The following is a 72,089-nucleotide window of genomic DNA, read 5'->3' on the forward strand; positions in this document are numbered from 1 at the left end:
TCTATGATTTTATCTTTGAATTGATAAGTTTAATCCTATCTATTCAAAAATTGGACGGAAGACCCACTCGTTCCTCGCAACGAGATCGAATCTAGTTATTATTAGGGTCTTCCGTCTTCAGCGGAAGACCCTTCTATTATTCTATTGTTTCTTTTTCAATTTTATTATTATTATTCTTTTTTTCCTTACACATTTTGTGCAGGCGATTTCTCGGAAGTGGCTAATTCGATTTGCTTCAAATTTTCACTGATGATGCCTCGTTATATGAAGTTTGTACCCTAGTGAGATTTTTTCAAAATTCACTTCCGGTCGGAAGTTATCGTCAATAAACGATTTTTTAAAGTCAATTTTGTCTGTCAAGTTTCTCAAAAACGAGTAAGGATATAAGGCTGAAATTTTCAGAGATGATAGATCTAGCGTTTCTCTAATGTACCTCGGTCAAGAGAAGGTCCGCCGTCACTTCCGGTCGTCACCGGAAGGAAATTTGAAAAATTTAATTTTTGACTTTTTTATTTTTTAATATTTTTCTTTCAAATTTTTTCACCTTATAGTGACCCTTTTACTGATTAAGAATATGTAATTAGTTTTAAAATCGATCAAGGCATTCTCGAGAAATTAAGCGTCAAAGTTCTGAAGCGGAGTCCGAGTAGCTCAGTCGTTATAGTCGTGGACATGGCCCAGGCGACCCGGGTTCAAGCCTCGAGTGCCGCAAATTTTTTTTTCTCTTTTTTTCTCTTAGATCTACGATTTTATCTTTGAATTGATAAGTTTAATCTTATCTATTCAAAAATTGGATGGAAGACCCACTCGTTGCTCGCAACGAGATCGAATCTAGTTCTTATTATTAAGGTCTTCCGTTTTCCAACGGAAGACCTTATTGTTTTCGTTCGGTTTCTTTTTCCCTATTATTATTATTTTTTTTCTTACAAAATTTGTGCAGGCGATTTCTAGAAAATGGCTGAACCGATTTTCGTGAAACTTTTAGATCTAAAAGATATTAATCCGAACTTAATATACATTTTTTTATTTTGATGACGTCATTTCCGTTCTTGAGAAAATGACGTTTTAACGATTTTCAGAGGGTCGGCTTGTCCAGGGATCTCCTCCTAAACGGTAAAAGATATTGAGTTCAAACTTTCAGGGATTGTAGACAAGAGATTGTAGATGTGCTATTTGGCGTTCATATTTTTCATGCTCAAAAGGCGTTTAAGCTCGCCTGGTCCCGAAAATTGAGACTAAAAAAACGTCGTAATTTTTAATGGTTTTCTTAGTTTGTCTCTTTTCTGAAAAATATTTTGTTAACACTTGTAATGCAAAAAAGATTTATATTTACAAGACCTTTCATTTGATATCAAGAAAAAGGGGCTGGCCCCTCAAATTAAGGGACCAAAGGGCTCTAAAGTCTTTCATCTGTAGCCCTTTACTGAGTGATATTTTGTGAACAGTTATAGAAGCAAATATGTTTATCTTACAGTTATGTATCCAATCAATGCATGTGTTACGTAATTAGGTGTTTTTAAGGGCCAAAAATTCAGAATTTTGATCACATATATCTCAGGAAGGAAAAATATTTTGAAATAAAGTATAGAAGTAAAGATAGTCAAAACGATGTACTAATTAATATGCAATTTTCAAAATTTCGTTAAATGGCCCCTATAAGGAGTTATTGGATCGGCCCCTAAAACGTTCTTTCCTATATATCTCAAGAACGGTAACAAATTTCTAAACACTTGTTGAACAAAATGTGTTGAGATTTAAATGAACTTTTATCTGATATCAAGAAAAAGGGGCTGGCCCCTCAAATTAGGGGACCAAAGGGCTCTAAAGTCTTTTATCTGTAGCCCTTTACTGAGGGATATTTTGTGAACGGTTATAGAAGCAAATATGTTTATCTTACAGTTATTTATCCAAGCAATGTAATGATTTTATCGTGTGTTATGTAATTAGGGGTTTTTAGGGGCCAAAAGTCCAGAATTTTGATCACCCATATCTCAAAAAGGAAATATATTTTGAAATGCAGTATAGAAGTAAAGATAGTCAAAATGATGTACTAATTAATATGCAATTTTCAAAATTTCGTTAAATGGCCCTATAAGGAGTTATTGGATCGGCCCCTAAAACGTTCTTTCCTATATATCTCAAGAACGGTAACAAATCTCTTAACACTTGTTAAACAAAATGTGTTGAGATTTAAATGACCTTTTATTTGATATCAAGAAAAAGGGGCTGGCCCCTCAAATTAGGGGACCAAAGGGCTCCAAAGTCTTTCATCTGTAGCTCTTTACTGAGTTATATTTTGTGAAAGGCTATAGAAGCAAATATGTTTATCTCACAATTATGTATCCAAGCAATGTAATGTCATGTGTTATGTAATGAGGGTTTTTTAGGGGTCAAGAGTCCAAAACTATGACCACCTATATCTCAAAAAGAAAAAATATTTTGAAATGCAGTATAGAAGAAAAGATGCTAAAAATGATGTACTTAACAACATGCAATCTGCAAAATTTGGTTCAATGGCTCCAATAAGGAGATAAGGGACCGGCCCCTAAAACTTTTTCTTCTAAGATATCTCAAGAACAGTAACGAATTCTAAACACTTGTTGAACAAAGCTCTTACACCTGTAACAAAATACCGGTAGTATCTGGCCCCCTAGAATGTAGACCCTGTTTTTTTTTATTCTAAATCATGTTTAACTGTTAAATAGCAAAATCAAGATAGAACAAATTCTAAAATCAGACGGAAGACCTCCTCGTTGCTCGCAACGAGATCGTGTCTAGTTATTAAGGTCTTCCGTTTCCAACGGAAGACCTTATAGTTTTCGTACTGTTTCTTATTATTATTAAGGTCTTCCGTTGGAAACGGAAGACCTTATTGTTTTTGCTTTGTTTCTTTTCCTCTATTATTATTATTCTTTTTTTTTTTCTCCCACGTTTTCTCAAAAATGCTTCAGTCGATTTTGATAAAACTTTTAGATCTTGTTTATGACAACATTTGTAAGAAAAGTACGTGAGATTTTTTTGGTCGTCACTTCCGGTCCCGAGATATTAAAGATTTTATGTTTTTGCTTGTTCACGAGTTTTCTCCAAAAGTATTTAAGATAGAGCTTTCAAATTTTCAGAGATCGTAGAGAGTGAACGGCCGCAGTGTACTACGCATATCCGAACGTCTGTCGTCACTTCCGGTCGTCAGCGGAAGGAAATGAAAAACCTTAATTTTTCAATTTTTTGAACTTGAATTATTTTTATGTTACTATTCGATAGAGACACTCTAAAAACCTCTGAATATGAAATCTGTTTTAAAATCAATCCATGCATTCTCGAGATTTTGGGCTCCAAAGTTCTGAAGCGAGAGTCCGCGTAGCTCAGTCGTTAGAGTGGTGGACTTGTGTCCAGGCGACCCGGGTTCAGTCCCCGAGTGCCGATTATTTGTTCTTGCTTAACTGTGTTTTGTTTAACGATTTTATCTTTATAATGATGGATTTGAATGTTTTCCGTTTTCTTTTTGTCATAAATAAAAATAATAGCGGCTTTTTTTCAGTACAAATATAGAGCTCTTTTCTGTCAACTGCTCGCTAAATTCGGACGATTGTCGCATTGCCGGCATCAAAGACATGCCGCCGAAGCACCCCTGCAGTTCGACCGCATTAGAGTTCACTGGATCGCTTTGCCGGCATCAAAGAAATGCCGCCATTTCAATGATTGTATACACACAACATTTAGCAATGCACCAACGTTTTTAGTATTTCACATGGCTTAAAAAGAAAGGTTGTTTTGTATTTATTCAAACATTTAGATATGTACATGTATGCATGTATACATGCGTTTATTGACAAATGTTGCGTTTATATTGAATTCCAGAACACTAAAATCTCTCTCTCTCTCTCTCTCTCTCTCTCTCTCTCTCTCTCTCTCTCTCTCTCTCTCTCAAAGATCTACTACGGGTAACATGGAGTAATGAGGCTAGAGGCTAATGTACATTTGACGTCAAAAAAAGTAAATACGTATTTTTTTCTAGTTACGGGATATTGTCTGCGGATGTTATTTTTTGAAATTCACTGTTCAATGATTTAATAACAAATCTATTGACTGTCTGGGATTAAAAAAAACCCGATTTTTATTATCAACTGAATGCTTAACATTGGTCATTTAGACATAACACTTGGGTATCGTTTGGATTCGGGAAAATGGGGAATAAATAATCATACTATATTTCTAATGATGTAGGTTATTTTATTTGCTGACTTACCAGAATTTTTTATTATGCAGTTATTGTCGGCAAAGAAAAACTTGAGACAAAAAGAAATTTAATACATATGAAAAAGCAGATAAAACAATTATAAATTTCTTTATCAAATCAGAGACGTAAATGTTATTTATGTCTCTGATCAAATCGATTTCTGATTAATCTCTCTCTCTCTCTCTCTCTCTCTCTCTCTCTCTCTCTCTCTCTCTCTCTCATCATACATATGTAGTGTTTAGCATGTAAATGTTATGGCATTTTATATATTTTATTTCTGAAAACTTTAAAAGTAAAAAGTAAATCCATAAATTGCGTTTGATGTAAGATTTTAAAAGATTATTGCAAATGTTTCTCGACTTGTTGCAATACTGCTAATCCCATCGTGAGCTCTGGACCGGTAAACGTCCGAGTAAAAATAAACTGGCGACTTCGAGAGAATAATGCGTATATCTCCCCTATTGTAAGACCCATCAACTTAAAATTCGGCAGGAGTGTATCTCAGACATTACTTTTATGAAAAATACATGCACGTTGCGAGTGTTTTAAAGATTAATTGATTTTTTTAGGATTTTGAAGCGAGCTGGTAGTTTTCTATCTGAGTCAGAGTTCGACCTCTTTCTTTATGTATGGTTTCATTGAAATTAATGTTGAAATGGGCTTGGCCCCTGTGCAGCCACGTAATATTTCTGTTGCATGTATATTTCTTTTTTTCCGTTTAGTCTGAATCTACGATAGCGTGTGAACTACTTATGAATGTTAGAACTGTGGAAATTACTGCATCAAATTTTTACCGAATAAATTTACGTGTTACTGATTTCGTTATTTCTACATTTATAAAGATTCTATCAATCCTGCTGAAATAAAACAGTCAAACATAATAGTAAACGACACGAACAAAAATTCTAAACACTGAAATACATGGGTAAACTCCATCAGTCATTGTTTTAGGACTTCCCCTAATAGTTGTTACACGAATCCGAGATCCACACCTCAAAATTCTATTTTCGATTTATTTACGACGAAAATCAAGCTCGGGTCTTTTCACCCCCCTCCAGACAAAAAGACGCGTCAATATTTCAAATGACCTCGCACTGTTACCAAACCTAAATAGTCAGACATCTTACACTTTGTTTTTCATCTCATACAAAAACTCAGCTCTTCTCCCGGGCGAAAACGCCCCAAATTCAAACACAAATTCGGGAATTATTTCGCGTCAGCCATGTTTTGAGACACCTGCAAAGGCTGTGTGTTCTAATCTCGCCGGAGCCAAGATTTGTTCTTTCTCTCTATTTCTTTCTCTGCTTTTTATTTAATTTTCTAACTAAAATAATCAACATAAAAGGGTTGTTGGACTGTAGTACAAGTTGAAAAACACTCTTCACTTAAGATTTAGACAAAAACAGTCTTTTATTATTAGGGTCTTCCGTCTTCAGCGGAAGACCCTTCTATTCTTATTGTTATTAGGGTCTTCTGTTTACAAAGGAAGGCCCTCTTTTTTTCTTCGGTTTCTTTTTATTACAGGTTATTAGACCTGTTATTAAGTCAATAGACCTCTTATTTAATATGAAATAAAATGGGACTGGTCCTTAAAATTAAGGATCCTACAGGTGTATAATCCTTCATCCATCGCTCTTTTAGATCACATCTGAATTTCCTGATATGTTTCGTTGATGAAGATAAAAGGCAAGGTTATTTCCTGTTCTAAAAATCGGACGGAAGACCTCCTCGTTGCTCGCAACGAGATCGTGTCTAGTTATTATTATTTTTTTTTCCAAATTTTGTGCACGCGATTTCTCGAAAACTATTCAGCCGATTTCAGTCATTTTTACAGAGATGATTAGTCATGATCTGAATTTTATATGTTTTTGAAATTTTTGTTGTCGTCACTTCCGGTACCGATTTATCGGCCATTTTGTAGTTTTTTACGACCTATTTTGTGCAGAGCTGATCTCAGAAACTATTAGAGATATGACTATGAAATTTTCAGGATAGGTAGTCTATAGTCTGAAGTTGTGCACTATTATTTTGTTTTACGCCAGTGGCGCCATTTCTTGGAGCTCGCCTGGGCACGAAAATTGGGTACGAATTTTTATCCAAAATGTTTATACGTTTTGATCTGTATCTTTTTATCAGTTGGTATTTTGTTAAGACATATATAACAAAAGTGGTAGAAAATCAAAAGTTCTTTTCAACGAAATCAAGAAAAAGGGGCTGGCCCCTTAAATTAGGGGCCAAGACACTCGTATACTCTATTAGAAATAACTTAAAAATGATAAAGATTTTGTAATGCATTATAGAAGCAAAGTTGTTGATCGTACCAATATCTATCAGAAAAAATCATTGCCACGCCAATTTATGACGTAATTAGGGTTTTTTAGGGGCCAGAGTACTTAAACTTTGTCACGATATATCTGGAGAAGGAGACATATTTTTTTAAGTATTGTAGAAGAGAAAATGTCTGTCTCAATAATAATAATCAATTCCACTAATCAAAACACCAATCTCTGTCCCCATTAAGGATCTATAGGGCTGGCCCCTAAAATATTCAGTCATTTGTATCTCAAAAATGAAAAACAATTTTAGATAGGTGTAAGAACAAAAAATGTTATTATTCGTGAGACCTTGCGAATGAACAGAAGAAAAAGGGGCTGGCCCCTTAAATTAGGGGCCAAGAAACTCGTAAACTCTATCACAGATAACGAAAAAACGATAAAGATTTTGTAATGCATTATAGAAGCAAAGTTGTTGATCGTTACAATATCTATCAGAAAAAATCATTGCCACGTCTATTTATGACGTAATTCGGGATTTTTAGGGGCCAAAGTGCTAAAGCTTTGACGCAATATATCTAGAGAAGAAGACATATTTTGTTAAGCATTGTAGAAGAGAAAATATCTGTATTGATGATTCTAATCGATTCCATTAATCAAAACACCAATGTCTGTCCCCATTAAGGATCTAGAGGGCTGGCCCCTAAAATATTCTATCATTTGTAATTATAAAATGAACAACAATTCTAGATAAGTGTAAGAACAAAAAATGTTATAATTCGTGAGACCTTTCGAATGAACTCAAGAAAAAGGGGCTGGCCCCTTTATTTAGGGGCCAAGATTGTCGTAAACTCTATTACAGATAACTTAAAAACGATACAGATTTTGTAATGCATTGTAGGAACAAAGTTATTGATCGTAACAATATCAGTTTGTAGAACTCATTTCCAAACCCATTGATGACGTAATTAGGGATTTTAGGGGACAAAAATCTTACATCTTTAATGTTCTGTATGAGAAAAAGCAAAACTTTTTGTTAAGCATTTTAAAGGATAATGACAATCGTTTACATTTTCTGAAAGGGAGTGGTTGAGGGGAATTCTGAAATTTCATTGATATTTTAATGCTATCGTTTAAAAATTGAACGGAAGACCTACTCGTTACTCGTAACGAGATCGTATCTAGTTATTATTATTATTATTCTTTTTTTTTCTTACCGATTTTGTGCAGACGATTTCTCGGAGATTAGTGACTCGATTACGCCCAAATTTTCAATATAAACGTGTTTTTATCTAAAGCTGATATATAATTTTTTTTTTTTGGAAAAACACTTCCGGTCAGAAGTTATCGTCCGTTTACGATTTTAAAAAGTCAATTTTGTCTGTCGGGTTTCTCAAAAACGAGTAAAGATAAAAGGCTGAAATTTTCAGAGATGATAGATCTACGGTTTTTCTGGTGCACCTCGGTATAGAGAATGTCCGCCGTCACTTCCGGTCGTCACCGGAAGGAAATTTCAAAAATTGAATTTTTTGACTTTTTTATTTTTTAATATATTTGTTCGAAATTTTTACACCTTATAGTGACCCTTTTACTGATTACGAATATGTAATTAGTTTTAAAATCGATCAAAGCATTCTCGAGAAATTAAGCGTCAAAGTTCTGAAGCGGAGTCCGAGTAGCTCAGTCGTTATAGTCGTGGACATGGCCCAGGCGACCCGGGTTCAAGCCTCGAGTGCCGCAAATTTTTTTTCTCTTTTTTTCGCTTAGATCTACGATTTTATCTTTGAATTGATAAGTTTAATCTTATCTTTTCAAAAATTGGACGGAAGACCCACTCGTTGCTCGCAACGAGATCGAATCTAGTTATTATTCTTTTTTTGTCTTACAAATTTTGTGCAGGCGATTTCTCGGAGATGACTGGTTCGATTTCTTTCAAATTTTCAGGGCTGGTGCCTAGTCATATGAATTTTATACCGCCGGAATAATTTTTAAAATATCACTTCCGGTCTAAAGTTATCGTCGTTTTACGATTTTTAAAAGTCAATTTTGTCGGCGATGTTTCTCAAAAACGAGTAAAGATAGAGAACTGAAATTTTCAGAGATGATAGATCTAGCAATATCCTCGTGAACCTCGGTCAAGAGAATGTTGGCCGTCACTTCCGCTCGTCACCGGAAGCAAATTTAAAAAATGAAAATTTTCAACATTTTCTTTTTAAATATTTTATCCAATTAGATGATATTGACCCTTTTCCTGATTCAGAATATGTAATTTGTTTTAAAATCGATCAAGGCGTTCTCGAGAAATTAAGCGTCAAAGTCCTGAAGCGAGAGTCCGAGTAGCTCAGTCGATATAGTCGTGGACATGGCCCAGGCGACCCGGGTTCAAGCCCCGAGTGCCGCAAATTTTTTTTTTACTATTTTTCGCTTAGATCTACGGTTTTATCTTTGAATTGATAAGTTTGGTCTAATCTATTCAAAAATCGGACGGAAGACCCACTCGTTGCTCGCAACGAGATCGAATCTAGTTAAGGTCTTCCGTTTCCAACGGAAGACCTTCTTGTTATTGCTTTGTTTCTGTTTCCCTTATTATTATTCTTTTTTTTTCTTACGCATTTTTGTGCACGCAAGTTCTCGGGAACGGCTTGGCTGATTTTAATGAAACTTTCAGAACTAACACATATTGATCTGAACCTTATTGGAAATTTTTTACATTGATGACGTCATTTCCGTTTTAGAGATATTGACGTTTTTACGATTTTTAGAGGGTCGGCTTGTCCGGTGTTTTTCTCCTAAACGAAAACAGATATTTGATTCAAATTTTCAGGGTTTGTAGACCTATGTTTGTGGATATGACAGAAGCATTTTCATTGTTCTGTGACAAAAAACACCGAAGCTCGCCTGCGCTTAAAAATTGAGATAAAAAGCGTCATGATTTTTTTGTGGTTTTCTTTGAATATCTTTTTTCTCAAAAGTATTTTGTTAAGACTTATAGAACAAAAAAACTTTAAAAAGTCAAGAACTTTCATTTGACATTAGGGAAAAGGGGCTGACCCTTTAAATTAAGGGCCGAAAGGGCTCTAAAGTATTCTAATAATATCTTTTAATGTGAAATATTTTGTTATACTTTATAGAAGCAATTATGTTCATCGTAACGTTATGTACCTACACATGACAGTTGTTTACTCCTTTGTTACGTATTTAGGGATTTTAAGGGGCCAGCAGTCCGAAATTTTGATCTTATATATCTGAAAATGGAGAGAAATTTTGAAAAGCAACGTTGAACAAAAGATGCTCCAAATAATGTCGTTAACAATTTGCAACCATAATTTTTTTGTTATCCGGTCCCTAAAAGGAGTTATAGGGTCGGCCCTTAAAACGATCTCTTCCAGACATCTCGAGAACGGTACATAATTTCTACATACTTGTTGAACAAAATGTGTTTAAAATGACAAGAGCTTTATTTTTATATCACGAAAAAGGGGCTGGCTATTCAAATTAGGATCCGATAGAGTTCTAAAGTCTTTTAATCATAACCTTTAATTGTGAAATATTTTGTAATACATTACGGAAGCAATTATGTTAATCGAAATGTTATGTACCTATACATGAAAATTGTTCACTCCTATGTTATGTAATAAGGGATTTTAAGGGGTCAAAAGTCCGAACTTATCATCAACGTCCCAAAATTAAAAAAAAGCAATTTTAAGGAGCATTATTGAACAAAATACGCTAAAAAATGTGATTAACAATCTGCAACCAAAACTTGTTTGTTATTAGTTCCCACGATCTCTTCCAGATAAATCAAGAACGGTAACAAATTTCTAAACTTTTTACACAAAATGTAATGAAATCAAAAGACGTCTTATTTGATATGATATAAAATGTGGCTGGTCCCTAAATTAGGGATCCAACGGGGTGTATAATCCTTCATCCATCGCTCTTTTAGATCACATCTGCATTTCCTGATATGTTTCGTTGATGAAGATAAAAGGCAAAGTCATTACCTCTTCTAAAAATCGGACGGAAGACCTCCTCGTTGCTCGCAACGAGATCGTGTCTAGTTAAGGTCTTCCGTTTCCAACGGAAGACCTTCTTGTTATTGCTTTGTTTCTGTTTCCCTTATTATTATTCTTTTTTTTTCTTACGCATTTTTGTGCACGCGAGTTCTCGGGAACGGCTTGGCTGATTTTATTGAAACTTTCAGAACTAACAGATATTGATCTGAACCTTATTGGAAATTTTTTACATTGATGACGTCATTTCCGTTTTAGAGATATTGACGTTTTTACGATTTTTAGAGGGTCGGCTTGTCCGGTGTTTTTCTCCTAAACGAAAACAGATATTTGATTCAAATTTTCAGGGTTTGTAGACCTATGTTTGTAGATATGACAGAAGCATTTTCATTGTTCTGTGACAAAAAACACCGAAGCTCGCCTGCGCTTAAAAATTGAGATAAAAAGCGTCATGATTTTTTTGTGGATTTCTTTGAATATCTTTTTTCTCAAAAGTATTTTGTTAAGACTTATAGAACAAAAAAACTTTAAAAAGTCAAGAACTTTCATTTGACATTAGGAAAAAGAGGCTGACCCTTTAAATTAAGGGCCGAAAGGGCTCTAAAGTATTCTAATAATATCTTTTTAATGTGAAATATTTTGTTATACTTTATAGAAGCAATTATGTTCATCGTAACTTTATGTACCTACACATGACAGTTGTTTACTCCTTTGTTACGTATTTAGGAATTTTAAGGGGCCAGCAGTCCGAAATGTTGATCTTATATATCTGAAAATGGAGAGAAATTTTGAAAAGCAACGTTGAACAAAAGATGCTCCAAATGATGTCGTTAACAATTTGCAACCATAATTTTTTTGTTATCCGGTCCCTAAAAGGAGTTATAGGGTCGGCCCTTAAAACGATCTCTTCCAGACATCTCGAGAACGGTACATAATTTCTACATACTTGTTGAACAAAATGTGTTTAAAATGACAAGAGCTTTATTTTTATATCACGAAAAAGGGGCTGGCTATTCAAATTAGGAGCCGATAGAGTTCTAAAGTCTTTTAATCATAACCTTTAATTGTGAAATATTTTGTAATACATTACGGAAGCAATTATGTTAATCGAAATGTTATGTACCTATACATGAAAATTGTTTACTCCTATGTTATGTAATAAGGGGTTTTAAGGGGTCAAAAGTCCGAACTTATCATCAACGTCCCAAATTAAAAAAAAAAGCAATTTTAAGGAGCATTATTGAACAAAATACGCTAAAAAATGTGATTAACAATCTGCAACCAAAACTTGTTTGTTATCCGTTCCCACGATCTCTTCCAGATAAATCAAGAACGGTTACAAATAACTTTTTACACAAAATGTATCGAAATCAAAAGACCTCTTATTTGATATGATATAAAATGTGGCTGGTCCCTAGGGATCAAACGGGGTGTATAATCCTTCATCCATCGCTCGTTTAGATCACATCTGCATTTCCTGATATGTTTCGTTGATGAAGATAAAAGGCAGAGTCATTTCCTCTTCTCAAAATCGGACGGAAGACCTCCTCGTTGCTCGCAACGAGATCGTGTCTAGTTAGGGTCTTCCGTTTTTGAACGGTCCAAACCGGAAGCGTTTTAAAATTTTTGAATTTTCGAATTTTTCGTTTTAATTTCAAATGTTTACGAGGTTTGTAGAGCTGGTCATGCTGAATACGAAACTGAAATCCGTTTGAAAATCGGACGATGCATTACAGAGATATCGGGGTTTAAAAATTGAATTTTCCGGAAATTTTGATTCCGCGTCCTTGGTTTAAAAAATAGCATAATGTTCAAAGTAAAATTAACTCGTACCAAAAATAATTGCTAAGTCGTACTTGAATACATTCGGATTTTTTTTTGTTAAGTCGTTCTTGAAATCGGAAAGGTTTTTGTTAAGTCGTACTTAAAATCATTCGGATTTTGGTAATTCGTACCAGGAATGATTCGATATTTTTCATCTTTTTATTTTAGTTTCTCTTGTTATTGGTTTTAGAGGTCTGCTTCCAACAGGAACTTCCAGCTTTACTTCCGACATTAACGGAAGACCCACTCGTTGCTTTGCAACGAGCTTTGCTCTAGTTATTATTATTATTCTTTTTCTTTATTTTTCTGACTTTTTTAAAGCTTAATATCTCAAAAAGTTTTCAACGGATTTACATGAAACTTTCAGGGATTATGAAACATCATCGTCCCTTAAAGATGTTAAATTTTTAACTACAACGTCACTTCCGTTTTTACGTTACGTCAATTTTTAAATTTAAAAAAAGTGATTTTGTCCAGGGCGTTTTTCAAAAACGCTTTAAGATAGAGACTTGGAATTTTCTGTGTTGAAGCATTGATCGTTTTTATTTGGACATAAGGCTGGAATTTAGTTTCCGTCACTTCCGGTCCAAACCGGAAGTATTTTAAAATTTTCGAATTTTCGAATTTTTCGTTTCAATTTTAAATGTTTATGAGGTTTGTAGAGTTGGTCATGCTGAATACAAAACTGAAATCCGTTTGAAAATCGGACGATGCATTACAGAGATATCGGGGTTTAAAAATTGATTTTTCCGGAAATTTTGATTCCGCGTCCTTGGTTTGAAAAATAGCGTAATGTTCAAAGTAAAATTAACTCGTACCAAAAATAATTGTTAAGTCGTACCTGAACACATTCAGATTTTTTTTTGTTCAGTCGTTCTTAAAATCGGAAAGGTTTTTGTTAAGTCGTACTTAAAATCATTCGTATTTTGTCAAGTCGTACCAGGAATATTCGATTTTTTTCATCTTTTTATTCTAGTTACTCTTGTTATTGTTTTAAGAGCTCTGCTTCTTACAGGAACTTTAAGCTTTACTTTCGACATTTACGGAAGACCCACTCGTTGCTTTGCAACGAGCTTTGCTCTAGTTATTATTCTTTTTCTTTATTTTTCTTACTTTTTTAAAGCTTAATATCTCAAAAAGTTTTCAACGGATTTTAATGAAACTTTCAGGGATTATGAAGCATTATTGTTAAATTTTGAACTACAACGTCACTTTTGTTTTTACGTTACGTCAATTTTTAAATTTTAAAAAAGTGATTTTGTCCAGGGCGTTTTTCAAAAACGCTTCAAGATAGAGACTTGAAATTTTCTGTGTTGAAGCAATAATCGTTTTTATTTGGACATAAGGCTGGAATTTAGTTTCCGTCACTTCCGGTCCAAACCGGAAGTGTTTGAAAATTTTCGAATTTTCGAATTTTTCGTTTCAATTTCAAAAATTTACGAGGTTTGTAGAGTTGGTTAGGCTGAATACGAAACTGAAATCCGTTTGAAAATCGGACGATGCATGTCAGTGATATCGGGGTTTAAAAATTGATTTTTCCGGAAATTTTGATTCCGCGTCCTTGGTTTAAAAAATAGCGTAATGTTCAAAGTAAAATTAACTCGTACCAAAAATAATTGCTAAGTCGTACCTGAACACATTCGGATTTTTTTTGTTCAGTCGTTCTTAAAATCGGAAAGGTTTTTGTTAAGTCGTACTTAAAATCATTCGTATTTTGTTAAGTCGTACCAGGAATATTCGATTTTTTCATCTTTTTATTTTAGTTACTCTTGTTATTGGTTTAAGAGCTCTGCTTCTTACAGGAACTTCCAGCTTTACTTCCAACATTAACGGAAGACCCACTCGTTGCTTTGCAACGAGCTTTGCTCTAGTTATTATTATTATTCTTTTTCTTTATTTTTCTGACTTTTTTAAAGCTTAATATCTCAAAAAGTTTTCAACGGATTTACATGAAACTTTCAGGGATTATGTAGCATTATCGTCCCTAAAAGATGTTAAATGTTCAACTACAACGTCACTTCCGTTTCAACGTTACGTCAATTTTTAAATTTTAAAAAAGTGATTTTGTCCAGGGCGTTTTTGAAAAACGCTTCAAGATAGAGACTTGGAATTTTCTGTGTTGAAGCATTGATCGTTTTTTTTGGACATAAGGCTGGAATTTAGTTTCCGTCACTTCCGGTCCAAACCGGAAGTGTTTTAAAATTTTCGAATTTTCGAATTTTCCGTTTTAATTTCAAATGTTAACGAGGTTTGTAGAGTTGGTCATGTTGAATACAAAACTGAAATCCGTTTGAAAATCGGACGATGCATTACAGAGATATCGGGGTTTAAAAATTGATTTTTCCGGAAATTTTGTTTCCGCGTCTTTGGTTTAAAAAATAGCGTAATGTTAATAGTAAAATTAACTCGTACCAAAAATAATTGTTAAGTCGTACTTAAACACATTCGGATTTTTTTTGTTAAGTCGTACTTAAAATCATTCGGTTTTTGTTAAGTCGTACTTAAAATCATTCGGATTTTGTTAAGTCGTACCAGGAATAATTCGATTTTTTCATCTTTTTATTGCATTTTCTCTTGTTATTGGTTTAAGAGCTCTGCTTCTTACAGGAACTTCCAGCTTTACTTCCGACATTAACGGGAGACCCACTCGTTGCTTTGCAACGAGCTTTGCTCTAGTTATTATTATTATTCTTTTTCTTTATTTTTCTGACTTTTTTAAAGCTTAATATCTCAAAAAGTTTTCAACAGATTTACATGAAACTTTCAGGGATTATGTACCATTATCGTCCCTAAAAGATGTTAAATGTTCAACTACAACGTCGCTTCCGTTTCAACGTTACGTCAATTTTTATATTTTAAAAACGTGATTTTGTCCACGGCGTTTTTCAAAAACGCTTCAAGATAGAGACTTGGAATTTTTTGTGTTGAAGCATTGATCGTTTTTATTTGGACGTAAGGCTGGAATTTAGTTTCCGTCACTTCCGGTCTAAACCGGAAGTGTTTTAAAATTTTCGAATTTTCGAATTTTTCGTTTTAATTTTAAATGTTTACGAGGTTTGTAGAGTTGTTCATGCTGAATACGAAACTGAAATCCGTTTGAAAATCGGACGATGCATTACAGAGATATCGGGGTTTAAAAATTGATTTTTCCGGAAATTTTGTTTCCGCGTCCTTGGTTTAAAAAATAGCGTAATGTTAATATTAAAATTAACTCGTACTAAAAATAATTGTTAAGTCTTACTTAGACATTCGGATTTTTTTTTTGTTAAGTTGTTCTTCAAATCAAGAAGGTTTTTGTTAAGTCGTACTTAAAATCATTCGGATTTTTTAAGTCGTACCAGGAATAATTCGATTTTTTCATCTTTTTATTTTACTTTCTCTTGTTACTGGTTTAAGAGCTCTGCTTCTTACAGGAACTTCCAGCTTTACTTCCGACATTAACGGGAGACCCACTCGTTGCTTTGCAACGAGCTTTGCTCTAGTTTTTTTTCTTTTTCTTTTTTTTCTGACTCCTTTTCGACTTCATAACTCAAAAAGTATTCAACCTATTTAAAGGAAACTTTCAGGGATTATGTGCAGTTATAATGCCTCAAAGATGTTAAAGTTTCCATAACAACGTCATTTCCGTTTTGACGTTACGTCATTTTTAAACTTTAAAAAAAGTCATTTTGTCCGCGACATTTCTCAAAAACGCTTTAAGATAGAGTCTTGAAATTTTCTGTGGTTATGACATTGGCAATTTACATGTGCAATAAGGCTGGAAATAAAAATCCGTCACTTCCGGTCAAAACCGGAAGTGAAAGAAATTTTTCGAAAAAATGAATTTTCTGATCAAATCAAAAATGAATATGTGTTTTATAGAGCTTATTAAGCTGAATCTAACACTGAAATCCGTTTTAAAATCGGACAATGCATTAAAGAGATATCGGGGTTTAAAAATTGATTTTTCCGGAAATTTTGTTTCTGCGTCCTTGGTTTAAAAAAAAGTGTAATGTTCAAAGTAAAGTTAACTCTTACCAAAAATAATTGTTAAGTCGTACTTGAACACATTCGGATTTTTTTTTGTTAAGTCGTTCTTGAAATCAGGAAGGGTTTTGTTAAGTCGTACTTAAAAACATTCGGATTTTGTTAAGTCGTACCAGGAATATTTCGATTTTTTCATCTTTTTATTTTAGTTACTCTTGTTATTGGTTCAAGAGCTCTGCTTCTTACAGGAACTTCCAGCTTTACTTTCGACATTAACGGAAGACCCACTCGTTGCTTTGCAACGAGCTTTGCTCTAGTTATTTTTCTTCTTCTAGACGTTTTTAAATCCTCAATAACTTATTTGTTTGTCATCCGATTTCGTTCAAATTTTCACGGTATATTGTAAATTAAATAAGGTTGCTAGAGTACAAAAAGAATTGAAATCGCAACTTCCGGTTTTGAGTTATTCCCCTTTTTCTAAAATTTTAGGGGCATTAGTTTCCAGACAAAGGCTCCGAAATGGTCCGTAGCAAATAATTAATAGTTAAAAATCTTCATTATTGACACTTTGAATATTGTCCTCTGATTTTTGTATCTTAGTTTTTTCCAATTATTCCACTCGAATTAATAAATCGAAATCTATGTTCTAAAAATAGCAAAAATGTTCTAATGTTTTAGCTTCGTAACTTTTTAGTTTGAAATATTTCCTAAATACATATAGAACAAAAGTTGTGCATAATGTTAAGGGCTTTCATTTGACAACAATAAAAAAGGGCTGGCCCCTTAAATTAAGGGCCAGTAGCCCCTAAAAGATTTTGCTGAATAACTCAAAAACGGTTAGGATTTCGATATGGCTGTCGCTGGAAAAGTTGTTTGTTGGGATCTTATAAAGGTCGTTACAATGTTATTTTGTAAGTGATTTGTGTAGTATGAGTGTAAAAAGCTTTACATGTTATTATGTACCTGTTTTCATTTGGCAACTTAACGAAAGTCTTTGTGCCTAAAACTTGCATAAAGTGAACATAGAAAGTATGCTGGTTTATACAGGAGGCTTTAATTCATGAGAAAAAAAATTAAAACACATGCTGTTTTTTTTATTCAAAGAATTCCGAAGTTTAAGTCATTGTTGCTTAGTTCTTATAGTGCACAGTCCTCAAAGACGAGAATCGGAAAACAAAACATTCTTTTTCTTCTCTAGTAAAATACAAACTACGTATTGAAAAAATTCTAGGCATTACATTTTAGTTATCATACTGAATGCATTTAAAATCCACCTTGGATCAGAGCTGTGTGCGTATCATTACATAAGCTATCCCTCGCCCGCGGCCGAGAAAATCGGTCACCATGGTCGCAGCTGGAATACCTAGCGGTCAGCGGTTATCCAATACACGAGCGTTGCGTCTCTCATATATGAGTTAATTTAGCTTCGAACTGAAGAATTGTTTCAGTTTTGATTACGTACACATAAAGGTTTATTCTTCAATTGGATTAAACGATAGGGTGTCAATTAAAAAATCGTTCAGTTAGTTAATAAAAGAAATGCCATTCTCAATCTAATGCAATATCAGACATATAGATCAATTGTGGGTTTTAAGTAAAAAAAAAGTTTCTATTTGATAGATTTTAGTCATTAAATTGCAAACTTTTCAAATCTTCCTAGGTTCTGAGCTGTGCGTGTGTATGCGTTCAATCGATCTTTACGTAATCTATCGTTCGCCTGCGGCCGAGGAAATCATCCGCGGCTGCACTACCTAGCGGTGAACGGTTATCTAATTAAATACACAAGATTCGCACCCGCACACTTGCATGAATATGGACTTGTTTGAGTTTATATAGCCGTAAATACACTGTACAATGTTTTAACTATATGTTATACAATTTTGTTCATTTTGTATCTGTTTAAATCAAACATTGGAGAGTAAATTAAAAAGTCGTTCTGAAAATTAATAAAAGCGATATTACTCGTCAGACATATTTGAATGGTTGGTTTGTAAGTCTTAAATGTTTTAAAAACTGTACAAATAATGTTTTCAATCAACCAAAAAAAAAACCAACACAAATATTAAAACCTTTAAATAATGATCATCCCTCGCACATCCGCGCAAGTGACATCTTCTACATTTACCTTATCACGCGTGCATGTTTGGTATTTTGTATGAACGCAACTATTTTTATTATGGTTTCAATTATTATATTGATTTAAGGTGAACAGATGAATTTATGTTACTCGTACAGTTGATTTAGCATTGATTTCTACGACAGCGTACAAGGTAATTTAAAAATCAAATCAATTTATGATCAAAGTTCCATGTTACATGTTTGCAGTAGGTGCTGGCACGATAAAGGAATGCCCTAAATTGAGGCATTCGGTGATTATTTTAAAGAATATTCACTTGAGTTTTGAAACAAGTTTTGTTTAGATGATTCTATCGGTCACATATAAATAACTTCTGTAATGTTTGTACATGGTCGTTCGATCATTTCATTGTGAAAACGAACTTATATCTGTGTTGCCCTCCCACCGCCCCGCTGCCAAGTGCTTTTTTTTTTAATTCCAGATCTGTCGAAAATCATTTGATAGTGACTTCTTCTTATGTTTAACATTTTCACCTGAACGTGTTTCTCTTTCCCACCCGTTTTTTTATTCGGTCAGTCTTTGTAAATTTCAACTTTCTTTATTGCGTTAATTCAATCGCCACGTGCTACCGAAAATCTTGTGTCGCTTCAGCGCACACAGCTCAGAACATATATAGCCCCAGGTTATTTATGGCTGCAAATCATCAATTGTTTTGTAATTAATCAACAGTTCGAAGGGTGCTTTCTTCAACGTGGTCAATTATCAAACAATAAGACTTTCATTTTCACATTAAAGGTGCGGGTACATAATCTGATTGACCTGTTGAACACGCTAAACTTCTATTATATATAGTTATGAACAGAATTATATATATTATAATAAAAAGTTTTAAGTCAAAGGTAATTTGTTCTTGGGATTAGATGTTATGAAATACGACTACATTATGCTATGCAGGCGGTCGCCATAGAAATCATCAAAGTATTGCAAGTGTGGACAGATTAGTTCACTTGACTTACAGACTATAATATAGTGACATATCTGCCTCCAAAAAATATATGCGCTTCTCAAAGTTACACTTCAGTGAGATGGGACATGTGTTCTTTGGGATTTTCTTTATTGCTAATTATATGAAAATTGATTTAAAAAAAAGTTTTATTGAAGTTGTGTGGTGTGAGGTTGTCATGCAACTTAATTTACTTACAAGGTTAGCTAAGCCAGTGGAATACTAATTTTAAGTCAACTCTATTAAAATACCAGAGAAATAGAGAAGGCAAATATTGCATGTGACGTACGTAATTTTTTATATATATCTTTATGATAAAACAGAGAAAAGCAAAAAACAAACAAAAAACCCACAAAATACAAACATGGAACTTGCATCAAAGAACAAGGTACGCTTAAGGTCATATTTGGCCTATTTTCAGAGGTTAACAAATTTTGGTCCAAATACTCTCTAGGACATGGGCTTTCTATATATAGTAATATTATCTTTGTATCACTAATAGTTTTTGAGATACCCGGAAAGAAAGATGACATGCAAAATTATGACGTTATTTAACGTTAATGCCCTTAGTGGCAATAAAATTCGCTTTCTTCTCAAATATTCAACGAAATAAATTAAATTAAAAACTTTTTAATAAATTGATACCTGGGTGCACATTACACAATTGTGGAGTTTTTACTACAATATAAAACTGTACATGTTTTCATTTGGCTACCTAAGGAGTTAACTATTCACAGTCCAAAGTATGGGGGGGGGGGGGTAAAAAAAGGACCATAATCAAGGGTTGTCAAATGATTCCTTTGACTTTTAAAAACTTGAAATAAATGTTGTTTTTTAATATTAATATGATTCAATGATTACATAACATTTGCTTGCAAATAATGCAATTTCCTTAGTTGTTAATGTCTGCTGAAGTCCTCATCAAATCCATGGCGCATTTTACAAGATAGTACATGTAACCTAGGACACATCAATGCACTTTCTATGATGAGTTGGCTTATATTTGCATTGATAATAGTATCCCATGAACAGTTCTGTATTTGTATCAAAGACCTTATATATATATTTATTGTTAAATTAAAAAGAGAAACACTTATATGTATAACACATCATATTTGACCTTTATGCACTTAAATACAAAGTTTCCTATTACTTAACATTTGTCAATAATAATATTCAATGAAAGCTGGTGTGAAGTATTGGTTAAAATTATTACATGCAATGATTTTAACCACAATAAAACAAAACTAAAATAAAATGATAGTGGTCTGGACTCAATGGAGGTTTAATTAAAATATTTTTTTCAAAGTATAACACATTGTTCATTTTTACAGTTTGATCTCAAATACAGTGGTACAATGCCCAAAATAGGCAATATTGATATGAATTGCTTTGAAAATGTTTAACTTTAAAATATTTTTAATTTTATAGTAAAGATATGCTGCACGTATTTATGAGAGTAGTATACTTTACAAGTTAAAAGATAAACAAGAATAGAATTCCAGGGTCCCCCGCCGGTCAAGCAGTATACTAGTATCGAGTCTATCGACCAAGGCTGATTTAGGAACTTGACCAAGGTATTAGTGGTATAAACATTTGGTATAAATTTAATGAAAATCCGTCAAAATTTGTAGGCATGAGCGCGCTTACAAGGTCAATTTTTGGAAAAAAAACCGGAGTCATTATTGTGGTCAAAGTCCCATAACTCCAAACAAAAAGTATCGACCAATGCTGATTTTCGAACTTGACCAAAGTATTAGTGGTATAAACATTTGGTATAAATTTAATAAAAATCTGTCAAAATTTGTAAGCATGAGAGCGCTTACAAGGTCAATTTTTGGATAAAACGTAGTCATTATTGTGGTCAAAGTCCCATAACGCCAACAAAAAGTATCGACTAACCCTGATTTTCGAACTTGACCAAGGTAATAGTAGTATAAACATTTGGTATAAATTTAATGAAAATCCGTCAAAATTTGTAGGCATGAGAGCACTTACAAGGTCAATTTTTGGATAAAACCGAGTCATGATTGTAGTCAAAGTCCCATAACGCCAACAAAAAGTATCGACTAATGCTGATTTTCGAACTTGACCAAGGTAATAGTAGTATAAACATTTGGTATAAATTTAATGAAAATCCGTCAAAATTTGTAGGCATGAGAGCGCTTACAAGGTCAATTTTTGGATAAAACATAGTCATTATTGCGGTCAAAGTCCCATAACTCCAACAAAAAGTACCCACCAATGCTGATTTTCGAACTTGACCAAGGTAATAGTGGTATAAACATTTGGTATAAATTTAATGAAAATCCGTCAAAATTTGTAGGCATGAGAGCGCTTACAAAAAAGTGTGACGGACGGACACACGGACGCACGGACACACGGACCCACAGACACACGGACCCACGGACGGACGCCCGGCATTTCTATGTCCCCGCTCCGCGTTGCGGCGGGGGACAACAAGCATATAAATAGAGGGGTAAAAGAAAATGAGGTTATCCCTATACATGTATTTCATTTCAATGAGACACAATTATGAACAAAATGTATACAGCGTTTGAACAATATTTGTTGTATACATACAATATCAATTATTGAAAAGCACATCCATTATACTTTATACAGCTAGAAATCAAAGAGCATGTCATTACTAGATAAGCCTCTAGACAATGTGATTCTGACATTCTTATTTTACACATATATGGTTTTATATAATGGTTGTCAATATTCATACAATAAATCATTTGATATTGCAACTTTGTCATAAATTGATTTGCTTATAATCTTAAATTGCAATCAAAATAATTGTACAAATAAATCAATCAACAATATACTTGCATTTAGGTATGAACTCAAAACAGCAATATACACATTCAGGTACTTTGTAATCATCACTAATTTTTACAGATATCATACACTAAATTTCAGAAAAATTCTCCTACCATACATGTTTTGTTGACTGATTTATTGACTGATGAGTCACTTTGAAATTCACTCCTCTTCTGTTATGGAACATCTTTCTTCCTCACTTTCTGATTCATCAATTGGGAGTGCAGCAGCATCCTCAACAGAACTACACCAATCGCGCACACCACAGACACCACTTTCCTCATGACGAGCAAGACCCAAGAACCAAATCACACTGGTAATATGAGCACACATGCCCACAACTCTTGTACCAACTTTACATTTGCAAAACCAAGATTTGATACTGATATCATCATGTCTTATCCAGAGTAAGTATTTCTTTGCGGAAATGTGTCTACTTTGAATCTTGGCACACAGGATTCCATCAAAGTCATCACTGATGAAAATTTCATACCTTCCTTCCATAAAATGTTCATATGCATATGACTTTGCCAATCTTATTTGGTACACACCTAAGGTTAACTGGCGTATTTCCTCCTCTGTCAAATGAGGGAAGACTACATCATGGGAGTCTATCTTCTTCCATCTTATGCTCCGCTTCTCTAAACCTTAAAAATATTATTTTCAAAAAGAAGTTCAATTTATTCTCAACCAATTTTTATATTTGAAAATCCTGCCAAAACCTTGTGAGAAAACATAATCAAGATGCAAGATGATGCTCACCACTTGTCTCAACATAATCCTTTAACTCATTCACTCCGTTTGCAAGAAATCGCATTTTTGCAGCCATGGCAACATCTTCCTCCTCAATTCCAGTGCTCAAGTCTGGTCTAAACTTGTTGCAGATTGCACTTACTATGCGGACATAATCGCCAATATGTGGTATCTGTGTATTGGGGATGGTCCTGCTCAAATAATTCCATGTCTTGAGCCTGCCATTCACTGACTCGACAACCGATCTAAGCTGTAACACACAACACATACTATGAATATGCATATATAATACACATGCATGCAAATTAAATATACAGTAACACTCGGTTATAACGAAGTCGTAGGGGCAACAACTTCACACTGTTATATCCATTAATCGTAATATACGTATAACAATTTTTTTTAAAAATAAGTGCTGGGGACTCAAATAAAAACCTCGTTATATCCAAGAAATCCCTATATGTGTGTTTGAAATAAATATGAGTTTTACTGTAGTGCAATGTAACTAAAAGGAAAAGTTTGTTATATCTTAAGCTTTGGATTCACAACACATCTGTACTATATGATACAGTACTAAAACACATCAATAACATTTTAAGCTTAAAATTTTAAAAAGGTGACCCGCAACAACATAAACAAATTGAATCAGTATTATATTGTGGCATGTTATATTGTACAAGTACCTTGGTCGCAAATCTGGTTGAATTGGCTTCTTCTGTTGAGTGTTGCTTTGAATGACGAGTCAGAAAGGATGGCATTTCAACATGTATCCCCAAGTCATCAAGCAAAGCTTCTGCGTCTCTGAAACCTCTGTCGACAATAAAAATATCGTCTTCTTCTACCCATTTCCTAATGTCCTCTACATTTGTCTGGATCATGTGACTTAAGATCTTTGCATCAGAATTTTTGGAATCTGCCAGATAGGGACCTAATACAGAAATTATATATCCAGAAGTTGATACAATCATCATCGGTTTAACTAATGGCCGGTGTTTGTGGGTGCTGTAGGAACGACGTGAGAAAGAAAAGTTTCCGCTTTTTTGGAGGTATACATAAGTCCCATCGAGTACAAGAATGACTGGATTATCTGACATGCTGCATAGAAGTTCCTTGGCAAGGGGACGAGTATGGTGATTAATGACATCCTCCCTTGATATGTGAGAGAACCCCAAATGCTTTGGCACAAAATCTTCCATCAAAGCATTTTTCGCAGATATAACAGCACGTCGAACCTGGAAATAGAAAACCCAGTTTCAATTAATGTACATTCAATCACGTACGAGTTTTTATTTTTTATGTATAATAAAATAAGAAATCTTAAATGTATTGTCTCACTTAACATGTCCATACCTGCCATTTTTTCATGCCAAATAAGGTTCCAAGTAGTTGATTACTTAAACCACATCTAAGTTTCGTCAACAATAATGCTACACATGTTCTAGTACTTCTGTTCTTGGATGATCTTAAGTTGGTCTCCACCAAATACGTCATCAATTCATCAAACTGATCCTTTGTAACACCTGTTAGATTGTAGTAATCTTCATTTTGCATTCCATGTGGATCATCAAAATTCAGTCTCTTGTTCTGATTTTGGATTGCTACATCCCTGGTTTGTTTTAAAACTCCAACAATGGTGGTCCTGTTGACATTGGAGACTGAACTTGTTTGTTTCAACAGATGCAATGCCTCAGTGTTGAGATCTCCATCAGATATATGTTTAGGACAGCATCTAGAACCAGGTGGAACAAATGTTTCTTTTTGGATGAATACATTTACACGAGTGTTTTCAGGAACAACAACAAGCTTTAGCCCTGGCTTTTTACATATTACACAGTTGGCATGACTTGTAGAAGTACTTGGGATGGACAGTGTTACTGAAGGAGGGCTCTTCATACTCTGCTTTGATAATGTTTTCTGTATTTTGTTTGGCTCAGGGCTGTTGCAAATAGAATCTCTTGTCGATTTTGTTTCACACATGTGACGACATTTCCTACACAGCATGCTGTCATCAGAAACATCCATACGGAGTCTTCTCTTGATGAAGTCTGCATGCTCCTTCTTTATCCTGTATCTGTCCTGTTGTGATGTTCTTTTGGAGCACAGCAAGCAGGGGTAGAACTTAGGCATTCTAAAAATATATTAAAAAGTCATTAATCACACACAATCACATTACTGTACAAGTATAATAATGCTACATGTATATGACAGATGTACATTTAATATCTGCAATGATGAAAGAACTTTCTGTAGAATTTTTTTTAAAGAAATTCAATTTAATATCTTTAAGGTTCCTCCACACCCAGTGACCTGTACTTTTTAGAAGTGCATTACAACATGCAAATTCAACATATTGTTCTAGCTACCGGTACATGTAAAATATTGACCACTTCAAGTGTATTACTTGACAGTTCCAAAGGTTAGTCATCTGACTGCCAATCCTTTGGACCCCAAGATATTGGGTTCTAGTCCAACAGGAACTAATATTTTCATTGACTTGCGCAAAGTTTTTAAATTTCATATTTTCCCCCAAAAAATGATTTTTTTCTTCCATTATATTAGAATAGACTTTATCTTTGCATTATGATTATATATTATGTTGCTTTAATAACATTTATCAAGCTGCATGGAGAAACCTTAATACCGGTTTTTAAATAATATAAAATAAATGGTAAAATTATAAAGGATTGCAGGTATTAAATTATAACTGCTATTAAGATATTTTATCGTACCTCTGTTTATTGCTATTTCTTCATCATCACTATGAAAATAAACTTAATTTGACCTCTGAACACTGGTAAAGTCACACAAACATGAACATCCGATTTCTGTAGAATGTAGAAAAATGTACAATTACTTACATGGCTTCAAACATCTGTTCATATTTATTAGCATTTACAGTTTCAGTTGAAATGTGATAATACTGTAATTATAGATTATGTGTGGCAAAAGTGAAGATAACTATTTTTTTGATTTTGTTTTTTTTATTCCATTCATATGAAAAATCCTGAGGATGAGCATGCATACGATGGATTCAAATATTTAAAATTCTTCTTAAATAATTGTACAAATACCTTTTATATCAGAAAACTAACAGAAAGAAATCAGTTACATGTAACATTTACTACGTTATTGCTTTGCAATAGCATAAAACCCTTTAGAACCCAGTGTATAAATAATCACCTGTTTTTTCGGTATAATAAACAATTTATTGCATAAACATTCAGGAGATACAAAGATTCATTCATCCAGGGAAAACCATATTTCCTTTGGGCATTGCCCTCAAGAAATATGATTTTCCCTGGATGAATAAATCTCTGTATCTTCCTCACAATCATGCGATAAATGTAGCATTAATATCGATAGTACGGATCTGTAGATTGTCATATTGCAAATTCTGGTCAAAGTTACATGTAATAGTCTTGATTTGGCTACTGCATATGTGGTTGGGCAGTTTCCCTTATGCCTAGCAGAAACATGCCACATATGCCTTAATACGTGCTTTCACACCTGATAGTTTTGCATGAATATATTCATAAATACACATCAAAAATAGCATCACTGGGCCTACAGAAAAAAAATATTTTTATCTTATTTCCAAAAGCAGATAGGCCTGTTACGTGAAAGCAGAGACGTTATTTATGTCTCTGGTGAAAGGGACATGCAAAATGACATATCTTTATACAGTGACATATAGTTTGTTTGATTTTTATCCCCATCTCTACAACACACGCCAAAAAAATTAGCGGTGTCGGGTCAGGGTTGCAAGTCAGAGGAATCTTGGATTAACATGCATTTTGTTGCTTTCCTTGTTTTCATAAGATCGCCAATCAATCCTTACCTAATACAATCCCATAGTGGTACATCAGTTGTGTTGAATATGTCTACGTATCGATAATGAACATAGTTCCGTCAATCACTGCACCGTCGTTCATTCAATCTATTCATTGCGATTGTCGAACTTGTCGTCTGGTACGCTACGACAGAAACCGCCGAACGAAATTAAAAATTCCGAATTACAATGATTACGATTTTGCATTTATTTAATCAAATATATTTTTAAAATTTGGATTATTGCTACATTTGTACTTGAAATGCAGCAATTGTAGATCCCATGGTACATAATTTGGCGATTTTTCATTAAAAATATAAGCCACGGGACTTGTTCCGGAAATGACAAATGTTTAAATTTCACTATGAGCACAGCAAACGCGATTTACGAAATATGTTTTTTTCGACTAGTAATTGCAATAGCTTTGACATATACAAGTATTATCTATCGCGTTGCCTGTGCACATATCAAAATATTTATATACGTGTGTACAAATTCGTAGTTTTTTGCCAAAAAGTGAAATCCAGGTTAAGTTTGGAATTTATAATTCTGATATGTGACGTTTTGGCGCCATTTCCCATGCATGTTTCAAGCACGGGGGTTGTCCAGATTTAACTTCGAGGGGTGATGGCAGTTTAGCTGCTGCTTCATTTTTTATGATTTTCATAGGCCAAAATAATATACTAAGTGTACCTTGTTCTTTACTTCATGTACATGTTACCCCAAAATTCCGACCGAATATGCCCCTTTGTCACATTTAATTAAAGTAACTGAAAAAAAAAACCGTAACACCTAAATTTTTCCCTTATTTTTTATTGAAGTTTCTACCGTTTTTTTTCAAAATACATACGTAAACTTTCTCCGAGAGAATTACTTATGATTCGATAAAGGAGAACAAACTGACTTAAAAATAGGTATTTTGCATATTATTGCATTGTCGAGAAAAGTAATATTCATTTCTGTAAATAATGTCATTTAATTTTACGTTACATAACGGTGTCTGTATATCAGATGTAAAATTTAGACGCTCACTCATGCATACATTCTCCCGATGATCTGTCATAGCTGATTATTATTTTAAATGTTCAAGTCTACTCGTATTATCAAATGATATCAGCCCTGAACAAATTTTCAGAGATGCCATCAATTTTGGCTATTTAACAAATTTTGACAGCACGCAACAATTTCAAACTTGCACATAGTCTTCAAAAAATTAGAAAGATTTAATTACAGAAGTTACGTGTTTTTATGCACGTTTTTGCGTGCATTTCCTTACATGAATCATGAATACATGTATATAACAATCCTTGCTACCCTTAAAAATTTAACTCGCCATTAAACTTCTCATTGTTTAAACCCCTGTCACACTGGAGCTGCGTCTTCACGGCGATCCCGCTGCGTCATTGAATAATGTAAAACGCCATGGTAAACAAACTAGAGTCTACTACAAGCCCGTAACAATGCAACGGCATCTTCGTTCGCCGCGGTGGGATATCCTAGAACATTTCGAACGCCGTGACAGCGCATGTGCATGCAGTCAGCGCGCAGGGCACGCTGTGGACGTGTGGTAAAAACTCCTAGCACGTCATGAGCACTCGGCGGATACCCAGCGAGATCAGCGCAGTCAATCGCCAAGAAGAACTCTGTGGAAACGTAGTTGGGAGCTCTGTAGGGACGCCTCAGTCGCCATCAGGATGCCTTGACATTTTCACTTGTAAATTTTTGTTGCGATCCTACGAATTCCATGAATTTTACAACGCCGTGAAAACGCCCTGGGAAAGCAACTTGGTGTGACAGGGCTTTAAAGAGTTTTGAAAACAATTACACAAACTGTGTTCGACAAATAGTTTTCCTAAAACATTTTTTTCCTGTCTTTATACAGGCTTTCAATCACAACACGTTTTTATAACAAAAGCAGAAGTGAAATTTTAGTCATTAGTCATTATAATCGTTTGACACCAAATCATTTAAATTTTCAACGCGCAGCAACAACGGAAGACCTACTCGTGGCTTTGCCACGAGCTCTGCTCTAGTTTCAAATATGTTCACAGAACATTATAGAAACGTCTGAATTCTTAGCAAAAATTAGATATATGATAGAATTGACATTTGATACTAGAGAATTTGGAATTTTTAATAGAAAGAAATATTGTTGTATGCATAAATTTTCACGAGAGTATTATTTTTATGTTGAGCAACGATGCTCTTTTTTGTTGCAATTTAATATAAGCAATTTGTATCGTATGAATTGTAAATAGTTAAAAATTTAAAATGTGTGTAAAAGGTTTATGCCTTGGCTAACTTTTTATTTGGCATTGAAAACCTGAATTAATTTTACCAATTGGTAAAGATAAATGTATGTTGTATTCGTGGAAATTAAACATTTTCTCTTGTGAACCATTTAGTGGGGAAAATTACGTCAACATGAAATTAGAAAAAAATTCCCAAATAACATACTACATGTAACAATTTGCAAGTTTGCAAGCCCACTCATGGGAGTAAAAACCGTTTAGAATTACATTAACTATGAATAATGATATCGTTCATCATAAATTCTAGAACTACATCAGAATGAGTTTCAATATCATTTAATGTATAATTGTTTTTGAAATGGAGATATAGATATTTAGATGTAATGAAATTTTTCCTTACTGTGTTAATGCATGACTTAGGGCAAGATGTGACTTTCATTTTCAAATTATCTTTATAAATAAAGTTTTGCTGATTTTAGATGTTTTATATGTATTTCTGGTTTTTTTTTAAAGTTGAGATTTATTTTTAGAATTAATACTTATTTTACGTTTCAAAAAAAATCCGTCATGTTGACAGACACTCAAATTTTCAGTTAAATGAACATCTTTTAACGACAATTTATTCCTTTAAGAGATACCAAGGATGTTGAAAAGTTCAACTTGGGTTATAGGATATAAACTTGGTTGTCACGTGATCGAATCCTGTGAAGGCCAAAAGGCTTCTCAGAAGATTTAATCACGTACCAACCAATGACATATCCCGGTGAACTTTAAAAACTTTGCTGCGAATTATCTTTATTTACGTTTTTAACAAAAAGGCAAATAGTTCATGAAAAAACATTGTTTACATGACAAAGGGTTGTGAGCCCTGTATCTTGCTTATAACTCTACGACTGACTCTCAAATTTCATTTTGTCTTAAAAATGCATTTCTTAAGCATTGAAGATACTAAAAAAACAGAGAAATAGAATTTGACCAAAACTTTGACTATGCCTCCGATTATATATCTCTAAAAATTAATTTGTAGTCAAAAGTTTTCATGATACTGAGCACCGATGTTTCAAAACAAATAATCTCATGCTTTGTATGCAAAACACTGTTTGTTTCGTACATGTACCCATTTCTAGCTGGCCCCCTTAGCAAGGCTCTTGTAACAAAAGTAATACAAGGACAAATATAAAAAAAGGATAAATCAGATTAGTACTTTTAGTCAGCAATGTAAAGCTTGGTTAAGGTTACCGTTTTTTTTAATCAAAATTCAGGAAAAATTTAAAACAAGTGAATGATTTAATTTTCAATTGATTGATTTTTTGTGGTTAATCATGATGGTGATGCACAAAAAAATAACTTCAGTTTTAAAAATGAACATCGTTGCTTAAAAAAGCCCCTATCACACAAATCATAAAATTTATGTATTGGGAGGCACTAGATTCTGCTTGATACTTGTAGCTAAATACTGTATAATATACAAAAAATTCAGTTAGATTGAACTCCTAAGGTAATATAGTAAGAATCAATGCGACTATTGACAAAAAAGAAGCCTTCAGAATATTGGAATTTCCATGTGGGCTTTTTCTGGTAAATTAATTTTCAAAGCTCATCCTGTTATGTAGCGCAGCAATGTTTAATTTTTTGGCACGTTTACATGTTTCAAAATTTTCACTAATGGTAATGATGGCAATTGTTTATTAAAACATATCTGTCATCCTTTCCTTGTGATTTTAATAAACAAAACATGCCTCTTTTTCAACATGAATAATTTATTAAAATCATTTTTATATTTCACTTATTGTTTACCATAACAGGGGTTTCCATTCGCATGATAGGCGTATGTTTCGCAGAAATGTATTTGGGTAGAACATTTTTGTTGTAAACCATCTTGGGGAAAATCCCAAAAACCTATTAAATATATTTTGAAATATTCTTCAGATGCCAAACATATATTTTACGATCATGGGAGTAAAAAGCTATAAATTTATCAAATATTAATAATTATATCGGTTATAAAAAAAAATGGACCTACTCTGGGATGAAATCTATTTTCATTTAATTTATAGTGCTTGAAATTGATGTATCCATTTTCATTACATATCCAAAAGGTCCAAAAAAAAATTAATATATAACATAAATTTTAAATATTTTAAATTGTATTTTCTCTTTATTTTATGAAATAATGCAATTAGAATTAAAATCCAGAAACCAAAACGCCAAATCGCTAATATATCTTTGCCAACACACATTTGTGTCGACAGAACTTCGCATAGCAAGCGCTCGCGCTTTTAAACTTCTTGTAACTCGCTGTGCGCTGTCAAACAAACGCGACGGTGTTCCGTGCGAAATTGTTTTATCGCAGTTGCGGTTATGTGACGGTGGTGGGTTGTGCGACAGCGAGCTTTTTGAAAGAACTTACGCGGGTAGGTTAAGGCAACTCCGAGTTTAATGACCGTCAAAATTATGATCACTTTAAAAACTGTTTATTTTTATGAAAACAGTGCGGAACATTAATACTCTGTCCCGAGTGTTTGCTTCCACCACGTTTGCTTGATATTTCAATAATAGTAAGTACCTTTGTGCTCAAACTACGTTCATCCACTAATATGAAAAATGTCCAGATTATCTGTTTTGAAACGCCCTTCTACCGCTTTAGGTTTCAATACACATCCAAAAATTGAAAGTCTTCGGAGATTTTGCATTGCATCAGCCATTAATAAGCCCAGATGATAATGTTAAAAAATTGCGCGATGTATTCCGAGTGTATTCCGAATGGAGAAAAGATGTAAACATTTCCCATTACAAATCTCCGGAAGAAAATTGTTTTCGTTATTGTGAAATTTTATGAGTGAAAAGGGATAATTGTTCAATGAAGATATCTTGGAAATATTCCCTTTCATCGATTTCAATTGCATTTCTTTCACAGGTATGTATATTTTTTTTATTAAAAATCATCAAATATTGATTGAAGCAATAACTAGGGACAGACTATAATTGAATGTGTTCACCAATATATTATTCATCTACTTCGGAATCGACCCGATCTTTGAGGCTGCCATGCCATGGTATCACGTGACAGTTAAAAATAGATCACTTTTTTACCTTGACAAAAAATCAAAAAGTGTAAATCAATAATTCGATCGGCAATTTGTTAATGTTCATTGGTATTACTGCTAGAATCCTTTTGTTAGTCGGATAAAATAAATATTGTAAATATTTATCGGAAACCCTCTCAACTTCTATAATTTCATTGTAAATACTACGTATTTTTCAACCAAAACAACGAAGCACAGGATTCTACCAGCACTTTTCAAGTAGTTTAGGTCACATACCGTTGATATTTACCAAAGTCATCTATCATATTATCCGGGTTAGTGTTACACTTTTGCCTATTTTTTTGTACACACTAACAGAGGAAAGGCTGGTCAAGCTATATAAATATCGATCTGCTTACCTTATAACACTCGCTGATTGAACAAAATATCCATGCCTGTATTCTCCTGAGGATATCCTATCTGACACTCATCTAAATCTTACGTATCTGTAGCCCTTTTCACAAAAATTCTTACGATTTATTTCTATCGTAAGAGAAAACGTACGATTTTGTCGGGTTTCACAAAGATTCTTACGATATTCTTAAGTGTGAAATCCATTGTAACCTTACGACAGCCTCTACCCTCTCTTAAGTCTAAAATATTTTTCGTAAGTGTAAAACATTTGTCGTAAGATAGAAATAAATAAACAAACATGGCTGCGTTTTTGTTGTTGTTTGAGAACGAGAGAGCTTTGCGAAGAGAGAGAGTTTTCCGGGACAGAGGAAACCCTATTGACAATTTTACGGACATCGAGTTGATAGCGAGTACCGTTTTCCAAGTCGAACAATAACTGGATTAACTGACTTAATCAAAGATAGAGTACAACATCCCGCCTCTAGATCCCATTCCATCCCTGCATTGGTACAAGTAAGTTCTTGAATTATTTATAAATTTCTTAACTTTTGAAAGAGGAGAGCTAACGGTAGTCAATCATTTCGTACTGCTACAATGTATTTTTGTAATGGTGCGTTTCGCCGCGATTGGCGATTCGCACCGAGACGATTCGCCCTATCAGCAGACCCTTCGCTTTTATAGACACTTCGAACCTTATAATATAATCTTATCAATATATTAAGAATATTTCACAAGTGTATGTCTGTTTACATAGTTTGTAATTGTTAATTAGGGTCATTAATTAATTAAAAATAATATAGATGTCACAGAAGAGGTAAAAATTACTATCAACAAAGGATAGGTACCATTTTATAAATTAATTCAACATGAATGGTCTTTACGATTGGATCGTCAAATTTCATCTCTGTGACATTGAAAAGAGGAGGCCTAGGGGCCACATCACTCACCTGTGCATTACGGCTGTGAAAAAGCAAAAATCAATTTAGTACATGCATTGAAAAGCTTAAATGGTTACCCTAGGGGGTCACAATTTCTACAAACTTGAATCTATATTATCTGAGAATGCTTTCATATGCATCTCAGATCATACATTGCATTGTTGTGAGAAGATTTTTGAAGATTTGCATGAGTTTTATCTTTCTCAGCCCATTTAGGTTCTTCTTCAGAGGAATTTTAAATGATGCCATTAATTTGTCACTATTGCATAATTATCTCCCCCTGGAGGAGGCATGGTCCTTCATTAAAACAAACTTGAATCCCCTTTACCCAAGGATCAATTTTGTGCCAATTTTTTTAAAGTGGCCTGGAAGCTCTGCATAAGCAGATGAAATTGTGAAAATTTTATAACAACAATGACAATGACAACAGACAAATTTCAATCATAAAAGCTAAAAAGTTAATAATTCATTCAAGTTGATCATGGTTAAATAACAACCATTAATACCTGATTATAAAATAAAGTGATGTAGTAATTTTGTAAATCAAGTGTTCAATAAGTTCCAACACAGTTAAGATTGAGAATAATCGATATAATTAAAGTCAAGTAAAAACAAGTTGTACTGAAAGAAATAATTTCTTGCAGGCCTTGGTTACTTTGCGATTTCTAGCAAAGGGAGATTATGTTTCTGAGGTCGCAGACATGCATGGTATTTCCTTATCCTCTGCCTCAAGGATCATTCATATTGTGTGCTCTGCACTTTGTCTCTGTCTCGACAATATCAGATTCCCAACATCCCAGCAAGAGCTAAAGAAAGTGAAGGACGAGTTCTTCAACATACAGGGATTTCCAAATGTCGTTGGAGCCATAGATGGCACACTTGTCCCCATCCAAGGCATGGCAGGTGATGAGGAACCTACTTTCATTTGCCGGAAAGGATTCCATGCCATTAACATACAGGCTGTTGCAGTAGCTAATCTCAGGTACATGTTTACAACTTTTCACAAGCTTACTGATTTATTGTTCCCAATGAAGAAAGAAGTTCATATATATGGTATACTGTTTTATCTTATTTAATTTTACCAACATTGTGGTAAGATGACCAGGATCCGCCCATGATTCTTTCATTCTGGCTTATTCCTTCTTGCCACAAATCATGAGAGGAGTGAATGGATGGTTCCTGGGTGATTCTGGCTATCCACTGAAGAAATGGTTGCTGACACCATTTGCCCAGCCATCCAACCAGCAGGAGCAGCGGTACAACTCCTCCCATTGCTCGACGAGGAATACTGTTGAGAGAGCTTTTGGCGTTCTCAAGAGCAGATTTAGGTATCTTCCATAACTATTATACAAATCTTGTGCACAGAGCTCCAAATATAAAATCTAACCTGTAACGGATAATATCTGTAACACCACATTTGTCAGATAATTTGTTTAAAAAAATGGATTAGTGCAGCATCATGAGAGAAACTGAAGAACCATACACTTTACTACATCTCCAGTTTCATATTTACAAAAGCATTATTTTTTCATACAGATGCCTTCACAAAACAGGTGGTAGCCTGCAATTCAAGACAGAGAAGTGCATCAAATTCATTGAATGCTGCTTTAGTCTTCACAACAAGGCCATTAGTGAGAGGGTGCCCCTGCAAGCAGGGAACAATGCTGTGCCAGTGTACCACAACCACGATCTATAAAATGGAAATGACAATGATGGATTTGCCTTGAGACAAAGAATTGTGCAACGCTTTTAAATATCATTTGTCAAAATGAGACTATCAGATGGCAAGATAAATAATGTACATCCCTGCATATACATTGTGATTTTAAAGTACATGTATTTGAAAAGAACTTAGAACTCTTTTATCAATTTCTATTTGTTATCTGAATAGAAAAAAATGACAAATGTAAAGAACAGTGAAAACTTATACTATTGTTCAGTTTGTCAACAATAACATTTTTAAAAACAATTTTGGTTTGTCAACAATAACATTTTTAGAAACAATTTTGGTTTTTCAACAATGTCATTTTTTGAAACAATATTTCAACAATAACATTTTTAAAACAGTAAGTATATAAGTGCTCTTGCTGCCAGATATTAACAATATCTCAAAAATGTCTGTAATTAGAATATCTATGAACAAGTGAGCTAATAAGAATACCTTAGACTGCATACACTGAACATGTAGTAACATTAATGGTATTAAATGAATAATGAGTCTTAAAGCCTGTATACAGGTGCTTGAAAATTAAGTCATAAGACCTAATCAAGTAGAAGTGTTAAATATTTTATTAAGAAAATGTAAGCTAAAACTAAATAGATTTTTCCCCTTGGAATAGCCAGTATTAAAAAATAACATACATGTATGTAAATGATGAACATAAGAATTTTCCATGAGTTTATATAAGGAGAAAATATGAGAGAAGTATTGCAGCAAAATGATAACATCAATATGAATCTGACAAAATGCTCTTATCCACATTAAAACTTAATACTGATAAATAAATGATCGTACGTGATGCATTAAACAAATTTTAGAGATTTCAAGGGGAATAACTCATGATGATTTACAATAAATATTAATTTTACAATTTTGTCTATACATTTAAATATTCCACTCAAATGTAAATATAAGTATCAATAATAAAAACAATGTTACAAAGTTCACTTAGAAATGAACTTTATGAATGGGAACGTGATCAAATCTACTGAGAAACCCTTCGGGTTTTTCAGGATTTGATCACGTGACCAACAAAGTTCATTTCCCAGTGAATTTTGTAACATTGTTGTTTATTTCTTCAATATACAAAAATAGGAGATACAGTGGTCCCTGTTTAATATAATACCCGTTTGATATTATAGTTTAGTTAATATGATAGTTTTTCAAAACACAACACCATTTCTTAATAATTCTATATAAATAACATAAAAGTGCACCCGCTTAATATAATAGAAAGGGCACCCTTGTCAATTGAGTTGCACACCTTTTTTATGTGCTATTCCCCCATGAGTAGCTTGTATAAACACTCTAACTTCGCAAATTACTTTGAAATTTACTGACAGTGCTGACCAGACAGGATTACTGCACGTGGCTTAAGTACGTTACCTATGCACCTGTAAAGTGACATTGCTGTGTATTAAAGTTCTTATAAGTTTTAATATATAAATCCTCTATTTTCTTTAGTAAAAATATTCTCTTAACTAATGGAATACATTTCACATGGCTTATCATTTGATGCCATGCATTGGACAATTTGTACCTCAGTAAAGTAAAGACTTTGTCTTTTTTAAACATGCCTTTATTTCATAGGGAAAATGTGCCAAATAAACTTAAGAAAATTAAAATGTTAATCATAGATTTGTGCTTTATTTTGTTGTTTCATGGAAGAAGTCTTTATAAAATAAATTGTCTGATGAATGCCTAACTAGATTTGGTCAAAACAAGAAGTACATTATAGAGGAATAAAAAAACATGAAAGCATGTCAACCCACCGGAAGCATTTTGGTGGATCTGAGCAATTTTCTCAGCTTGTTATAGTTAATTTTATAAATAATATTAACTTTTTTGATGCAATAAAGATAAATTTATAGAACAAATCATCAATTGCATTGGAAATTACCCTTTCTAGATTAAGATAGTAATACAGAACGTAAATAGTCACATGTCATACTTACTCACATTGAATTTAGCTAGGTTCGATTATTATTTTAGTCCAGTTAATATAATAATTTTGCCTGACAAAATAAATATTATATTAAGCGGGGTCCACTGTATACCTATGTTATTGCATCAAATACTTTAAACTCACTTAAAATTTGTAAGGATTAAACTACATGTATTAACTAAATTTTATAACAGGTGAAAGTGAATATGGCGAGAGAGACTGAGTTGACTCATGAAATTTCGTAGCTATGACTTCCAGAGCGGTTGTTGTTCTCCTCTGTATCTCTATAAGCTCGCTCTGCTGTTGAACAATTTTCTCCAGCAATGAAATCTTCTTCTTTCTGTAGTCCTCCGCAGTCTTGTTTTTTTCTCTTTCTCCATCAAGAAATTCTCTTCTAAGGTTGTGTGATTCATCACCTGAAATATGTAAATAGCATTCCTTTAATGGGTTTCTTCTTTAAAAGAATCCCTCATAAACAAAGTATTTTGGGTATAAAGGAATAACCTTGACTGCCAGTCTGTATGCCTGTCTTTCTGGCCATGCAAATAGAGCCAAGCTTTGATATTATACACCAAATTCAAAAGATCATTAGACACTCATACTTGACACAAACATTGCTTATGATCTCAGGGTTTGTCAATACATTATACATGTATATTTATTAGAGAATAATCCTATATAGAGAAACACTCAACATCATTTTTATCAAGCTCCTCAGAAAATTATTGACAGTCATTAAATTTTCACAAATGTCCGTCAAAGAGCGTTTTCCCCATATCTTTATTGATTTGGATTTTGGTTAGAAAATTGAATTATTATGGTCTCTTCCGTTTATTCTGCTTTCTTGAAGATGGGCATATTTGTCCAGGGTTAACATCCGGCATTGAATTGGCAAAGACCACTGTAAAAAAGAAAAAAAATAAGCAATTCCTTACAGTAAGATCCTCACTAAGAATAAGAATCAATAGAATTTACTAAATTAACATTAACGATTGAGTAATTATTTAAGAAGTTCACTTTAACATGAGTGTTTCATCAGTAAAAGTTAACATAACATTCCTGTTGTCTGCTGAGAGAAAGAGAATACCTGTCTCAAACTGTTCTTCCTGCTGGACATCCTCACTACAAGCACTTTCTGAAATAGGAATAATATATATGAGATCTGCATGTTTAATATCAACTATCAAATATGTTTTCATTATCAATATTTTTTAAAGCCATTCATCCAAAAGATGAATTGTGGCTTGTTTTGTTGAAATTAGCCAAGTTGTTAAAAATGTGCATAAGTTTACCTGGAATAGAGGGTTTCATTTGCGTGGTGGAGGCAGGGGATGCTTCAAACACATATGATAGTTCTACAAAAAGTTTGTTAAAATATTATGTAAAGAAAATAACTATTACTATGAAACCTGGTTCACAGGTGCATGAAGTCAGGTCAATGTATCGGGTCTCATTGGTTAGCACACTGGCATTCCAGGTAGGTCAGAGACCCTGAGGCCCTTTTAACAAAAAAAAAAACAAAAAAACAAAACAAAAAAACAAAAGAAACAAAAAACGACAAAGACCAAAAATTTTATTCTGCTTAGAACTTTCTTATTAACTACATGTATATTAACTAGAAAATGATTTTAATCTTTTTAAAAGGTAATATGTAGAGTCATATTTATTTACACTAGCAATTTTAAACAAAACCAGTAATTTTGCATGGTTTTACAATCAAATTAAGTTTTTGGTCTTACTCATAAGCTTTTAATTTAAAGGCTTTTATGAAACATGCGCTTGAGTCTTGGTTAAAATGTGAAATTTTCACCACCTGTGACACTACATAAGCAACTAAGAAATTTTTTTCTACATTTCCTCCATCAAACAAAAAATTGTGGATATGGCAAAACTTTGTAATTAATTCATGCATTACCCTTCTCCATAATCAGACTTTGTGATGGAGCTGAGGTGTCCACCCCTCCTGACACCCCTTCCAGCGAGGACTTTGATATTGTTCCAACAATCTAGATTTAAGTAAAATTGTAAACATGTCCATTAAATTCAATATACCATGAAAAAAAAATCTTGGTTTCTTAGTTACATTTTGTACATAATAGACAAAAAAAAGATTACAAATAAAACAATTATTATGGGAAATTACTTCATCATAATGTAAAATAACGTTTTATAAATTTACTTCAAAATGGCAAGTTGTTTGTATATATATTTTAATGAAGTCAAAGGAAAGAAAAATGTTAACTCACAGCTGAACTGATATATTCACTGCAAATAGTTTTCTAATTTATAACATGCCTTCTGTTCCCATGATTTTAACTCCTCAACAAGAACACCAGGGCCTCCTCCAGTGGCATGGAGCCCTCTTCTCTTCTCAGCTTCACGTTTTTTGATTTGGGAGCTCAAATCCTGCCATTTCTTCTTTACGTCGCACACCTCCCTCTCAAAATTGGAACAGTTTACTGCATTTACCCTGAAAGCATTCAAATAATTCAATTTCTTTTATAAAGTTTTGATTCACTATAATACAAGGGGGCTATTTATCTCCCTCTCTCTCTCATCTTATCTATCTACTATGATATATTTGAAGATGGAGTTCATTTTATATAAATTAAAAAAAATTTAATCATCTTATTATAGAGAGGCAGGTGTTGCTTATTAACTTGAATATGTACATATATTGCACAACTAATGTGGAGTTAAAATTATGATAAATTTTCTTTTTGGCTTTTAAAGCATGGATGAAAAAAAATCACTAATCAAAAATAATTATCATTATTGTTCAATCACAATGTCTTAAAGTTGTATTAAAATCTTACTTATGTTACATAGTGATCAATTTTACAGTTGTAGACATGTACGTAAGCTGCAAATTTTACAGTTGTAGACATGTACGTAAGCTGCACATTAGCCTACCAAATTTTGCTCTCCAAATGATACGAAAGCATCATGCATTGGAGGAAATTTTTTAATTCGCTTCGGTAATAGCGCTGGATACATAAAGTTGAAATCTTTTTTTTTGTACATTTTTGTTCTTCACAAAACAACTTAATTCAACCCAGTTTTATTAAGTCTATATAATCTATCGTGTACTCACTGTGACGTTATCTCGACCCAGCAACGATTTTTTGCTTCATTGGTGATCGATGGTGTAAATTTTCCTTTTATCAGTCTGATGTTATCGGTGACACCTTGTACCAACACCTCTATCTCTTCGTTTGACCAGTTAGGTTTTCTCTTTGCGATTTTATCCATTTATAGGTGGTCAGACGACAAAACGATATTAACACGGAAATACGTACCGCGCATGTGCAGATGAAACGAAAGTAAGTTGTCAAGAAAGCTTTTTGTCGTAAGTGAAATCGTAAGTGTGCACGTAGACTAAAATTGCAAGAATTGTCGTACGAATATTTTTTTTTACTTACGAGTGCGTTTGTAAAAAGCACTTAAGAATTGACTTACGAATTTCTTAAGTCTAAAACTTACGCAAAATCTTAAGAATTTTTGTGAAAAGGGCTTCTGTATTAAATAAGTCTTATTTCGGCATTGTTTACACTGCATTCCGATGGTTTGTCTCCCGACATGATCTTCTCTATTAAACATGCTTGTGACGTCATCAATGATAATTATACGTAATAGAGTGAAAACTAAGATATATCCAGTTAGAGGAGTTTCTAGTGATATTGTATGCCTGTAGTTTTTAAAATTTAAAACAGAGATTAAGTTAAAATCGAGAAGTTTCTGAGTAAAATATGACATCATGCTGCTTATTGTGACGTCATATCGTTCAGAGCATTTTGATCGCTGAGAGTTGCATACCCGCGTATTTTAAACGCTCAAGTGGATTTTTTTAATGACCTTATTCAGAGACCATATATTTGAGGCATTTTTTGGTTGCTTCATTAGTATTCGGAGAAATTCATTTTCATGGATTCACAGTGATTAATATATTAAACCTATAAAACTTCGTAACTAATAATCATATCAATACAATATTCTATTTGATATAATTATATTTCAATGTTCAATGAGTTTTTCTTGAAATATCGTGGATCAATCAATGAATGAATGACACAAAAATCAGTATTGAACGAATGACGTGTATTAATGAAACTACAGTACATGTTCAAATAAGAATTGATAAAATGAAAATGACAGCTATTTTTTTTCAAACATTAATGCGAATAAATACTTGACTTGGTTCAAAATGTATTATACGACATTGCAATATATTAATAATTATTGCAATAAATACTATCCTCTATTAATATGTTTATAACATTTTTGTTTGAAAAGTATTCTATGAAAAGTATTTATTTCTCTAGATGCAACTTGCCCATAAATTATTGATTACAAAACTAAACTTCTTTGTTAGACCATTTCGACAACAGAATTAATTAATTGCCGATAGTATTTAACCGCAGTGCAGTCAGCATTCTCTCCTACTGTACACAAACTGTGGAGCAGCATGCATTTCATAAGAAGTTTACCGCTGATGGTCAGTTTCATTGAATTAATCAATGGCTGCATTCAGTTTAAATTTTCAGGTGAGGTGTCTTTCTTAGACAATTCTCAAATGATAGACACATATCCAGGATCTTCCGAACAAAGGCTTTTCGGCGTGTGTGCTCCAAGATGTAACAATGACATTCGATGTAACGCTATTGACATCTGCTTTGAAAATTTGAAGTGCAAATTAATCAGTGGTAGGACACCACTGACGCCAGGAAACGTCTCTGAAGGAGTGTGTAAACGATTCCAAATGGTAGGGATGTAACCTTTTTTTGCTTTTTCTTTATCTCTCTCTTTCTGTATCTGAATATCACCCGTCTCATTTTAAAAGGAACATATGGTTTATTTGTGCGTTCTCTCTCTTTTTTTAAGCAAGGTTGTCCAGATGGATATTTTTTTGACAGAAAAGAAAATATTTGCATCGCTCACAGTAAGTCTTATATCAGTGACAACTGCAATTTTTTTTACAATCGAATCTATATTTAATACGACCACAAGCTAAAAACTGTCATTTATTCAACCGAATGTTGACTGAAAGGAAGGTGACTGAATGACAATTTCCCTTCCTTCCTATCACTTTTCAGTTGTCATGATGACACCATGTCAGTTTCATCCTGTGCCATGTTTCGCTCAATATGTTTCGTTGATTTTAATGTTATTCGTTTTCCTAACTTAATTAATTTTCTTTTTTCAGACTATTGCAACTTTGAGAGTGACCCAGAGTTTACATGTTTTCTTTCCGAAAGTCTTTCTGACGAATTTAACTGGACCATCCATGCGGTTGGTAGTTAACTATATAAAATATCTTTTTCAAGAGGTGATATGTCAGGAGAGGACATTATCTTTAAAACTTTACATAAATAGTTTCATAACCATTAAATCAACATCTTAAAATGCTCAAATCCCACAACCCCGAAAATTTGATTTGTTAAGTATGGTCTTATTTTTATAACACACTGGTCTGTAATTGCTGATTATGATCATTTTTTGGGGTGGAATTTATTCCCTATATTTTAAAAATAATGTATACTGCAAGTTACTATTAAAGATTACTTGTCTTTTAAATTAATTGCACATATCAGTTTCATTTTTTCTCAAAAAAGGGTTTTTTTTTTATTACATAGCCATCTTCTGTTCGACCTTTGAGTATATTTTGTGACTAAATAGAAAATGGTGCATACGCAGATGAATAAATGTGCGGTCACTGTGACGATGCGAATTTGCATCCGGTTTTCCATCCAATTTTCATTTTCTCGTGCACCCGATTCGCTGTCGACATATCCCACCGTGTGATCACCAAAGTAGAAAGTCCAAAGCAAAGTCTCAAAGTCGATTTAAAATCTGATGTCACAGTGACTTTCTCCCGTAAAATATTAATAATGAATAGGTGTAATTAATTAAAAATCGATTGTATTTCGTATCGTGTGACCACCTCAACAATCGACTCCAATTATTTTACCTAAGCAAGTCAATTGAAAATCAATTCGGATGAAAATCGCATTGTGAGCCTGCACTACAAGTCTATGTAATGAAAGCAAGGCTCGTGTCCTGTTTTTGTTTACATAGGTTCAATAAACAAGTAATAAAATATTTATTAACTGATTTGTCTATTTTCTTATTAATTTTAAGCATAAATAAACAGTTCTGTACGTTTAACACATTCATTTAAAGTCTCTAACTGGAATGTTTACTTCAACATTCAAAATGTAAACAAAGTTTTGTTTATATAGTAAAGAATTGTGAGTTCTGTAACTCGCTTCTAACTCAAGAAATGGCACTCTAATTTTGGTTGCTTATTAAAAATGCCTTTCTAAAGCATTGTAAACATTTGAATCTGAAAAACAATTTTTGACAAGAATCGTGATCATGCCTCTTTAATTGCATTGCAAAGTTTTCCATATGCCATCGTATGAAAAACGAACAGTCAATATGACGTCATGATATGAAGTCATCGTCATTTTAAAACAGCTCTGGCTCAAGAGTTAAATCAAGTTAAAAGAAATATGTAAAATGATTCGTGCTAGTTATGAAGGTAGCGATCATTGCAGAACTACAATGCTAGAATTTGTGACATTATTCTGCAAATATACTACAATCCTATAAATTCCTTCTTAAAACTGTTTCCCTTGGGCTCCACTATGAGTTAAATACAGACGTTTGTAGGAAATGTTTTAAAACTCTTCTTAAAACATCATTATATCAAGGTCACAGTGATCTTCTGTCTCTTTAAAAAATTATTTATATTCCTTTTAACAATTTTTTAAGATCTAGTATAATATTGGTGCATTCAAAGAAACCTTTTTTAGACATCATATCCTAGGATATAGGATGCATCATTTCTTATGCATTATTTGATGCATCTTAGATACTAGGATATGATGTCCATAAAAGAAGGCTTCTTTTAATGCATTTAAATGTATTGTCAAATCTCAGAATATCTGAGAATTTTTGTGAGTTTCGAAACCTTTGAGAAGAATTTCATATTCAAAATTTTTATTTTAGAATTCTACACCATCCTTCAACACAGGTCCTTCCTCTGCTGTTAATGGATCATACTACAAATACATTGAAACATCAAGAGGAGAAGGTTATCGTACTTACATATCTGGTCAAAGGGCGATTCTCGAAAGTTTCATGACATTTTCAGGTGTATCGTCATTATTTTACGTTTTTGCATTTAATAAAACAATTTTTATCAAATATGACTTTTTTAAATAATGAGTGAAGAAGGGAGATTAGTGTTATCACTCATTAAACTGCAATTTCGCCCATTTGACATTTGACATAGTTTGCCTGTATATTCCACCAAATTTCAAAGTGATAATTTCAAATATCAATTATATTACTAAATATGGAAACAAATATATATTAATTTCTAAAACATATTCAACTGGTGACTTACAAAACAGTCTGCTGAAACATTATGAAAGAAAAGTGTCTGTGAATCATGTTAAAGAAAAAACTTTGCAACATGTAACATTTTTAATTGTTTAATCAAGATACAATAGATAAAATTTAACAGCATGATATTGTATAACCCCGTTGTGGCGTTATTAAACCTGAGTTTTAAATTTTTTAAAGTGAGATTTCAAGATATTTGACAGAAAATAAATTGATAAAAACGTCTTCATATTTGACCTTTGACGTATTGATATGCTCAAATTCATTGAGCAGAAAGTCTAAACATTAGTGATGACATTGTATAAATTTCTAAACACAAAATACATGCTTACAGAAAATAAACAGTGCACGTTTCTAAATGACCAGATACAATGTATAGTAGAATGTGTCCTATTTACAGACATGAACAGCTTTTAGCAGAAATAAAACAAAGTAAAATGCGCAAAATCAACTCTTTTTTATTCCATGCATGAAATTCATCTCTAAACGTCTACTTGTGTTCGTTGAAAATTAAATAATTCCTATACTTGGTCGTATTATAGATATAACCTACTGCCTTGCGATGTACTACCACATGTACGGAGGCTACATAAACACTCTCACCATCAGAACTCAGAAAGGAAACAACACCGCCATAGACCGCTGGAAATTGTCTGGTAACCAAGGTGATGCCTGGCATCATTTGTCAGGGGTCAACCTTCCTTTGGACTCCCAAACAAAAGTAAAGAGATAGTTTCAAACTTGTTTCCTTTTCGATAAATATTTCTTATATTGAGTGAATCACTGTTTAAGATCTTTGTTTTTCATCATTTTTTTAGATCATCATTGAAGCAACAAAGGGGGCTTACTATGAAGGGGACATTGCAATTGATTCCATCGAGTTGTTGCCGTTGGCATGTCCTTAAAAAGTAACAGAGTGACCAAACTTATCTTTTATGCGCTTTTGATTTATTTTACTTATTTTTATTATTTGATTTGTAAAATAAACATTTTAAATTTCGAATAACCAATTGTTCTTTTGCGCATTTGGAGTGAGTTGGCTTAGTAAAGATTTATCAGATATTTCATTGGTTTTTTGACTTGTTTAGTATTTCGTAAACTTTTTATCAAATATTAAACGTCCAGTTGGATCATATGTTTCATTGCAATTTAATAATCAATTCATTTACATGTAAGTCATCATTTTGATTTCAAGTTTTGTTTACTATTTTGTATTTTTTGCAGTCAAATAATTATTACATGTACCTTCATATCATAACCGTTGGATCTAATTTGCATAGTTAAAGTACCTTATTACAAAAACGTTATTTGAGATAAAATAACGCAACGATGTTACGTTATCGTCACCAGTTGTATATGATGTAACTTGAAATCAGTAATTTCGATTTGTAGCTTTTTTTCTATCATTTTGAACCTCGAAATAAATATAATATAAATGACCATCTGTCTATCTGCTCTGCTACACGTTACACTCCTCATATGAACAAGCATTCTGAGAGTATTGCATAAGCAATACAAGTCTTCTAGCCGCATCCCATATTCTTTATGTGCTAAATGGGTTTGGAAATAATCGGTTTAAGATTTTTTAAAATGACAAAACCAATTATCACTTACAAAAAAGGTCGTAAAATTTACTTTGGTTCTTTTGGGTTCATTTGGGTAAATAGACAATATAATGATATGTTCAAAAAATTAATGCAGCTTTAATGCAAATTGTTGTCCTTTATGAAAATGGTGTGAATTATTCGGAAATAAACAGTTGCTTTTGAGAGATTGTAAGACGTCTTTAAAGCCTGAAAGCATCAACTTTCGTTGTCGAGAAACATATATCCCTCCAGAACTTTGTAAGCATTTGGTCGCATTCCGCGCATTACATCGTATGCTAAAACCATATATCTCCATGGCATATCACAGAAATCAGCCCATGTAGTGTACAAATTAACTTCTCGAATTTTTACGGAGAAGGAGAAATAATAAAATCATTAACAGAGGGTAATGTTTAAATAAATAAAAAATATATATACAGCAAAATAAAACAAAACAAAGGAGATTACTTTTTCAGTGAGGGGGTAGTGGGTTTTTTTCTTTTTGTTTCAATTTAAATTGTCATATTGCCCCATTTTAAAGAGCTTAAAATTTAAGGTAAAAAATAGGACTATCAGCTATATTTGATAACTATTTTGACGTCAATAACGCCTACTAGGTGCACATTTCTTCAAGATCAGAATTATTTACATATGATTTAAAACTTCGCTAGACCGAATTACAATTGTTTTTCTAACGCCTTTGCCCATCAAGAAAGTTCAAAGGAGAAAATGGAATGAGGCTGTATGCCATTTTGACCTAAATAACACCTTTTTGAGAAGGCCAGCAAATTTCATTTTTATATGTAGAATGGTAGGTTAAACTTGAAGCTAAAACCACCCTGAAATGTACATGGATTAAATACCGTAAAGGATGAACCAGAACGATGCTATAACAGTACTTTTACAGTACGGTACTTTTTAACAATGTAGTACTATGTGGGCGGCGAAAATGGTACAATATGGGCGGCGGAAATATAACTACATTGGCGGCGAAAATGGTACTATATGGGTGGTAGAGAGGGTAAAAAAAGACGTTAATGCAAAACGAACGACTCATTTTAAAAACATGCTTGAATTTGAAACAGACTCGCTCAACAAAAAAAACCTTTTTTGCAAAATCAACAGAAACCGATGTACATTGCTTACAACTTGTCGGTGGAAATCACCTCCAATTTACCAAATAAGTGTATTTATGTGTGAATGTCTTGCTGATATTAAGTGATGGGCATTTTCGGGCTTCGACATAAGGTTACAAAGTAATTACATATACTAGCGTAATAAAAAAGTAACAGCAAATTAATAAATAACGTTATAAGTGTAGTAGTGAAGAAGTGTTAGTACTTAAATAAAGGAGCACTGTGTGTCTCTTTCGTCATTTAATAATCTGTAGAATCGTGAATTTTTAACACACATGTTACAAAAAAAATGATAATTCTCTTCAGAAGAAATAATAATTATAAAAATATGGGATTTGTATGACGCAGTGATGTCAAATATGACGTCATAATAAAACGCTGATATGGATCTGTTCAACAGAGAATTGAACTTTGAAGGGTTAAACGCTGTATTATGAGTATCGTTCACCAATCACTACCGTAAAATGATGCAAAAAAGTACTTAATTCGGAAAAAAAACTTTAAAAAACCCAGATATAGCGTCTAAAAAAAAGATTCAAGAAAACAGGATCTACAGATGAAGGAAGAAAGATAAACACAGTGAGACCAAAAACTGCACAGACACCGAAAGTGATTGAAGATACTCCACAAAGGTCAGTTCAGAGAGTAACTAACGGCTTGCCGCATACTAGTAAAAAAGCAAAACGCTTCGTTTTGATTTGAAACAGACACTTCATGCTGTGTCAATCATGCATGCAGCATTTGAAATAATCAGACATCACAAGCAGACAAAAGCTGGATACAAGACCATTCAAACATTGTCGAAAAAAGTTTGTTTTCCGGTATCAAGAGAATCCCACTGATGTTTGAGTGCTTTTGTAAATAAGAGAAATTACTGCATTTGGGGAACAGAAACACTTAGCTTTTACCTGGAGAAGCCAATGCATGGAAAGAAAATAACTGTTTGGGCTGCTCTCAGCGCGTTGACTAGTTAGAGAAAAGGTACGTAAACCGCTTTTTCTCTTTCAAAACAAATGATAGTTGAGCATCTCATTCTCAAGATTAGAGCCCCTTACATTTATTTCTATGGGGTTATCTGATATATGGTAAGGGCGAACCTGCTCCTTGAACACTTTACGATCTTAATAGGTTAACAATCAAGTGAAAAATGAAAAGCATAATCCTTGTCATTTGTGCTGCAGTGATTTAGAATTTAATAATTACAAGTAATGGAAGGGTAGAAGCATATTTTGTTTGTATCATATAATTTAGAAGTATAATAAAAACAAATACTAAATTTAGGCACATGAGAATGTTCCAATTGCGACATATGTAAACAGATAGCCATGCTATGACCATGAATTGCTAGTATTTTATAATGGTCACTATGCTATTTATGTGTACCTAGGTACTGCGCACTGAATGGTGTTAATGATAATTAACAGAATGAACTCTGTGACTCTTGTAGCAATGCGTAGTATTCCTAAATGATGTTATGAAACCAGGTGAATAATACGGGCATAATAATATCCAAATTGAGAGTTTAAAAACAAGTTTCATATTTGGCGATTCTGTGTCTGCAACGATAGCTCTGGTACTCTATATTGACTCATGTATTGTGTATTCTATATATTAAAGGGTACCTGCAGTGCCGGTCAATTTTTGATATAATGGAGATCTATGTGTAAAAACATTATCCTGAAAATTTTACAGCGATCGCATATTAAGTAGTTTTCGAGATATTTGGGGAAAACCCGATTTCACACCTGACCGAGTTTTGAATCAAGCCGATTTGGCGCGAGATGAACTGTGACGTCACGGGGTCAACGCCGCTGTATGAGAAACAGGAATATCGTATGAAAACTGTTCGTTTTCTTGCATTGTTTTAAAGATATATGAACATTTTTTTCTGTTGTTTTATTTCCTTATCAACCCTGGATGACTAATTATACTGTCGTTTGAGTTTAACCCGTATTTTATCGAACAAAAATGCCGAATTTGGACAATTGTTTGCTTCATGAATTTCGTCAAATGTGTAACACATTTTACATATAAATGCACACCATATGTAGCAAAATGACAATTAACCAAAGCAATATTGTTATAAGAAACATATTTTGTTAATATTGTCATTCTTTCGAATTATTTCTCAGTGACATTATTAACTGAGTAATAATATTGATAATACATAATGATATTTCGTAAAAGGTAACTCGGGTCTATTCCTCGTATAAGGCATAAAATTACAAATGATGTCGCCCGATTATTCAATGATATTGATATCGGACCAATAACAATCAAAATTGTATGCATTATTTAACAAACAAACACGGGATAATAAACGGATCAAGGCGAAAGTCCACGATGACTCCATGATTAAGTCTGTCTCGTAATTTTTTAAAAATACGATAATGGAATTTAATTTTATATTTATTTACATCCTTTGTCAAAATGTTCCATTTTATTTAGATTTCATAATGATTCGTTGTCAGTCTATACGGAGTTACAAAGCGTTTAATTGCTGACCACAGCGCTCGAAAGAAAGTTGCACTTTATTAAATAAGAAATTATGAAGACCAACGTAATTACTTCCGAAATAATTACTTGATCACATAAAAAGGTTTCAATTGCTGAATTGTAAATTTGGTGATTATTTAAGTGATTAGATAAGTAACAATAAAGGCATTTACTTCGAACATTAGTTTTACAATTTTCATGCATGATTCTTTAATCACTAATTGACGGACTATATACACATGTTTTAGCTCACGAATGCTTGATTTTACACAGTCTAATTTATTTTTCTGTTTTATCTTTTAACAATTGAGTAGCTAATTATACACAAATCAATTTACCAGTCTAGAGGTGTGAAACCCTCTCTTTGTTCACCAGACTCGTGTACCTTGTGTATAAATACCCCAGATACACGTGTGTCTGGAGCAGTGGCTTCGTTAGTTTACCTGTTTACCTGTGTCATTATCTCCGATCACTCGTGTGTGAAAGGATATTATGTAATCAAAAAATGAATAATGAACATACATTTGCCCATGTAAGCGTTTTAAGACATCGTATTCATCGGTAAAAAGGCGACGAAAATAACAAATTTTAAAATCCTTTAAAAAGAAATCTGATTGTTATAAAATAATAACGGATACAAATTTCTAGATCTACAATACTTAAAATAACAAGATACATCAAAACATCAGACCTATATCAATCATTTTGGCTGAAAACTCGAATTTAATTTGTATAGCTTTGTAAGAAAATTTCCCTCCTGTTGACCTCGTGACGTCACTTCCGCTGAAGCCTCGTTATCGCCTAATTCTGTTTTCTCTTGATTAGATTTCCCAAAGCAGGTAAAAATAGCCACTTTGAAGAGGCGTAACTCCGTTATTTTTGCACCGATTTCGATGCGGTTTTTTGCGTTAAATTTGGGTAAATAAACTCTTTAACATATGTTTCACATCGGCTGGGCTGCAGGTACCCTTTAACCTTAGTAACCTTTTATGTCATGAATGAATGAACGTATTATGAGTAAGTGATGCCGCATACTAGGTGGGGGACTCCGAGACCCAGGACTCGGAGACTCAAATCCTGCATCCAGACTCTTTGATTGGCAGTTTTGACGGTTCTGTTACTTATTTAGGAATAAACTATTAATCTTAATTTTGAACACTAAATGTTCACTAATGATCGTCGTAAATGGGCCGAACAAGTCAAAACTGTCCATCATCTGTAAAATGTTAGATATGCCCATGTAAAATGATGTTGGGCAGATAGATTCCGCTTATAGAGAGATTTCGCTTATAGAGATTCTGAGGCACTTGATTTGGGCTGCTTTTAGTTGATGTAATTCTAACTATACGATCACGATTGTTAATAAACTATTGGTCAACGAAGTACTGGACTTCGAGTTATGTATCATCGCCAGAAGATAACAAAGTCTGAAGGCTTACATGAACGTGTTTGAAGATTAGGGTATGCTTATACTTTTTCTCGTTTTTAAGAATTACCAACAGTAAAACCGAAAACTGGTGATGTATTTTCTCAAGATATATCTATTTAATTTGTAGTGAACTTTAGTATTTGTCTAAAACAACATCATGTACATGTATGATTATAAAACAACTTTTTACATAATAAGTCGTGGAATGGGGAAAATCCTATTTTGACGGTCTATGATCACATATGAGCTTCTTTTATAAAGAAAATACCTAATGTATGACAGCTTGTTTTTATGAACAAACAAAGAAATTTCATCCCCAACGAGTATGAGCTCTTGCTAATATAGCTTTTTCAGCCTACATACCGAAGTGAAGAAGTGTTAGCGATGAAATAGTGTGACCTTTTAAATGCGTGAGTATTTTTAATTATAAATTCAATATACTTATGAAGATTAATGCAACAAAATATAGTTTCGTAGAAAAAACATAAAGCCGTTCTTTTAGGAAAAAATCTGACTTTATGAAACCAAATACAGAACTATGCAATCCCTGTCGTCTCAATTTTAATGTATATTTCATTACATGATACTTATCTTTCTACTATAAAAAGCTACCTGCAAACGAACACCCAATATAATCACAAACGAAATAAAAAGGTCAAATCATCTGATCAGAATGGGTATCATAATATGAAGATAGCATGATTGGAACCCCACTGGTACTGGGTTAGATGATCAGATGGAATTATGTCCTTTTTTTGCTCCCCCAGAAGACCCTTGATATACACGACACACGGAATAAAGTAGACCTATCGTTTTAGGTAAACAATCTACGGCTATCTAATTTCCGATTGGTGTTTGCAAATGTAGAGAAAAAGGTTCCTAGGATTAGTATCAAACATTTTCAATAACAATCTGCAGTCTAAATATTCCGACCAGTTATCATTATATCTGAGCGTTTGTACTGAATAGGAACTAAAAATTCATCTAGTTGTACAAAATATAAGAGATAATTAACAATAAATTTAAGTTTAAGTCGGACGGAAAATCAGACAAAAACTTGGAGTAGCCTAAATGTAAAGTCACTAGTTAACAAAGTACAACCTAGTCCAACTCACAAGAAAGAGAATTCAGGACAACGGAGTTTAAATGTTCTGTACAGTTTTGGTTTTACTGACCCTCTGGGTCAGTTCAACACGTTGCTCAGGAAGTTGTGTCCAGTTTGAACTCGCACAGGAAGTGTCGCCGACTGAGTCGATACAGGTGATATCTAACTACTCGGCCGCTTCCAGGACGGAGCTGTTCGGCGTATGTGCCCCTAGCTGTATGAAAGACATTCGGTGCAATGCTTTCGACATTTGTAATGGCGAGTGCCGAACCATCAGAGGATGGCTTCCGGCATATACAGACAGTGGATCTGGGAATGTGTGTGAACGCCATCAAATCGTAAGACCTAGATTTGGGGCACTCTTGTTCAATTCAGGCATCACATTTTGTTCACTTTGAAAGTTGTCGAAATTAATTAATCATATTATTATTAATTTCAATTGTTTATTTTTTTCTTTGACAATTTTTTTAAGAAAGTTAAATTGTGTATAAACTAGTTAAACTAAATGTTTGTTAACAAGATTCTAATAGTATGCATTAGACAAATAATAGTAAATTAGCGATGATAATACAATTTGGTTTTAAAAGCAGCAAATTGAAGACAATACTGAAATTGAAAGTGAAATAAGTTAAAAGATATAAAAAAACCAAATATCAATTTTATGGGTATAGTTGTTGTTGTTGTTATGCCTTTTGCCATCATAAGTAAAAATTTTAATGTATGATGTTAATATACATATATTTTCATTTGATTACATGTACCGATGTAATATTATGTTTCATAATCGGAGTAACATATTAGGTGCAATGCAGAATGGTAAACATTCCTTGGTGCAATATATGATTTATTAATCTATTGCACGGTTTTTCTATAATTTCATTTTCTTTTGTAGAATAAATGAGTATAATTTATTAGTTTTACTTCTATTACAACATAAAAAAATAGAAAGATATATACATGCTCTTGTTAACTTGTCTATGGATTCTTTTGAGTTCCTAGCACATAAACATTAATTAAAAATACATGTTTAGTTACATATTTTTTTTTTTTACCATATTCATAATATTATGTAAATCACCATATTTCAATAGCGGTTCCGCTTGTATAAGTTGATGTAATTTGAACTTTAATTTTTGTCTTTTAGGACTGTGATGCTGGTTATTATTATGACAGACAAACAGAGAGATGTGTTCGTCATTGTAAGTGATGGCTTTCTAGCGGCTCAAAGCTATGATATTGTGTCCTTTTTATGAAATGCATTATGAACCTCGCAAATATATTTAAGCTTATTATGGAATATGTTTTAACTTTTTGTCAAATGGTATTTGCCGAAAACTAAAGATTGCGAACATTCAAAATACCAAATACCATTATTCCAAAATACTAAGTGTTAAGCAATGTGACACACCAAGTTTTGAAAGGAACGAACGACAGTGCTGTAATTTATTAAAACTATTATCTGAACATACTGTTAAAAAATCATTACATGTATTATTGATCCATCTGTTATTGTAGATTACTGTGATTTTGAATTGGTGACTGAAACATCGTGCTTTCTCTCGGAATCACATACAGACAATGCTGATTGGACACGGCGCACGGTTGTACATTGTTGACCCTATTTTTAAAAATCATTATTAAAATATTTTGTTTATTCAAAAATGTACAAAACAACAAGATATCATGATCAGATCCGTTTACTTTTTTAGTTGTTCTATTTATAGCAAAAGTGCTCACAGCTAGTCTTTGTTTTACGAAATGGCAATTTCTAAAATTTATCAACATTTTTTTCATTATAGATAAATATATAGTGCATACAGACTTTACAAATTGATTGCTTGATGAATTATATTAATGATTCTCAGGGAACAACTCCGTATTCTTATACTGGCCCGTCGTCAGCAAAGTTTGGGAGTTATTACAAGTATCTCCAGTCAGCATATTACGCGGGATACACAGGCATTCTCGAAAGCATCGAACACTTTGAGGGTAAATTGACTGAAATAATTTATCAAAGATACGGAAATCAACTTACAATGTATTATTGAAACTTCAATTCTCATATTTAAAAAAAATACGTATTTGATACTTATGAAATCAAAATTTAATTCCTGGTTTTTGTTTCTCTTTTTTTCTACAGATAAAACATACTGCCTTTCGCTTTACTATCATATGTATGGTACCCATATGAAAAGTTTGATTATTTCCACACAAAATGGCACTGATACCCCTATAAACCACTGGACCATGACGGGTGACCAAGGAAACGCGTGGTACAGACTGTCGGGTCTAAACCTTCAATTAGATCATAATACAAAGGTTATCTATCAAAATTTATTTCCTTCTCGTTTTTATATACATCTACAGCCACCAACTTCAAACATTACTCCTTAAATACAATTGTTGGCTTATAAGTATTCCCCCCCCCCCAAAAAAAAAAGAAATAAATAAATAAAAAATTGAAAAAAATTAAAGAAAAACAAAAACAAACAAACAAGCAAATCAAAACGGAAAAAAAAAACAATCAAACAAAAACAAAATACAGAAAAACAAATTACAGAAAAAAAACCCCAAAGCAAAGCAAAAAGATTAAAGACCAATTTGTTATTTATGAAATCTATGACTTAAATACATATGTAGATGTTTTTCTCTATACTTATACGTGAACAACATATGAAGGGATGGTAAACTAGAGTTGGAAATGTATGGTTTGCTGCTTCCGATTTGAATGCAACACCAATAAAGGTCCCGGAAACACCAAAATCCCGAACTTAAGAGATAATTTGAGATAAGATAGTACTTAATACTTTTCTTTGCAGGTTTTAATCACAGGAGAACAGGGGGCTTACTACGCTGGAGATATTGGCATAGATTTCGTAGAGCTTTGGCCGTTTGCGTGCCCTTACAGTGCGTGACATCTGTTCAAGTTTTTGTTGCGTTTTTGTTATCTCTATTTGTCTTGAAAATCCTCAGAGATTTGCCTTTACTCTTATAATGATAGAGATGTTCTACTGTATCATAATGCGTAATACATTTTTAACCCAGCTTAGCCAGATAAATGCATAAGACAGCATGTTTTTTTTATTAGTGTTTAGATACAAAAAGAGAGTAGTTTTTATTACTTATATTGTAAATGTAAATCTGCGAAATATCCATATTATTTTCGTACTCATATTATTTTGACAAGTATGATAAATCATGAAAGATAATTTTAATGTTTTTGAGATAAATAATGTCAACGTTTGAGATTAAGACATACAATCATATAAAAATGACATAATCTTGGGTAAAAATTAGGCATTGATTAACATATAATGGAAGAGATAAATTTAAAGAAATGTGTCTTTTCTTTAACTTTTGTTTTTGCATTAAATATGAATTCGGGGAGAATCTCTGCCAGTGCTAGAAAACCTTAATCGATGATTTGTGTACATTTAGACAAAAAAATGCTTTTTTGCTGATTTAATACTCTGTATGTTATGTAAAAAAAATAATCTAGTTCTCATTTATATCCGTAAAAGAATTAAATATTAATCGATTTGTTGTGTACATTTAGACAAAAAAAAAATCTTGTTTGGTGATTTAATACGCTGTATTTGATGTAAAAATAATCTCTTATTTTATTTTTATCCGTGTTCAAACTTTGTAGAATCTGAGTAATCTGTTTACTTGTTTTAAAGGTAATGAAGTACATGCATAAATAATATTTGTTTACATTTTTATAACAACATATCTTTGAAAAATTAAATCAGGTTTTACTTAACCACATATCTTTCCGTGATTTCCTGCTGAATTAAAACTCTCTGCATGCAGGTATATGAATACATTAATATATTGTGGTCAAATACTACATAGATACATCTACATGTATCTAATATATCAAACGATAATTCAATTTCCCGCCATTACTTTCTGACATATGCTTTTAATATTTGTTGTTGTAATTATTCTATTTCACAAATTATTACTGCGCAAAAAAATACATAACCACATTTAGTATGACCAAGTAATTGTCGTAAAGACCTCAATCGTTCGGATAGAATCCTTTTACTACTACATTCAAGAATGTGATCGCTTGCAACCATTAAAGTGTGACAAATATGTGTTCCTGTCTGTCGCACCAGTTCAATCAAGATAAAATGTAATTAAATCTTAATTGTTTCGTGTCGATTGTTCCTGTTACCTTGTGCGATCTCTTTCTTTTGATTGAATATATGAATTGCATTACTAAGTTAAAGCATTTTTAAAAAATAAAAGTTGTAAAAATAAGTTTTAGGCTTTAGCCTCTTTCACAGTTACGAGTGAAATTATTCACACAGTATATTTTACATTTACATGTATTGCCCTCTGAAACACAAGTTTTCTATAGAGCAATTGTATCTCATTATGTTTATGAAGTCTAATTTGTGCATGAAAGTTAAAAGGGTTTTTCTCCGTCTATACAATCCACCCGTTTGAAAAAAAATTCAAACTTCTGCTCAGACTTCTAAAAACACAAATATTAATGCACGTTTTGTCTTCTTTCATCTAAATTTATTAACGTTGAAACTGTTGTTTACTCCAAAACAACAACCATGACAGTTGCGTCGTAAGATTTTCAAAGAGCATATGGAAGCTTATTTCTCACATTCCTGGTTTATCCCGCTTCACAGTTTTACTGTGTGTAAAGCCATCTAAACTAAACAACTGTGTACGCACTACCTACATTTACATGTAATAGGAGTCACAGCTGATCGATGGAACATGTTCTTACTCTAGGGATTTAAATAGAGTTTACATTTTATTCCACACAATAAACGTTTTATTTATTGTCTAAACTTAATGTAGATGTCCCGTTCCGATATTATCTCAATTATTGATATTTAATATAATACAGAAAATACATGAAAAGCAAGCGCTCTAAATTGAATATAATCGCAAATATTGATTTTGTATCTTAGTTCTCCGGGTAATTGTGGAGGAAAACAGCGTTTCATTGATGAACAGAACAATCAATTTTTATTCTGCATTTAGTTTGTGTCAAAAATTTGAATCTCGATCATATGTTACAGTGTTGGAATGATGTGCCAATATTTGGTATCATTGATTAAAATCATACGCAACTAGACACCTGATTAATGGATTGGCGGTATGTGTTTTATTTACAATGAATGTCTCGCAAATGAGCACGTCATCAACCTGGGTATTGTTGCATTTGAATGTTGGCCTCTTATATTTTTGAGTGAATACCTATTCCTCCTAAGTAAATGTGTATGTTTTCTTTATCAATATCAATATTTCAGGTTTTCACGAATAAGTAATTGTGAAAAAAAATGGCATTTATTTTATATTTTGGAAAAGATAAAAATAAAGCATACTTGTTGGAATTAGTCTCCACTTTTTTTTAATGATAACACATCATTAAAAAAGTGTAATTTTTTTTAAAAAGTATACTTCGTTTTTTTTAAACAGAGAAAGAGGGACACATGTCTTTTATACATGAAGAACATACGTATGTGCATAGTTATTATCTTTTCATAATATCTAACCCACTTTATAACATTATTTTCATACAAATATCAAGAAAAAACTTGCATTTAAAAAAAAGATCCATACGTTTTGGATTACAGAAGTAAAAACACCATCTGTATAGTGAATGAATCATTACTGTTATATTAATGATGGTGCTTATAGATATTTCTTAAAATAATAGGACAGTAATTCTCATCAGTAACCAACATCTTACTTTACCCTTCAGAACCGCACACTTGAACAGTTTATAAAAAATATTAAATTATCAATAATTAAACAGAAAATGCTTAATTGATCTAATAGTCATTATAAAACTGATTCTAGAAATTCATCAAGGAAAATATTTTAAAATCTTCTTTATTCATATTATAAAAATTCCGGTTGATAAAAAGTTCAAAACCTTATTTTGTTAAATATAACGGAACTTAATAAAATGGAAAATGTATTTTGTTTGTTTACAATCAATAATTTTACTTAAAAAGTCTTCATACATTGATATGATTACCTACGGTATCATACAGAAAATAAATGCTGTGGAATCATTCAAATTTCTGGAGACAAATTTTCGAGAATTCGGGTATTTGTTTATTTGTACGTATTGATTTTCGGTTTTCAATTTTAGTTAGAAAACAAACTCTTTCAAAATTGTTTTCGTCCAGGATGTTAATTCGTGGGGTAGGGCTACCCACGAATACCACAAAAATTGATCCACCACGAAAAGGCACGAATTCTAATGATTCCACACTATATAAAAATAAATACGTCAAATATTTATAAAAGTAAATTGTTAAACAAACAATCATGAGACAAAGCTTGTTTCTAACAATATTAATGGTGCCTTATTACCAGATTGTAAAGCCTTGTTGGTCTGTTTATTCAAGCTCCATCTGAGTCAAGCCGCAGTCACATATATTTCATCAGTGTGTTTGACAAACAAATCTGATATGGTATTCTTTTTTTTTTAAGTTGATCCATTTCCAAGAGTGTTGCAAGATATTGTAATATATAATTCATTCTGTCTGCTTTTGTGTAGATCCTGTGGGGGACATTTTTAAGATTAAACATATTCTGTACAAAATGATATCTCCCTAAAGACGCAACTAACCTATACAGTATTAATGTAAAATGAACATTTTTATAGCGTGTCCTCGACCGAATAACTGCTTAATCATCTGTGTGGTTTAACCGTTCAATGTAGGTCAATCAACACTTCATGTTATATACAGCCCACACTTTCTCAACAATTCATACACTGAGGCAGAATGAAATTTCAAAGAGCGTTGCCGACGATGGTCGATTTCGTTGAGTTAATCCATGGCTGTATTCAGTTTGACCTCTGACGTGAGGTGTCTTTCTGTGACAATGCTCAAGTGATATGCACATACCCAGTAACCTTAAGTTCTATCCAGCAACCACCACACTAACTTACCCTTAAGAACCGCGCACTTAAACACTTTTTGAAAAAACAGACATCAAATAATCAATATTAAAACAAAAGTTTAATTGATCTGATTTTACTTTTTAAAATGCTTCAAGGAATTTATCAAGGACTAAGATCGATTTTACATCTGCGTTCGTCATGTAAAAGTTTTGTTTAATAAAAATTTCATAGCTTTTATTTGTTTAATATAACATACAAAACAAAAACTATTTTTAAATATCTACAATCAATACGAATAGTTAAAAAAGAGTCTAAGATATAAATGTGATTACACGCGGTACAGTGTATCATTAAGAAATAAATTTAGAAAGACAAATACTTGTGCTATTTTAAGTGATTTAATTACAAGCAATTATGATAGAAAGTTCGTTCCTATTGATATTAAGTGTTGTCTTATATGCCCGATTGTAAAGCTATCATCATGCAACGTACGTAAAACTGGGCCAAGCCACAGTCACATATATATCATCAGTGTGTTTGATGAATAAATCTGGCGTAATATAATTTTATTTTTTAAGTTGATACGTATCCAAAAGTGGTGCAAGATATTGTAATATATAATTCATTCTGTCTGCTTTTCTGTAGATCCTGTGGGGGCATTTTAAAGATCAAACATGTTGTATACAAAATAATATCTCCCTAAAGACGCACCTAGCCTATGTAGTATTAATGTAAAATGAAACTTTTTAATAGCGTATCCTCAACCGGAGAATCGCTTAATCATCTGTGTGGTTTAACCGTACACTGTAGGTCAATCAACACTATTTGTTATATGCAGCCCACAACACATCTCAACAACTCATATACTGGAGCAGAATGAAATTTCAAAGAGCTTTGCCGATGATGGTCGGTTTTGTTGAGTTAATCCATGGCTGTATTCAGTTTGACCTCTCACGTGAGGTGTCTTTCTTTGCCACTGCTCAAGTGATTGGAACATACCTAGGAACCTCTAGAGAAGAATTATTTGGCGTGTGTGCTTCAAGATGTACCAAAGACATACGATGTAACGCTATTGACATCTGTTCTGAAAATTTGAAGTGTAGATTAATCAGAGACTGGACACCCCTAACGCCAGGAAACGTATCTGAAGGAGTGTGTCAACGATTCCAAATGGTAAAACAATTAGCCTCTTTCAATTTAAAATTATCTTTGATAAATAATATAAATATGCACTTTTGCTAAAAAATCTGTTTTGTTTGATAAGATATGACATTGTATGAATACATTACCTTTTTTATTTTAATGTAATTAACAAAATCTTGAAAAAAAGTTTTTAAATGGACGATTTTGCCTCTTTTTATCGATTGGATAGTCTTCTTAATAAAAGCATTTTAAGATTTAATTATCATTTGGTTTATTTTTATGCACTTAATTTGCTCTCCGGACTTAAAAAATTCTTTGTTCTTCATTAAAAAAAATTTAAGTCGGGTTAACTCTCTTTTGAAAGATATTTAAAAAGGTACGAATTTACGAATTTACGAATTTACGAATGAATCTCGAATTTCATCAGTATTAAAGAAACAATAACGCAAAAACAATTAAAAATACGAGTGTCGTTAGGAAAGTTCGTGGAAGTAGTAATTTACGGAAACATTGCTGTGTACTTTGAAAAAAGGCGTACTGGTATGTTTTATTAAATGGTTATCAATTGAAAATAAATGTTCAAAAATCAGGTGATGTTAATATTTTTTTCTTTCAAATTTTACAGCGATTTTCATTTAACATGAATTAAATTTACGGAGCACAATGTCATATTTCAATGAAGTCAGGTAACGTCAAAAAACTGGAAGGCAAACCTATCACTCTTTTCGGAAGTAAACACCTTTCAGTTCCACACACTTTTCATATCTCTGTAATCCACTTATAAAATGCATCTTATTATAAACTTGTCACGTTTGTTTAACAAGTATTTTCGGGCGTGTCGTAGATCATTTAGGTCCAAAAATCTCTTTTCAAGCAGTTCTAATTTTAGAGAAAAAATTAAGCGAAATCCATAGGTGCAAAATCCGGGCGGAATGGGACTTTTTTCGTCATAATAAATATCAGTCTTTCTATCTTTAAACCTTTGATGCCATTTGTAAACCAATTTTCTAGACTTATGTGGGTCATGTCAAGCAGCATCTAAGAACCCTTTGGTCTTCATCGTTGATTTTTTTGCTCGTAGACAAAATTTAATGACCGCCCATTGCTCCAAGATGAACTTTGACCTGAACGTTTTTGACAAAATGTTCAAGCGTTGGCCATCCATATTCGGCAATAAAACAGTCGGAAATTATTCAATTTAATTAAAATTTCTACAAATTGCAGTTTTTATGTTATTGTAATGTCATGCAAAATATATATGGAGGGTAATCGTGTTCAAAAATCCAGACATGTAAACTTGTAAATCCGAATATGCAATCGTGTTGATGTGTGAGCCTGAGCATGAATATGTGTAATTCTAATCGTGTAACCTATAAAACTCGGGCATAAACACGTGTAAGATTTGACTCAGTTCCTTCGCATGATGCACATTTTGCAACTTTATTGTTTACATTAGTTAATTAAACCTTCAACTTTGCATACTTTCAATCCGTAGTTTCTGCATTTGTAACTTTAGGATCGGCAATAGCATATCTGACATGATACAAATTGACAAATGTAAAGTCTACAAGTTTGTCGAATTTTGACATGACCTTATATGGAAACAGTGACGTCACTGATAGAAAAAGGCTAGCTGCAGGTTAAGGCATGCCGTAATCGCCGGAATAGGGACGGAATAAATAAAAAAAATATATTAGGTAAGCCTATAATCATATTATCTCATAGAGTTTTATTTTTCGGAAAATAAATTATGAGATTGGTATACATTTTATCAAGAGAACGTATAAAAGATGCGAGGTAAGAATTCGATCGGCTTCAGATATCCTCTTAGAACTGAAAAAAATTACATTTAAAGACTTTGTTTGAATACACGTGTATAAAGATATATACGCATTTTTATTCATAGGCGTCTGAACCGGGAAAGGGGGGGGGGGGGCTACGGGGGGGGGGGGACTTAGCCCCCCCCCCCCCACTTTTTTGCCAAGTTAGACCTAACCATTAGGAACATAGCAACAGGGAGGATTCAACCCCCCCCCCTACTTTTTCCTCGCAACAAACAAAATTGTTCCTTAAAAGACCTTAAAGAGAATGAAATATTAATAGTTATATTGAAAATTAGAGTCATAGTATGTATACTAGCACCCCCCCCCTCCCACCACCACCACCACGGATTAGGAATTTCATGATTTGGGGGGGGGGGGGGGGATTGGGCAGGTAAGATTGGAGTTATTGGTATACCCTCCCCCACGAATTAGAATTTTCATGATTATGGGAATTCTTGTCAATATTTTTCATGATTAGTTTAGCCCCCCCTTTCAATTTGCTTCCGACGCCACTGTTATTAGAGTACATGCAACAAATTGTTAAAGTATATACCTCGGCTGAATTAAGAAAATATCTCCAAATGCATCCTTATCGCTACCACAAAGTTGTGACAAGACCCCCCCCCCCCCCTCCACGCGAAAAATTACACGGGGTCCGTCAGCTGAGTTGCAAAGTTATTGATAAGAAAAACAAACTATGTAAAGACATTGGTTTTGAGATTGTGATTACCCGTGTAATGTGTATAAATTATTTTAAGAAATGTTTCTTTGCATTGTCGGCAATATATAGGGATAAAAGCCTATCATGCAGGTAAAAATTGACATTTTTAAAAAATTATTTTAAGCAATTTTTACGGGATTGAGTATGACGTCCTGAATGTCGGTTCAATACAGACTCACTTTGTGAAGTTGGCTGATGGAAATTTTCTGGAGAGCTAGTATAGTACAGCTTTACAGCCACTTGTGAACTAGCTGCAGGTCTGTAGCTCCCTGTCTAAAAATACAGATGGACGATCTTTGAGCTACAGTGCCTCCCATAGTAAAACTTCAATTTACGGCGCACAAAAAATATGCGCTAGTTTTTTTTATTATTATTGAAGATTGTGTTATAATTTTCTTTCACTTACACAACAACAAAAAGTATAAATACATGTAAAGTAACAAAATTTTCCGCGAAAAATTACCAAATCCTTGCAGATCGTTTATTCTAACTAATTCAGAAAAATAACAAAAGTAAAAATGGGGTACTCTATATGCAATGTTTTTGCCCAAAAATGACTAAGTTCAACAGCTGATATATTTATAAATGATAAGAAATCAAAATCCTAGCAATTTGCATACTTCTGATATATATGTATAAATGATCTGTAAAAGAACAACTTCCTATCTTGAAAACTGTTCGAGAAGTTATCGGTACAATAAGGGTACCTTTTTGACAGCCACTCGCCCGTCTGCAATTTTTACTATTTCAATAACGGAAACCCGGTTAAAAATTCACTCTCATAATTCTTAGAATTCAGAATCAATGGAGTTACATGGGACCTCACGGCGGTCTTCGAACCCCATGCCGCTCAAAATATATTTACCCCCTTAGGAAATTTCTTGATCCGTCTCATTTCTAGAAAAGAGTACGCATTTACTTATATTCCAGTTTAAATTACATGTCAATTTTTTTTTTAGAGATATAAGATATTAGGCATTTCCTTTTATAATACCATCAGAATTATATTACGGAAATTAGCGCATTCGTCACATCGGCAACGATTTTTTTTCTACATGAACCTCGTCCTGTTTGGTCCAGTTTCAATCATACCTCAATTTTTTTTCTAAAAATAATACCGGTGTTTTCGATAGAAAAGTTGTCGTTCATTAAAAGCTTATTGCAACAGTTTAGCTGAATATTATGTTTATTTTTCGTTCATTCCGGTCCGGCGGTTACGGCATGTCTTTTCCCGCAGCAAGACATTTGCCATATAAGGTCATGTCAAAATTCGACAAACTTGTAGACTTTACATTTGTCAACTTGCATCATGTCAGATATGCTATTGCCGAGCCTGAAGTTACAAATGCAGAAACTACGGATTGAAAGTGTGCAAAGTTTAAGGTTTAATTAACTAATGTAAACAATAAAGTTGTAAAATGTGCATCATGCGAAGGAATGAGTCAAATCTTACACGTGTTTATGCCCGAGTTTTATAGGTTACACGATCAGAATTACACATATTCATGCTCAGGCTCACACATCAACACGATTGCATATTCGGATTTACAAGTTTACATGTCTGGATTTTTGAACACGATTACCCTCCATAAATATAGTGCATATTTTACTCACTTAAACGCTACAATTACATTTCAAAAGAAAAAAATGAATATAAGATATCAAATAATTACAAAAAAACTGAATTGCTCCATAAAACATATCTTTTAATGCTGTATATTATTATGGTGCTTTTAAAAAAACAAACCTTTACTTTTTTATTAGAAAATACGTCAAGTTTAAAATTGGTAGGTTTCACTGATATCACAGGCCGCTCACAATTGAAACCGTCTGCAAACTTTTCGAACAACCCTCGTATAATGTTTTAAAAGATTTTTTTGATGAATTGTTGAGTTAATGTTATACAATGTACATTTTCCAGGTGTGCCAAGATGGATATTTTTATGACAGACAAAACGAATCTTGTCTTCAGCACTGTAAGTCTTAAACATTATCCAAATGTCATTTCTTCACAAACTAAGAAATAGTTTCCTTAATAAATCTTCATACTTAAAGGATAGAAGTGTACTAACCGTAAATGATACAACGCCACTCAATGATATAAATACCATTGAGCGTTGCAATAGACTAGAGGCTCAGTTTTACTTGAATCTTTGTTTTATATTTCCTATCTTGACTTATCTTTATTTCAGATTATTGCGACTTTGAGAGTAATCCAGAATCGGCTTGTTTTCTCTCCGAGAGTCCATCGGACGAATTTGATTGGACCATTCTTTCGGTGGGTAGTTAACAAAATTATGCATTATATCAAAGCGTTCCTATTTTAAATGCATGTTTATAAAGGAGTAAGTTAGAGGTGGGTGGGTTATTTGGAAACAAATAACAATGATTATTACCTTTATTGGGGCTACACTATCTGAATGCAGCAATTAAGGTTTTTGTTTTGTGTTAATCTTTACAACATTATGATTAATTAGTAACAATCAAATATCTGTGATTGATACAAAGGACCAATTTTCAAATCCTTTCTAATAAAAATGGTTTATTTAACACAGGGTTCAACAGGATCCGTAGGCACGGGTCCTACCTCAGCGTATCATGGATTGCATTACAAATACATTGAAACATCCACAATTGCGTCCGGACAAAGAGCAATACTGGAGAGCTCAAAGACATTTCAAGGTACACTGCACTACCATTGCTTTCAAATAATACTTATAAATCATTTATACACATAAAAAATATATCAGTCAGCGGTATTATTCAGTTTGTAAATATATTGAGGAGTCCGATTTCTGTCAATAAAGGTTAATTTACTAAGATGAAATCAAAAATAGTTTTGTAGTTTTCTTAAAAATTCTTTTAAAGCTCCATCTGATTTCTTTTTCCAAATTAAAGTACAACATTGTTTAAAGTATTCCAAATCGTATCTCTAGATTTTAGTTCGAGAGTCTGAGGTTGAAATATTAAACAAAAAAGGAGAATAGTTATTTTGATTGCCATTTCTGGGACATTTTTCCAAATGATAGCTTTACGTTTCTTCAACAGTACTTTATTTTATTCACGAGTCTTAGAAATATGAACAACAGTTGTATTATTTTTTGGTAGATTTATTTACGATTAAATGATAATAAAACGTCTTATTAACAATAATAAGCATGGTTTAATGGTAAGATAATAATATCAGGCATGTTGCATCAAAGGGCGGGGGCGGGAGACAGGGACCATTGGGCCTTCTACCTCCCCTGTTTTCGCAGCAGACATTTGTCTGTAATTTACATACAAAAAATTAAGTATAATGGGACCCCCCCCCCCACTTTTGTGGGAGTATGTAATAAATGGAAGTGAAAATAAGGAATTCAACAGTAAATTTGAAGTTAGAAAGAATTTAATACTCACCTCTACTGTTTTTCCCACTATGCGAATTTTGATTTTTTCATGATTTTGAGAATTTCTTCCTTTTTTCTTATGCTTGTCAACTTTGTTTAGGTACCCCCTCCCCCCACTTTAAAAACGATGCTACGTACCTGAATATCATGCATTTATTCACACCAAACTTTGAACTATCAAGTGTGTAATAGTAACGAGAACTTATTTCAATATGTCATATCCATGAAAAATATTTGTTTTATATGATAAGGGTATATATATATATATATATATATATATATATATATATATATATATATATATATATATATATATATATATATATATATAAAGCCCTGAATAGAATCAACAACACTAGGCATCTTTAGAGTGTCGGATCTAATATATAGATACCAAGCCAGTAAACTGAATACACATAAATTACATGAGTACAAAACAAAGAAAACAAAATCTTAAGCTACTACTAAACTGCTTAAGAAACTATAAAAAAAAAAAGAACAGCTACATTATAAACATTTGTTCACATTCTTAAAGAAGGTGTTGCTACTGTCGCCGATTGCTTTGAAGTAATCAATCGACTGCCAACTTCACGCCTGATTAAGTTAATTAGCTAATTAAAATTGGCGTCCGAGTTAATTAATGAAAATTTGAACCCCCGTTGTTAACTCGTACGGCACCTATGATATAGACTCGAATTTTGATTAAAAAGAGATAAAATTAAATGAAAAAAAAAATTACAAATAAAAGGTAGTAGAGAAACTAATAAATGAATGGAAGAGGCGCAGTTGACAGATTTCATGAAATTACTATGTGGGTGTCAGGTGATGTATGGCTATGAGACGTTCATTTTAGTGAAGTCCATTTGTTTTGTTCATGCCATCAGGTCTGAATGATTTGAGTCTGTGCATCCAGTTTAATGTAGCTGTTCTTTTTTTATAGTTTCTCAAGTAGTTTAGTAGTAGCTTTAGATTTTGTTTTCTTTGTTTTGTACTCATGTAATTTATTTTTTGGTCCTGAAGAAGGGACTGGTTGTCCCGAAAATTTGACAATTTCTATTGTTCGTGTCGTTAGCCATTTTTAGTGCTTTATATATATATATATATATATATATATATATATATATATATATATATATATATATATATATATATATATATATATATATATATATATATATATATATGTGTGTGTAAATACTTCCATATACAGATAGTGTTATGACTATAATATGTCTTCACGTTACCAAAAAAACCCTCTTAATATCTAATAAATATTTTAATCAATCAATTTTGTATAGAAGAGAAACTATTTGAATCTTGTCTTGTGATTTTTTGTATTTTATTCAAAATCGCAATAAATGTGCAGTGACTTTAAACTTTCATTTAACAAGCTAAAACCTACTGCCTTACGATGTACTACCACATGTATGGGGCCACCATAAACACTCTCACCATCAGAACTCAGAAAGGAAACAACGCCGCCATAGACCGCTGGAAATTGTCTGGTAACCAAGGCAACGTCTGGCACCATCTGTCTGGGGTCAACCTTCAATTGGACTCCCAAACAAAAGTAAAATAATTAAAGGCAAAACGTGTTTACAAGAACCAAACTTTTACAACCGCGAAAAAATAACTATCACAGATGTTACTCTCCTTACATGTAATACTATCCTTAACATAATAAGGGGAAAATGAGGTCGGCCATTTTATTTATGTGTGGACAATTTTTTTTATTATTTCTTAAACTGACTTTCTCATACCAAAAACTGATCAGAACTTATATTTAACATTAATATTAAAATAAATATCATATATTTGATATTTTTGTTATCTTTTGACAAAAATTTTGGTCATACAATCTTTGGCATAAACAAGTTAGTTAAAACAATAAACATTATTTTGCCTACAGTACCGATCAGACCCAACCTAACAGAAAGTAAACCCCAACTAAACCCTGAGTTTATTTTCTGGGTTTACTCTGGGTTTATTAGAGTGGACCAAGAGTAAACCCAGAGTAAACCCCAAGTAAACCCAGAGTGGACACAGAGAGTAAACCCCGATTAGAAGAATACCCTGTAAGCAGACGCTTCTTGTGTATTCGGAATATACAAGGGGCAGAAATTACAGGTGGTAGGATGATAAGATAAAATACAGGTCTGCTTCACACTTCAGTGCGTATAGGTGACTCCAAAAACAATTCTCGAGTAAACCCAAAGTAAACCCCGAGTAAACCCAAAGTAAACCCCGAGTGGACCCACATTTCCAAAAAGTAAACCCTAAGTAAACCCAGAAAGTAAACCCGGGGTTTAGTTGGGGTTTACTCTGGTGTTAGGTTGGGTCTGATCGGTACTGTACATTTATGTACATACGAGCGGATATCCCCTTAAGCAAATGCCGAGGTACATTTTTGCATTCGACGAAGCTTTAAGGTATTTAAGTGTTTCGATAAAAACAACTATGCCATATAATAAACCACTGCTTACAACGTTTATAACCACTTTTTGTTTTATATGTGACTCACCTGTAAGATGCGATTGTTTTCTTTTAATAATAAATTTCACAGAAAAATAACTTTTCTGATAGGAAAAACATTCTTTTTTTTCAGAATGTTTCTATTGGAAAAGAATAGAAATTTAACTTCCGATAGCATGTGAACCGACAGGGTTTTTAAAATTTTATACAAAAGTGGATTCCTTGCTCTAAAACTGGATGTCTGAATTAAATTCCTGGAAGAATGCTTTTTTATTTCTTAGGAAATATATATTTTTTTAGAAATCCTTTTTGTTTTCAAAAAAAGAAGAAGAATTATTTTCCCGTTATATATTAATTTTCAAAGGTAATTACCTTACCTGTCATGCGAGACACACGAAATAGAAAAGTGGCAATATACTCTGTAGACAATGGTCTATCATTTAGTTATTGTTTATACATATCATTTTTTTTATGAAACTGTATCTTAAGTGGATAAGAAAAATGTCACATTTTTACAAATTATTATCCGGCACAGTATTACTAGATAGTGTCATTGAACTTACAATGAAATGTGTTTTTCTCCCTGATTTAGATTATCATCGAGGCCACTAAAGGATCCGATTTCACTGGCGATACTGCGATCGATTACGTTGAACTTTGGCCATTTGCATGCCCGTAGAAAATGACTTCATGAACGTCTAGTGCACTGTCAATCAAAGTTAACAACTTGATGATAGTTCACCAACCGCAGAAGACGTAACCAAGACACGTTTTTATATTGTTTAGAAGGAGTTTGACGCCAAAGAGGGAAACATCCTGGAAAATGTTGTACTATCAAAAAAAGCTTGATAGTACTTTATGGCTATTTTATATTTCGATATATATAATTTAGTGGTTATTTCTTTTTTTCATGTTGCTCTCTAAATATTTTTTATCATCAAAATGGTACATCGGGCTCATTTCAATGTTTATTACTTGTTAATTCATCTCCGCTAACGTTCAAATAAAAACATGGATTGCGGTTCCTAGCCTTCATACCTATTCACGACAAAAAAAACCACTTAAAATGTAAAGTTCTTTTAAAATAATTTAAAAAAAATAAAACTTCAAATGTACCATTTAAAAGATAAAAACAACAAACAAAACTGACAAACGGAAATTTTAAAGTGCGATAAATGTTACTTTGATGACATTAATAATTTAAATTCCTGATACAGAAGCTCAAAATTCAAACTTGCACATAAAATATAATTATAAACTTTCATGGCTAGATATTTGAACCAAACAGAAATTCTTGTTTTTTAAATTGAATAAAGAATTGCTCCAAAATATACTAAGTCTTGCATATAACTGAGAGGTACATGTACCAATGTAAAATATAAAGTTTGAAGAAGCATTAACGAAAAAAAAATGAAATTCATATTACAATTTGTGCGTTGTATTTATGATAATCAGACATTATATTGTATTGAATGATGTAACAACAAAAATAGTTAATTTTGCCAGTACCAATTCATTTTAAATGGGTAGGGACACAATTTTGGTAAAAATTATTTTTTCCGATTTTAATGCTTACAATGTTTCAAAAATTCATTTTTAATGGTAAATAAAAATTGCATTGGCATTCGTTGAGTTATAAGAAAATTACAGAGCTTACAGTTCTTTGCTATGTAAACAAAGCTTTTGTTTACATTTTGAATGATAAAGTGAAAATTTCAGTTTCAGACCTAAATTGAATGTGTTAACTGTTTATTTTCATTTAAAATGAATAAAAAGATTCACAAATCTGCTTAAACATATTTCTACCGGTATATTAAACCTATGTATACAAAACAGGGCAAGAGCCCTGTTAAATGACAGAGAAAAAAATGTGAGTCCTGTATTTTGCTCATAATTCTGACTCTCTAATTTCATTTGATCATTATAAATGCATTCATAAAAGATTGTTAATAACCTTTTGTTTTCAAATCAAACGTATTAGACATAAACATCAAACATTTTCTGATAGAAGCTTCACATTCATACTTTTATTTACTTTTCGTGTTTATGCAATATAGTATCATTTACAAATGATTCAGACAGATAATTGATTTTCGTGTATACAATAAAATAAGTGCAATTTTATATTCTTATTTGTAAAATAAGGTCATAATTGATTTTCATGTATACAATTAAGTAAGTGCAGTTTTATGTTGAATGTCCTATTTGTAAAATAAAGTTATCGCTTTAATATTTGAGTCCTGGTAAAGAATGATAACTTTTCGATGGTTTTTTTTCTTAAAGCTAATTTTTAAAATAAAGATGATGACCAAAGTTTTACTTCGTTACGTATTATTTATCATCATTGTAAATTCAAGACCAGCTTTGCTCGTATGTGGGTCACGTAGCTAGAACTTTCTCGATCTTTTTAAGTAATCAAAATTTTGATTTTCAAGTGGTACAATGTATAAGCAAAACTAGAAATATTTTTATAGACATTTATAAAGAGGCTGGGTTTTTTGTTTTTGTTTAGGTATTTATTGATCAGCATTCCCTTACATTGTATCGGTAAAATGTATTTTTCCAGATATTCATTAAATATTCTACGAGTAAATTGGGATATTTAACTTGTCAATAACCCCATACAAAGAATAGTTTGAAGCCGATATGGTGATCAATCAAGAGCTTTAAAGATCAATTTTTACAGTAAATATACTATTTTCTCGCATCATTACCGGTGTGAGATCGGTTTTTCAAGTGTGAGACAGCAGTGTAATATTTTTTCTGTCTTACACCGTGTATTACTACGCCGCTCTTTAACGTAAACAAACCCTCTCTGCTGTAGGGAAATGCAAAATGATGAATTGAGATTATTCCTAACATGAAAGTAATTGTTTTGCTTAATGAATTATAATTTACCATATTTATATTGAAAACAAAAAAACTGTCGTAAACTCTGCTCTCATTTTGACTTGCTCTATTTGAAGAACGCGGTGGGATAAACCTAGATTAATTTTTTAAACGTCATTACAGAAAGTAGTCATAAATCTTTTTTTTTTAAATAAAAAATAAAGCGATAAAAGTTAATTCATTATATACTCGTGTGGGATTAATCCACCTCAGAGCCAAGATTCCCGGTCTAGGACTCGGCAAAGCCAAATCCTGCCAAACCCTAGAACATGAATCTTGTCCCCTGAAAGGAATTTCACTATCCCACTCTCGTAATGATGAGTAATCTCAAGTATACCGATATGCGTTTAAAAGAAAATATAGAAAAAATTAAGATGGTTTTAGCTTCCGATGTATTTTCCTCTTTGCATATAAAATTGTAATTTCTGGTAGAACCCCAGCCAACAGTAAGTGCATACATATTCTTCTGCTTGGTGCTGACACAATGTTGTGAAAGGCT

At 32.8% G+C, this 72,089-nt stretch overlaps 6 protein-coding genes across 6 annotated transcripts; 4 read left to right on the forward strand and 2 right to left on the reverse strand.

Moving 5' to 3' along the window:
• Nucleotides 1–22,384: 22,384 nt before the first annotated feature.
• Nucleotides 22,385–26,901, reverse strand: LOC128160983 (uncharacterized). The gene is made up of 5 exons (XM_052824259.1): nucleotides 26,814–26,901; nucleotides 24,326–25,103; nucleotides 23,659–24,207; nucleotides 22,985–23,225; nucleotides 22,385–22,869 (listed from the first exon to the last, which is right to left on the reverse strand). Exons 2-5 carry the CDS (start codon nucleotides 25,100–25,102, stop codon nucleotides 22,385–22,387), a joined length of 2,052 nt encoding a protein of 683 aa, XP_052680219.1. The 5' UTR covers nucleotide 25,103; nucleotides 26,814–26,901.
• Nucleotides 26,902–34,135: 7,234 nt separating this feature from the next.
• On the forward strand, nucleotides 34,136–35,130 carry LOC128160984 (putative nuclease HARBI1). The gene is made up of 3 exons (XM_052824260.1): nucleotides 34,136–34,337; nucleotides 34,540–34,762; nucleotides 34,971–35,130. Exons 1-3 carry the CDS (start codon nucleotides 34,136–34,138, stop codon nucleotides 35,128–35,130), a joined length of 585 nt encoding a protein of 194 aa, XP_052680220.1.
• Nucleotides 35,131–36,967: 1,837 nt separating this feature from the next.
• LOC128158635 (uncharacterized) lies at nucleotides 36,968–40,374 on the reverse strand. The gene is made up of 7 exons (XM_052821567.1): nucleotides 40,194–40,374; nucleotides 39,395–39,569; nucleotides 39,015–39,105; nucleotides 38,392–38,454; nucleotides 38,187–38,234; nucleotides 37,917–38,000; nucleotides 36,968–37,524 (listed from the first exon to the last, which is right to left on the reverse strand). The coding sequence occupies exons 1-7, from the start codon at nucleotides 40,349–40,351 to the stop codon at nucleotides 37,274–37,276; spliced, it is 870 nt and encodes a 289-aa protein (XP_052677527.1). The 5' UTR covers nucleotides 40,352–40,374; the 3' UTR covers nucleotides 36,968–37,273.
• Nucleotides 40,375–41,564: 1,190 nt separating this feature from the next.
• LOC128158631 (MAM domain-containing glycosylphosphatidylinositol anchor protein 1-like) lies at nucleotides 41,565–45,432 on the forward strand. The gene is made up of 6 exons (XM_052821561.1): nucleotides 41,565–41,861; nucleotides 41,981–42,038; nucleotides 42,303–42,388; nucleotides 44,111–44,255; nucleotides 45,052–45,230; nucleotides 45,328–45,432. The coding sequence occupies exons 1-6, from the start codon at nucleotides 41,565–41,567 to the stop codon at nucleotides 45,412–45,414; spliced, it is 852 nt and encodes a 283-aa protein (XP_052677521.1). The 3' UTR covers nucleotides 45,415–45,432.
• A 6,627-nt stretch (nucleotides 45,433–52,059) lies between these two features.
• On the forward strand, nucleotides 52,060–55,890 carry LOC128158630 (MAM domain-containing glycosylphosphatidylinositol anchor protein 1-like). The gene is made up of 6 exons (XM_052821560.1): nucleotides 52,060–52,599; nucleotides 53,406–53,460; nucleotides 53,777–53,862; nucleotides 54,127–54,250; nucleotides 54,402–54,580; nucleotides 55,081–55,890. The coding sequence occupies exons 1-6, from the start codon at nucleotides 52,303–52,305 to the stop codon at nucleotides 55,174–55,176; spliced, it is 837 nt and encodes a 278-aa protein (XP_052677520.1). The 5' UTR covers nucleotides 52,060–52,302; the 3' UTR covers nucleotides 55,177–55,890.
• Nucleotides 55,891–59,967: 4,077 nt separating this feature from the next.
• LOC128158633 (MAM and LDL-receptor class A domain-containing protein 1-like) lies at nucleotides 59,968–70,897 on the forward strand. Its single transcript, XM_052821565.1, has 6 exons — nucleotides 59,968–60,326; nucleotides 64,762–64,816; nucleotides 65,033–65,118; nucleotides 65,396–65,522; nucleotides 67,621–67,799; nucleotides 69,294–70,897. The coding sequence occupies exons 1-6, from the start codon at nucleotides 60,030–60,032 to the stop codon at nucleotides 69,378–69,380; spliced, it is 831 nt and encodes a 276-aa protein (XP_052677525.1). The 5' UTR covers nucleotides 59,968–60,029; the 3' UTR covers nucleotides 69,381–70,897.
• The last annotated feature ends 1,192 nt before the right edge of the window (nucleotides 70,898–72,089 follow it).

This window comes from Crassostrea angulata, chromosome 8 (assembly GCF_025612915.1).
Source record: "Crassostrea angulata isolate pt1a10 chromosome 8, ASM2561291v2, whole genome shotgun sequence".
NCBI lineage: Eukaryota > Metazoa > Mollusca > Bivalvia > Ostreida > Ostreidae > Magallana > Magallana angulata.

Coding starts and splice junctions, on each gene's coding strand:
- LOC128160983 (XM_052824259.1), bottom strand. CDS start 25,102: ATGCCTAAGTTCTACCCCTGCTTGCTGTGCTCCAAAAGAACATCACAA. Junction 23,226..23,658: donor CAACCAGATTTGCGACCAAG/GTACTTGTACAA, acceptor TGTGTGTTACAG/CTTAGATCGGTTGTCGAGTC. Junction 22,870..22,984: donor GGATTATGTTGAGACAAGTG/GTGAGCATCATC, acceptor AATATTTTTAAG/GTTTAGAGAAGCGGAGCATA.
- LOC128160984 (XM_052824260.1), top strand. CDS start 34,136: ATGCATGGTATTTCCTTATCCTCTGCCTCAAGGATCATTCATATTGTG. Junction 34,338..34,539: donor CCCCATCCAAGGCATGGCAG/GTGATGAGGAAC, acceptor TAAGATGACCAG/GATCCGCCCATGATTCTTTC. Junction 34,763..34,970: donor GTTCTCAAGAGCAGATTTAG/GTATCTTCCATA, acceptor TTTTTCATACAG/ATGCCTTCACAAAACAGGTG.
- LOC128158635 (XM_052821567.1), bottom strand. CDS start 40,351: ATGGATAAAATCGCAAAGAGAAAACCTAACTGGTCAAACGAAGAGATA. Junction 39,106..39,394: donor TAAAATCATGGGAACAGAAG/GCATGTTATAAA, acceptor ACTTAAATCTAG/ATTGTTGGAACAATATCAAA. Junction 38,455..39,014: donor AAGTCTGATTATGGAGAAGG/GTAATGCATGAA, acceptor AACTTTTTGTAG/AACTATCATATGTGTTTGAA.
- LOC128158631 (XM_052821561.1), top strand. CDS start 41,565: ATGCATTTCATAAGAAGTTTACCGCTGATGGTCAGTTTCATTGAATTA. Junction 42,389..44,110: donor TTAACTGGACCATCCATGCG/GTTGGTAGTTAA, acceptor TTTTTATTTTAG/AATTCTACACCATCCTTCAA. Junction 45,231..45,327: donor CTTTGGACTCCCAAACAAAA/GTAAAGAGATAG, acceptor TCATTTTTTTAG/ATCATCATTGAAGCAACAAA.
- LOC128158630 (XM_052821560.1), top strand. CDS start 52,303: ATGTTCTGTACAGTTTTGGTTTTACTGACCCTCTGGGTCAGTTCAACA. Junction 53,863..54,126: donor CTGATTGGACACGGCGCACG/GTTGTACATTGT, acceptor AATGATTCTCAG/GGAACAACTCCGTATTCTTA. Junction 54,581..55,080: donor AATTAGATCATAATACAAAG/GTTATCTATCAA, acceptor TTTTCTTTGCAG/GTTTTAATCACAGGAGAACA.
- LOC128158633 (XM_052821565.1), top strand. CDS start 60,030: ATGAAATTTCAAAGAGCTTTGCCGATGATGGTCGGTTTTGTTGAGTTA. Junction 60,327..64,761: donor TGTGTCAACGATTCCAAATG/GTAAAACAATTA, acceptor TACATTTTCCAG/GTGTGCCAAGATGGATATTT. Junction 64,817..65,032: donor CGAATCTTGTCTTCAGCACT/GTAAGTCTTAAA, acceptor TCTTTATTTCAG/ATTATTGCGACTTTGAGAGT.